Genomic DNA, 72,089 nt, shown 5'->3' with positions numbered 1-72,089 from the left:
AAGGACATTCAGAGACTTGTCCCGAAGCCACTCCTGCTTTGTCTTGGCTGTGTGCTTTGGGTTGTTGTCCTGTTGGAAGGTGAACYGTCGCCCCAGTCTGAGGTCCTGAGTGATCTGGAGCAGGTTTTCATCAAGGATCTCTCTGTACTTTGTTCCGTTCATCTTTGCCTCAATCCTGACTAGTCTCCCAGTCCCTGCCGCTGAAAAACATCCCCACAGCATGATGCTGCCACCACCATGTTTCACTGTAGGGATGGTTCCAGGTTTCCTCCAGACGTGACGCATGGCATTCAGGCCAAAGAGTTCAATCTTGGTTTCATCAGACCAGAGAATCTTGTTTCTCATGGTCTGAGAGTCTTTAGGTACATTTTGGCAAACTCCAAGCGGGCTGTCATGTGCCTTTTACTGAGAAGTGGCTTCAGTCTGGCCACTCTACCATAAAGGCCGGATTGGTGAAGTGCTGCAGAGATGGTTGTCCTTCTGGAAGGTTCTCCCATCTCCACAGAGGAACTCTAGAGCTCTGTCAGAGTGACAATCCAGGTTCTTGGTCACCTCCCTGACCAAGGCCCTTCTCCCCCGAGTTTGGCCGGGCGGCCAGCTCTAGGAAGAGCCTTGGTTGTTCCAAAATTCTTCCATTTRAGAATGATGGAGCCACTGTGTTCTTGGGGAACTTCAATGCTGTAGATATTTTTTTGTACCCTTCCGCAGATCTGTGCCTCAACACAATCCTGTCTCAGAGCTCTGCGGACAATTCCTTCAACCTCATGGCTTGGTTTTTGCTCTGACATGCACTGTCAACTGTGGGACTTTGTATAGACATGTGTCTGCCTTTCCAAATCATGTCCAATCAATTGATTTTACCACAGATGGTCTCCAATCAAGTTGTCGAAACATCTCAAGGATGATCAATGGAAACCAGATGCACCTGAGCTCAATTTCGAGTCTCATAGCAAAGGGTCTGAATACTTATGTAAATAAGGTATTACTGTTATTATTTTTCATGAATTTGCCAACATTTCAAAAAACCTTGTTTTAACTTTGTCATTATGGGTTATTGTGATCCATGTTTCATTTTCGTTTTGTTTTGTCTTGATCATACACACCTGGTTTCCATTCCATTAATTATGTTCCTTATTTAACCTCTGACTTCCCTCTCTGTTTTGTGCATTATTGTTTGTCTTGTGGGTTCGTGTTCTTGTGCTCTGGATTATTTTGTGTTTTTCCTTGTTGGAACATTATCTTAAATTTTGAGTAAACTTTTGGACGATTACTCATATCTGTGTCCTGCCCCTGACTCCGCATTTTTCCATTCACCAACACCCTCACTGAATAACGCACCACAAATGGAGTCAGCAGGTACAGCCAGCCCTCCTCTCCCAATGGAGGAGCGTGTTCAGCAGCACGCGACCATGTTACAGAGTCTCGGTACAGCCATAATTCGTGTGCTGCAAACCATGGACCGATGGGAGAGAAGGGTTTTTCCGGTTCACCCATCAGCACCTCCCCAGCTCCCACAACAACCGACCCAGATGTCCACACCTCCTTCATCAGGATCCAGTGGGATTCGGCTTTTGCTCCCGGGAGCGTATGATGGAACGGCTGCCGGGTGCCAGGGGTTCCTACTCCAGCTGGAGCTCTACCTGGCAGCTGTTCAGCCGCCCCCCTCAGGACGCGAGAGAGTGAGCGCCCTCATCTCTTGTCTGACTGGAAAAGCACTGGTCTGGGCCAACGCCATCTGGGGAGAAGAAGGCCCGACGTTGGACAACTACGAAGATTTCACCCGCCGCTACCAGGCGGTTTTCGATCATCCACCTGAGGGGAGAGCAGCGGGGGAACGCTTGTTACATTTAAGACATGGGATGAGGAGCGCTCAAGAGTTCGCTCTGGATTTTAGAACTCTGGCCGCCGGCGCGGGATGGAATGAGCGGGTCCTGATCGACCACTACAGGTGTAGTTTACGCGAGGACATTCGTAGGGAGTTAGCCTGCAGGGACACCACCCTTAACCTGGACCAGCTGGTGGACCTATCCATCCGGCTGAATAACCTGTTGGCCTTCCGCGGACGTCCAGATCGGGGTCCGTCAGTTCCATCCCCCAGCACCTCTGATCCTACCCCAATGGACCTGGGAGGTGCTGCTATGAGGGGGACCGGAGGGGGGACCGTTCCCTGCACCACCTGTGGCCGCAGAGGACACACTGCTGGTCGGTGCTGGGGAGGTTCCCCAGGTAAGCGAGGTGGCAGGCGGAGCACTGGTGGATCATCTCAGGTGAGTAGGCACACACCTCACCGAGAGCTCCCTGTTGCACACATGTGGTTGTATATAGCATTTCCTGAGTTTTCCCAGCATTCCCAGCATAAGGCGCTAGTAGATTCAGGCGCAGCTGGGAACTTTATTGACAGTACCTTTGCACTTAGTTTAGGGATCCCTATTGTTCCTGTTGATGTCCCCTTCCCTGTACATGCCTTAGATAGTYGTCCTTTGGGGTCAGGGCTAATCAGGGAGGTCACAGCTCCACTCCGTATGATAACGCAGGGGAGTTATGAGGAGAGAGTTAGTCTCTTTCTTATCGACTTTCCTGCGTTTCCTGTTGTGTTGGGCCTTCCCTGGTTGGCCTCTCATGATCCCACTATTTCGTGGCAACAGAGGGCTCTCAAGGGATGGTCTCGTCAGTGCTCAGAGAGGTGTGTAGGTGTTTCCTTAGGTGCCACTACGGTGGAGAGTCCAAACCAGGTATCCACCATGCACATTCCCCCTGAATATGCCGATGGGTAAAAAGAAGGCGACTCAATTACCACCCCATCAACAGGGGGATTGTGCGATAAATTTCCTGGTAGATGCTGCACTTCCCAGGAGTCACGTGTATCCTCTGTCACAGGAGGAGACGGCGGCTATGGAAACATATGTCACCGAATCTCTGGGACAGGGATACATTCGGCCTTCCATTTCACCTGTCTCCTCGAGTTTCTTTTTTGTGAAGAAGAAGGATGGAGGTTTGCGCCCGTGTATTGACTATCGAGGTTTGAATCAGATCACGGTAAAATACAGTTACCCACTACCTCTCATAGCCAGTATGACAGAGTCATTGCACGGGGCGCGCTTCTTCACAAAATTGAACCGCAGGAGCGCTTACAACCAGGTGCGTATCAAGGCGGGGGATGAGTGGAAGACGGCATTTAGCACTACATCTGGGCACTATGAGTATCTCGTCATGCCGTACGGGTTAATGAATGCTCCATCAGTCTTCCAATCCTTTGTAGACGAGATTTTCAGGGACCTGCACGGGCAAGGTGTAGTGGTGTATATAGATGACATTCTAATGTACTCCGCTACACGTGCCGAGCATGTGTCTCTGGTGCGCAGGGTGCTTGGTCGACTGTTGGAGCATTACCTGTACGTCAAGGCTGAGAAATGTCTGTTCTTCCAACAGTCCATCTCCTTCCTAGCGTACCGCTTTTCCGCGTCAGGGGTAGAGATGGAGAATGACCGCATTTCAGCCGTGCGTAATTGGGCGACTCCAACCACGGTAAAGGAGGTGCAGCGGTTCTTAGGATATGGCAACTACTACCGGAGGTTTATCCGGGGTTTCGGTCAGGTAGCGGCTCCCATTACCTCCTTGCTGAAGGGGGGACCGGTGTGACTGCAGTGGTCAGCGGAGGCGGACAGGGATTTTTGTCAACTGAAGGCTCTGTTTACCTCGGCTCCCGTGCTGGCTCATCCTGATCCCTCCTTAGCGTTCATAGTTGAGGTGGATGCGTCCGAGCCTGGGATAGGGGCTGTGCTGTCTCAGCGCTCGGGTACGCCACTAAAGCTCCGCCCCTGCGCTTTCTTTTCGAATAGGCTCACCCCTGGCGGAGCGAAACTATGATGTGGGGGACCGGGAGCTGTTGGCTGTTGTCAGGGCTCTGAAGGCGTGGAGACATTGGCTTGAGGGGGCTAAACACCCTTTCCTCATTTGGACTGACCACCTCAATCTGGGAGTATATTCGGGCAGCTAGGAGACTGAACCCTCGCCAGGCGAGGTGGGCCATGTTTTCACCCGCTTTGTTTTCTCTATCCTACAGACCAGGTTCCCAGAACGTTAAGGCAGACGCACTGTCCCGGATGTTGACACGGAGGAGCGGTGTCAGGTTTTGGCCAAGACTGTTCGGGTTTTGGTCACTAGATGTCCCCATTGCACCTTTTTTGTACCTTTTGTTTTTCTTGCTCTAATTATTGTTTGCACCTGTAGGTCATTCCCTTGTTAGTATTTAAACCCTGTGTGTTCCTCAGTTCCTTGCTCAGTGTTTGTAAGTTAGCACCCAGCCCCAGCCCAAGCCTTGTTTTATTCAGATATTTCTCTTGTTGGATTTCCAGAGGTTCTCTGGTTTAGTTCTTGTGTATTATTTGAGTAATCTTTTGAGTTTGTTTTTTCCCTGCTGTTTTTTACCACTTTGTGAGTTTCTTTTGTATTTTTGGTGGATTTCCATTTTGTGCCTTTTGGCTTTATTTTTGGACATTGTGGATTTAGTTTCTTTGCCTGAAGATTTTGTTCTTTAATTAAACCACCATCTCTAGTACTGCTGTGTCTGCCTCATCTTCTGGTTCTGACGATTATTAGTGACTGTTTCTCGCACCGGGTCCTGACAAGCGGTCCGCGGATCCCACTCCCATAATTCCAGCTTCTTGCCTGGTGGGCACCGGTGGTATGGGAGATGGACGCGGACATCGAGCGGGCGTCATGTGCAGAGCCACCGGCCCGCACAGTGTCCAGTTGGGCGTCTGTACGTTCCGTTTGATGTCCGCGATCGTTTGATCTGTTGGGCCCACACGTCACCCTCCTCGGGTCATCCTGGCATCGGTCGGACAGTGCGCTGTCTTGTTGGGAAGTACTGGTGGCCCACTTTAGCTAAGGACATGAGGGTTTATGTTTCCTCCTGCTCGGTGTGCGCACAGTGCAAGGCACTTAGACACCTGCCCAGAGGGAAATTACAGCCTCTTCCCGTTCCACAACGACCGTGATCACACCTATCGGTAGATTTCGTGACGGATCTTCCCCCGTCACGGGGTAATACCACGATCCTGGTCGTTGTGGATCGGTTTTCTAAGTCCTGCCATCTCCTTCCTTTGCCCGGTCTCCCTACGGCTCTACAGACTGCGGAGGCCCTGTTCACCCACGTATTCCGGCACTACGGGGTGCCTGAGGATATAGTTTCTGATCGGGGTCCCCAATTCACGTCTAAAGTCTGGAGGGCGTTTATGGAACGCCTGGGGGTCTCGGTCAGCCTCACCTCAGGTTTTCACCCCGAGAGTAACGGGCAGGTGGAGAGAGTAAACCAGGATGTGGGTAGGTCTTCTGCGGTCCTATTGCCAGGACCGGCCGGGGGAGTGGTCGGTTTTCATCCCCTGGGCGGAGATGGCCCAAAACTCCCTTCGCCACTCTTCCACTAACCTATCCCCTTTCCAGTGTGTGCTAGTTATCAGCCGGTCCTGGCACCTTGGCATCAGAGCCAGATTTGAGGCTCCTGCGGTGGATGACTGGTTTCGGCACTCGGTTTGTGGGGCCATTTAAAGTCCTGAGGAGATTGAACAAGGTTTGTTATAGGTTACAACTCCCCCCTGATTACCGTATTAACCCCTCGTTCCATGTGCCTCCTCAGGCCGGTGGTGGCTGGGCCGCTTCAGCAGTCTGAGGTTCCTCCCCTCCGACATCGAGGGGGCCCCGGCGTATACTGTGCGAGCCATCATAGACTCAAGACGTCGGGCGAGAGGCCTTCAGTACCTYGTGGAGTGGGAGGGGTACGGTCCGGAGGAGAGATGCTGGGTGCCGGTGGAGGACATCCTGGATCCATCATTACTGCAGGAATTCCACCGCCTCCATCCGGATCGCCCTGCGTCTCATCCTCCGGGTCGTCCCCGAGGCCGGTGTCGGCGCACTGCTGGAGCCGCTCGTCAAGAGGGGGGTACTGTCACGACTTCGGCCGAAGTTGGTCCCTCTCCTTGTTCGGGCGGCGTTCGGTGGTCGACGTCACCGGCTTTCTAGTCRCCACCGATCCATGTTTCATTTTTGTTTTGTTTTGTCTTGATCATACACACCTGGTTTTCATTCCATTAACTTCTCTAGGGTAGGGGGCAGCATTTTCACGTTTGGAAGAAAAGCATAATAAATTCAACTGCCAGTTACTCATCCCCAGGAGATAAGATATGCATATTATTGGTAGATTTGGATAGAAAACACTCTGAAGTTTCTAAAACTGAATCATGTCTGTGAGTATAACATAACTTTTTTGTGCATTATTGTTTGTCATGTGGGTTCGTGTTCTTGTGCTCTGGATTATTTTGTGTTTTTCCTTGTTGGAACATTATCTTAATTTTTGAGTAAACTTTCGGACGATTACTCATATCTGTGTCCTGCGCCTGACTCCGCATTTTTCCATTCACCAACACCCTCACATTTATGGAGAGCATGTGCTTTAATTTATCACTTCAATGCAGTGACAKATGTAAAATCTCTGTGGTTTACTTACATTGTGAAACACAATACCATCATTCACACTCCCAGAGCAGATCCTTGGACCACTGACTGTTCACAATGTACTAGATGTTAATGAAGTAAGGCTAAGCATAGATGTAACGAATGTCGTCTGGAGAAGGAGAAGAGGACCAAAATGCAGCGTGGTAAGTGTTCATGATAATAATTTAATCAAAACTGAACACTACACGAAATAACAACGAGGAAAAAACGAAAACGAAACAGTTCTGCAAGGTGACATACACTAAACAGAAAACAACCACCCACAAACACAGGTGGGAACAGGCGATAGACAGCTGCCTCTGATTGAGAACCATACCAGGCCAAACACACAGAAATACAAAACAAGGAAAACATAGAACACCAGACATAGAATGCCCACCCAAACTCACGCCCTGACCAACCAAAATAGAGACATAAAAATGATCTCTACGGTCAGGGCGTGACAATMGATGGTTAGTTTTCAGCAAAGCAGTAGCAACTCCAATGCAGGTTTATCAGTGTAAATGTATTTCAGATATACTGTATACACACATAATGGAAGGACTTCTTACATCACATTTTGAACACGGCATGGGGTTAGGTGGAGGTGGGGTGTAATTTAACCTCCCATCAAGTTGTTCAAATACTGGAAAATGCATCTGATAATGAGGCCAATGGGCTACGCATGCAGGCTTGCTCTTGCCGTGTGGTCGTGGCAGACAACAACGGAACTAAGAAGAAATATCTCTATATTGAAGGTCATGACTCCCCATAAACACACACTCACCAGAAATACACACATTGCTTTCACAAAATGGGTTGAATATTTGTGTTGCTGATGTTTCTTCTATGTCATCATATCCAATACAAACTGTTGTCATGCAACAGTACTATATACTAAAACAAGTTACTTCAAAATGTTCATATTTTTGGCAAAAAGACATAATGGTGAAGGCCTATTTCTTTATTTTTATTCCTGTCTGCACTTTTTCCATCCAAAACAATGAGAGAGATCTAATGAACTGTTTGACCTATCTCCATGATGCCCCTGCCTGCTGCATTTATCCAGTCTGCCCGTTCACTTCAATCTCTCTCCCATCATCATTCCCCTGGCCTTTCCATGGCACTTGTGCTGCAGATGGTGGGTTAGGCGTAATTGCCAGGACAGCATTCTTGTTTTGACAACTTCTCTGGAGCCGGGTGTCTCTTATAACAAAATACAGACTTACCTATCATCAGAAAAATGTCAGGCGGCCCTTTTTCAAGTCACCCAAAGGAGGATCAGGTTCCCTCTCACTATGCAACCCATTAGCTCAGAATAGAACTGTCCACAGCACCAGTAAATGATCCCCTTTGTTGACTAAAACATTGATGCTGATAAGTGACAAACTGTGCGTGTGGCTCCAAATATAACAGTGTGTAGAGTTAAGTTGGCTGAGGGAGAATGTTGTGACACTTAAAGACAACACATGATGGTGTTCTGTTATCAACCATATCACTCTCAGAGGAGATAAACACTTGAATCATTCAATATCAGCACAGTCTACATGAGGAACTCCAAGTGAGGAGAGAGCTTGTGAGTCTGAGTGCTCAAGATATAAAAATGAGCAGTGATGATCTTTGGTCAAGAAAAAAATAACATGCCAACCATTGCAAACAGTATTGCAGGATCAATATAAAAGTATTTTGTGTAAACAAATCACAAATATAGAAAGTAGAAATATGATCACCACTGATGGACTAATAATAATTATGTATTATGTTTACAAACACATGCATTCCATTGTCTTTCTCCCTCTATGACTTGTCACCCATTCCCCTTCATCCATAGAGAGCAGTTATCCACCCCCCTACCTCTACTCCCCGAGCAATCCAGTACCACTTCACAACACCAACACCCCACCCTACTACCGCAACTACTGACGGCCTTCCATTGGCTAGCCCCAAGGCACGGAGCAGCATATCTGTAGCCAATCTTGACGTGCTAAACTAGGGCGCTGAGGGGGCTAGAGGGGGCTAAAGTGAGAGGAGARAGGGAGGAAAGGAGCGAGGGAGGAAAGGATAGAGAGGACGAAAAGAGGCTGTTTGGTGATTTGGTGCTTATAGCTGCATTCCCCTTGCCTCCCTCTCTCCCATTCCTCACTGGAAAAGTGAAAGATCAATAAATCATCATTATGCATTTCATCTCCTAAATGAACAACCCTTTTCAACCCATCATAATCATCAGATAATTTCACCACAATGTTATTATAGTGTTATAACAATGGTGTAATCGCATTTTGATATTCTCTTATCAATAATGTGTTTGCCTTTAATCACTCAAATCACTAAACTAGTCTCTCGGTCTTGACACAGACCATGCATGGAGCAGTGAGCTGCCTGATTGTTAACAAACGCAGAAGCATAACGGCAATAAGAATGTGGAATTTGACTTCTCAGCTTCACAACTCAATCCAACACAGGGTTGCAGTGTTGCCTAGTAACGATGGCACACAACTGACCTTATCTATTTGGTCAAAAAATGTATGAAGACCCTCTTTCCTCCCCACCTCTATGTTTATTTATCTCCTCCTCTCAGAGCACAATCCCCAGCACACAGCCAGGGGGCAAGCACACTCTGCACTCTCTTACCCCGGCTAAGGCAGCAGCTGGGTGGGTGTTTCTGCCTGGAAGATCCCTTCTTTCATTATAGAAGGGTATCTGAACCAGAAAACAGCCACACAACACATACAGCACTGATGGGCGGGAGATAGTGGAGATGCAGATTGCATGCCATGAAATGAATAGATAGCAGTAGCACAGAGGGAACAGAGCGAACCACAACAGACATTTAAAGATGAATTAACCAAACTGAACCAATTTGCTGTGGAACATAGACCTACAGATAGTCAACCAAATCTGGTAAGTGTATCTGATCTCTCACTCTCTTGGCCACAAAACCCAGTATCATGCCTCTGATTGTCAACTGTACGTTACCTTGGAGATATGAACTCATCCTGGGAGCTCTTTGGAGTTACTCTTTCTTCCCCAGGGGCTCCATACTGTACTTTAAACACCATGCCACGAAAACTACTCTGCTCTGCCACCAACCACCAGCCTCCCTTCCTGCTGCTACCATAGGAACATCTGTGTTGAGCTGCTGTGAGCATCTGGCGGGCACCATGCTAACACAGATGGTGTGTGTGTGTAATACTGCAAACGGTGGGTAAGGGTAGTGTCTGCTGTGGGGGCTAAGAGCAGGAGGTGGCAGGGATCCTGACTCCTACAGGGACTGCTTTTCTGCTATATCCTACTATATATCATATGTGTCCACAGTAATCCCCATTTTAAGGGTCAATGAGTGACTGAGTATAAATCTTTCTGTAGGGCAACGATGGTCAAATCTCTTTGCAACAAGTATGAGGCAGTGTGGTGCCAGGACAACAACCTCTCCCTCAATGTGAGCAAGACAAAGTAGCTGATCGTGAACTACAGGAAAAGGCAAGCCGAACAGGCCCCCATTGACATCGACGGGGCTGTAGTGGAGCGGGTTGAGAGTTTCAAGTTCCTTGGTGTCCACATCACCAACGAACTATCATGGTCCAAACACACCAAGACAGTCGTGAAGAGAGCACGACAAAACCTTTTCCCCCTCAGGAGACTGAAAAGAATTTGGCTTTTTTTTAACCTTTATTTAACTAGGCATGTCAGTTAAGAACAAATACTTACTTTCAATGGAAGCCTAGGAACAGTGGGTTAACTGCCTTGTTCAGGGGCAGAACGACTGATTTTTACCTTGTCAGCTCGGGGATTCAATCTTGCAACCTTTCAGTTACTAGTCCAACACTCTAACCATTAGGCTACCTGCCGCYCCGGGTCCCCAGATCCTCAAAAAGTTCTACAGCTGCACCATCGAGAGCATCCTGACCGGTTGCATCACCGCCTGGTATGGCAACTGCTCGGCAACTGACCGTAAGGTGCTACAGAGGGTAGTGCGTACGGCCCAGTACATCACTGGCGCCAAGCTTCCTGCCATCCAGGACCTATATGATAGACGGTGTCAGAGGAAAGCCCATAAAATTGTCTGTTTTCTCTGCTCCCGCACGGCAAGCGGTAGCGGAGCGCCAAGTCTAGGACCAAAAGGCTCCTTAACAGCTTCTACCCCAAGCCATAAGACTGCTAAACAATTAATCAAATGGCCACTACCCCCTCCATTTGTGTTGTACACTGCTGCTACTCTCTGTTTATTATCTATGTATAGTCCCTTCACCCCTATCTATATGTATAAATTACCTCAACTAACCTGTACCCCCACACACTGACTCGGTACCCCTTGTATATGGCCTTGTTATTGTTCTTTTATTGTGTTACTTTTTATAATTTTTTTGCTTTAGTTTATATGCTAAATATTTGAACTCTTCTTGAACTGCACTGTTGGTTAATTTAAGGGCTTGTAAGTAAGCATTTCAATGTAAGGTCTACACTTGTTGTATTCGGCGCATGTGACAAATAAAGTTTGATTTGATTTGATCACAGACTTYCTGATCTCCACAAAAATCTGAAGCAGAGTAGGTAGGCTAAGAATCTCTATACAAACAATGCTATTGCCTGCCCAATAAAAAGGCCCAGGCAAGCAGGGTGATGGTAGAAAATTAGATTTTCAGCAGAAACATGTGGCCAGTTCATTACGCTCCATCCCCTTTAATCCCAGCTTGTCCAGCTCTTTCCTGGCTGTAATTACACAGTATCCAATATCACATGGAAATGCCAACAGATGCACAGCGTCTAAGACGAGCATTATGTACTTAGAGATGTCCCAGTCATTATGCTTGTTGTACAAGGCATGCTGAATACACCATTGTTGTGCTCTGGCTAAGGCAATAGGGCAAGGTGGATGGATGGAAGGACAGGCATGCATAACAGGTGGACAACTCAGGGGCCATTATGTGAAGCCATTTCAGAGGATGCGCTGCCTCCATAATGTAAACTGTGGTCATAATGAGAGTGAAAAACACCAACAATGTCTAGTTATTTCACAGATCTCCTCATTGCAGTCTGAGCATGCAATGCACACAACTACTACAGCTAATACTGTATTATACAATCACGATGTGTGCAATCAAAATATCATAGTCTGAGCCAAAAAAGGTMTCATCATATGTTTACATTGTACCTGAATTGTAATGTGTTAGGCTGTGAAATCTCATCTCATCTAGACATATGTGTATATATAAACTCTAGAATTTGACATGTATGAAGGAGGTGACTTGAAGGAAGAGTTGTTTTTCTTTCTCTGTGTGGTCATCTCTCCAGTCTCTCATCAGACGTCGTGATCAGAGCTCTGTGAGGATTAGGAACCAATGTTCCTCTGAATAAGCTTTGCACAGCACTGTGAGGCTGTTTACTAATCTGACTAATTTGCTCACCAGTATGTCACAGTGCCTCCAGCTCACATGGGAGAAAGGTAATAGCCAGGAGTGCCCTCTTCTGGTCATTGGTGGAGCAGCATTAAGGGATTCGATTAACGCCCTGGGCGAACCGGGTTTTGACTAGGTGAGATACAGCTTTTGTCAGATTTGACTTTTCGTATCAGGTTAGGAGAACCTCAACAGGAGATTAGGAGAATTACAAAGCAGGTTAGGTTAATTATGTTACGGTTGCAGTAATAAGTAGGATTCTGTGTTTTCACATGCAAAAGTGATTGGTTTTGATAAAAACGCTTTCTGCCTTCCCAATGAAAACTAGTTTGAAAATTCGAACATATATTTTATGGAAAAGAGATGCACCATACTGCATTGATGACAATATGACAGAGCGACGCAGATTCCGTAAACCATTCCGTTTTAGCAGAGATCACCGGCTTCTGGGGCAGCTTAATCGAATCCCCTCAATGTGTGCAAGGAAGAGTTTAAAGATATCTTTGTTCTGATTGGCTGAGTTCATGATGGACAACAGACCCATTGAGGCCCTGCACAAAGACACGCACAGTCAAAATGATGAATGACCATAAAGCTGCTATGAGTTTATGATAATAATGTCTTTACAGGAAGTTAAGAAGGATAGAATGCACACCAAGGAAACACAATACCAATATTCCAGCTGAGCCAGAGCAAATTCAATTCAGTTCAATTCTTTCCCCCCAAAAAACAGTAAATCCACAAAAACTGGAATTATAATCAAATAGGAAATACTGTATCAATCTGATACAGTACAGTACACTCACCACTCCTTCGTGATGATAGGAAGTCCTTGAGAGAGATGTGAGAGAAGTCCAGTAATTCCCTATTTCCAGGCAAATTATTAAACMATTTTTTACAGCACAATTACTGAACTATTTTGTTTTCAAACAAACATTGTATTCATTGTTCTCATAGCACAGCCATTTTGCTTTGTTATCCCTACTCACATGACGCCATAAAGTGGCAGGTATAATTCTGGTCAATCAACAGAATTTCAACCTGGCATTTAAATCATGGCATGGATCTACACATGTACACATTTCATTTTTTTTAAACCTAGGAACACATGCCTAACCTTTCTTTCTGTTTAATTTCATTCCACATTTAATGTGGAGATGTTACAACGCTGATGAATTGTTGACTTGCAGACTGCCTGGAATACATTTCTTGACATAAAAGGCAGGGGCCAAAGGAAAGCATTGATGCTAACATTACGTACAGTTTAAATACAGGAACATCAGGTGTTATATAAATGGTGCTATCCATAGTAGGTACCATTTCATTATGTTATATGAGGCCCTACAGTGCATGCAGCTGTGTTGCTATGGAGCAGCTTGGTAAATGCTTTTCCCTGGCGATTAAAACTGTATCAGCTCCGCTGTAGGCTGTGGAACTTCACTGAGGACATGTGACACTGGAACTGTCTTAGCCCAAGTGGAACTCATTGGGGCTGTGGAGAGAGACAGTGCCTGTCTCTGTGCTGCTTTTAGATAATAAAATGTGGTGATGTGGTGTGTCATATTGATCCTCCTGACCAATAGGGTCTCTCTCCCTCYACTTGTGGTGACAGAGACGGACTGGACAGTGTGGCAGTTTGCTGGTCATCCACACCATATTGGTCAAGTGAGTGAGACAGGGCCTAAAGGGAATCCACCTTAATGACACTTAATGACACTGGAGCAGGTAATTGGGTCATTTTTATGCAATCATATGGATCAGCAGTTGTTGCCTGAGGTAGGACGAGGAGGGCAAGGGTCAAATCAGAACACGATGCAAATAGAACAATAACACTTCTCTGTGCACATGGGTCATTGTGTGGCAAACTTCTGTTTCACCATTGAAAAATACAAAATAATTTCCATGTTATTCTTCCATTTACAATATAAGCTCATGTATGCCTATTTATTTTGTATCTTACAAAAAAGTCCTAAATTAAAAAATATTTCCTCTAGTGAAAGACTAGCCATACAGCACACAAATCACTTTTAAAGGTCCAATGCTGCCAATTTATCTCAATATCAAATCATTTACGGGAAACAATTAAGTACCTCACTGTGATTGTTTTTAATTAAAATGGTACTGTAAAACATTTTAAAATGTTAACCCTCGCAAGGCTGCTGGCCCAGACGGCATCCCTAGCCGCGTCCCCAGAGCATGCGCAGACCAGCTGGCTGGTGTGTTTACTGACATATTTAATCGCTCCCTATCCCAGTCTGTTGTCCCCATATGCTTCAAGATGGCTAYCGTTTCTCCTGTACCCAAGAAGTACTCACTTCTGTCATCATGAAGTGCTTTGAGAGGCTAGTCAAGGATCATATCACCGCCACCTTACCGGCCACCCTAGACCCACTTCAGTTTGCATAACGCCTCAACAGATCCACAGATGAAGCAATCGCCATCACACTGCACGCTGCCCTATCCCATCTGGACAAAAAGAATACCTACAGTGCATTGCAAAAGTATTCATCCCCCATGGCGTTTTTCCTATTTTGTTGCATTACAACCTGTAATATAAATAGATTTTTATTTGGATTTCATGTAATGGATATACACAAAATAGTACAAATTGGTGAAGTGAAACGACAAAAGAAATTAAACGGAAAAGTGGTGCGTCCCTTTGCTATGAAGCCCCTTAAATAAGATCTGGTGTAACTAATTACCTTCAGAAGTCACATACTTAGTTAAATAAAGTCCACCTGTGTGCAATCTAAGTGTCACATGATCTGTCACATGATCTCAGTATATATACACCTGTTCTGAAAAGCCCCAGAGTCTGCAACACCACTAAGCAAAGGGGTACCACCAAGCAAGCGGCACCATGAAAACCAAGGAGCTCTCCAAACAGGTCAGGGAGAAAGTTGTGGAGAAGTACAGATCAGGGTTGGGTTATAAAAAAATATTAGAAACTTTGAACATCCCACRGAGCACCATTAAATCCACAATTAAAAACAACAAACCTACCAAGAGAGGGCCGCCCACCAAAACTCACGGACCAGGCAAGGAGTGAATTAATCAGAGAGGCAACAAAGAGACCAATTATAACCCTAAAGGAGCTGCAAAGCTCCACAGCGGAGATTGGATTATCTGTCCATAGGACCACTTTAAGCCGTGCACTCCACAGAGTTGGGCTTTACAGAAGAGTGGCCAGAAAAAAGCCATTGCTTAAAGAAAAAAATAAGCAAACACGTTTGGTGTTCACCAAAAGGCATGTGGGAGACTCCCCAAACATATGGAAGAAGGTACTCTGGTCCGATGAGACTAAAATTTAGCTTTTTGGCCATCAAGGAAAATGCTATGTCTGGCGCAAACCCAACACATCTCATCACCCCGAGAATACCATCCTCACAGTTAAGCATGGTGGTGGCAGCATCATGCTGTGGGGATGTTTTACATCGGCAGGGACTGAGAAACTGGTCAGAATTGAAGTAATGATGGCGCTAAATACAGGGAAATACTTGAGGGAAACCTGTTTCAGTCTTCCAGAGATTCACCTTCCAGCAGGACAAAGCGGCAGGTAGCCTAGTGGTTAGAGCATTGGGCCACTAACCGAAAGGTTGCTAGATTGAATCCCCGAGCTGACAAGGTAAAAATCTGCCGTTCTGCCCCTGAACAAGGCAGTTAACCCACTGTTCCTAGGCTGTCATTGTAAATAATAATTTGTTCTTAACTGACTTGCCTAGTTATATAATAAATCAATTTAAAAATGACCCTAAGCATACTACTAAAGCAACACTCGAGTGGTTTAAGGAGAAACATTTAAATGTCTTGGAATGGCTTAATCATAGTGCCCCCTGGACACTATGATCACGTGGCTACATAGCTGATGCATGCTTGACTGTCCATTAATTCACGGTACTCCATTCTGTTTATTTGTGTTTTATCTGTCGGCTCTGTGCTTTAACTCAGGATCTGTGTGTAGTTAATCCGACCCTCTCTGCCTAGTCGTCGCCATTTTTACCTGTTGTTGCTGTGTTAGACTAGCACCCTGTTATTGCTGCTGTTATCTTACCTGTTGTTTTAGCTAGCTCTCCCAATCAAGACCTGCAATCACTTTATGCCTTATTGTATGTCTCTCTCAAATATCAATATGCCTTGCATACTGTTTTCAGGCTAGTTATCATTATCATTGTTTTGGTTTGCAATGGACCCTGTAGTTCCACTCTCCGTACCTCTGATACCTCCTTTGTCCCACCCCCACACCATGCGGTACCTCACCCATTGAGACCAGCATGTCCAGAGATACAACCTCTCTTATCATCACCCAGTGCCTGGGCTTGCCTCCGCTTACCCCGCCCCACCATACCCCTGTCTGCACATTATGCCCAGAATCTATTCTACCACGCCCATAAATCTGCTCCTTTTATTCTTTGTCCCAACGCTCTAGGGCGACCAGTTTTGATAGCCTTTAGCCGCACCCTCATCCTACTACTCCTCTGTTCCTCGGGGTGATGTGGAGGTAAACCCAGGCCCTGGCATGTCCCCAGTCACCTCATTTGTTGACTTCTGTGATCGAAAAAGCCTTTGCCTCATGCATGTCAACATCAGAAGCCTCCTCCCTAAGTTGCCTTACTCACCGCTTAGCACACTCTGCCAACCCTGATGTCCTTGCCGTGTCCGATCCTGGCTTAGGAAGGCCACCAAAAATTCTGAGATTTCCATACCCAACTATAACAACTTTCCGTCAAGATAGGAACTGCCAAAGGGGAGGAGTTGCAATCTACTGCAGAGATAGGCCTGCAAAGTTCTGTCATACTTTCCAGGTCTATGCCCAAACAGTTCGAACTTCTAATTTTAAAAAAATTAAGTCTCTCCGAGAAATAAGTCTCTCACTGTTGCCGCCTGCTACCGACCCCCTCAGCTCCCAGCTGTTGCCCTGGACACCATCTGTGAATTGATCGCTCCCCATCTAGCTTCAGAGTTTGTTCTGTTAGGTGACCTAAACTGGGATATGCTTAACACCCCGGCAGTCCTACAATCCAAGCTTTATGCCCTCAATCTCACACAAATCATCAAGGAACCCACCAGGTACAACCCTAAATCCGTAAAACATGGGCACCCTAATAGACATTATCCTGACCAACCTGCCCTCCAAATACACCTCTGCTGTCTTCAATCAAGATCTCAGCGATCACTGCCTCATTGCCTGTATCCGCCACGGTCCGCGGTCAAACGACCACCCCTCATCACTGTCAAACGCTCCCTAAAACACTTCTGCGAGCAGGCCTTTTCTAATCGACCTGGCCCGGGTACCCTGGAAGGATATTTGACCTCATCCCGTCAGTTGAGGATCCTGGTCATTCTTTAAATGTTACTTCCTCACCATATTAGACAAGCATGCTCCGTTCAAAAAATGCAGAACCAAGAACAGATATAGCCCTTGGTTCACTCCAGACCTGACTGCCCTCGACCAGCACAAAAACATCCTGTGGCGAACTGCAATAGCATCGAAGAGCCCCCGCGATATGAACTGTTCAGGGAAGTCAGGAACCAATACACGCAGTCAGTCAGGAAAGCAAAAGCCAGCTTTTTCAAGCAGAAATTTGCATCCTGTAGCTCTAACTCCAAAAAGTTCTGCGGATACTGTAAAGTCCATGGAGAACAAGAGCACCTCCTCCCAGCTGCCCACTGCACTGAGGCTAGGTAACGCGGTCACCACCGATAAATCCGTGATAATCGAAGACTTCAACAAGCATTTCTCAATGGCTGGCCATGCCTTCCTCCTGGCGACTCCAACCTTGGCCAACAGCCCCGCCCCCCCCGCTGCTACTCGCCCAAGCCTCCCCAGCTTCTCCTTTACCCAATCCAGATAGCAGATGTTCTGAAAGAGCTGGAAAACCTGGACCCATACAAATCAGCGGGCTTGACAATCTGGACCCCCTATTTCTGAAACTGTCCGCCGCCATTGTCGCACCCCCTATCACCAGCCTGTTCAACCTCTCCTTCGTATCATCTGAGATCCCAAGGATTGGAAAGCTGCCGTGGTCATCCCCCTCTTCAAAGGGGGAGACACCCTGGACCCAAACTGTTACAGACCTATATCCATCCTGCCCTGCCTATCTAAGTCTTCGAAAGCCAAGTCAACAAACAGATCACTGACCATCTCGAATCCCACCGTACCTTCTCCGCTGTGCAATCCGGTTCCGAGCCGGTCATGGGTGCACCTCAGCCACGCTCAAGGTACTAAACGATATCATAACCGCCATCGATAAAAGACATTACTGTGCAGCCGTCTTCATCGACCTGGCCAAGGCTTTCGACTCTGTCAATCACCATATTCTTATCGGCAGACTCAGTAGCCTCGGTTTTTCTAATGACTGCCTTGCTGGTTCACCAACTACTTTGCAGACAGAGTTCAGTGTGTCAAATCGGAGGGCATGTTGTCCGGTCCTCTGGCAGTCTCTATGGGGGTACCACAGGGTTATTCTCGGGCCGACTCTTTTCTCTGTATACATCAATGATGTTGCTCTTGCTGCGGGCGATTCCCTGATCCACCTCTACGCAGACGACACCATTCTATATACTTCCGGCCCTTCCTTGGACACTGTGCTATCTAACCTCCAAACGAGCTTCAATGCCATACAACACTCCTTCCGTGGCTCCAACTGCTCTTAAACGCTAGTAAAACCAAATGCATGCTTTTCAACCGTTCGCTGCCTGCACCCGCACGCCGACTAGCATCACCACCCTGGACGGTTCCGACCTAGAATATGTGGACATCTATAAGTACCTAGGTGTCTGGCTAGACTGCAAACTCTCCTTCCAGACTCATATCAAACATCTCCAATCCAAAATCAAATCAAGAATCGGCTTTCTATCCGCAACAAAGCCTCCTTCACTCACGCCGCCAAACTTACCCTAGTAAACTGACTATCCTACCGATCCTCGACTTCGGCGATGTCATCTACAAAATAGCTCCAATACTCTACTCAGCAAACTGGATGCAGTTTATCATAGTGCCATTCGTTTTGTTACTAAAGCACCTTATACGACCCACCACTGCGACCTGTATGCCCTAGTCGGCTGGCCCTCGCTACATGTTCGTCGTCAGACCCACTGGCTCCAGGTCATCACAAGGCTATGCTAGGTAAAGTGCCGCCTTATCTCAGTTCACTGGTCACGATGGCTACACCCACCCGCAACACGCGCTCCAGCAGGTGTATCTCACTGATCATCCCTAAAGCCAAAACCTCATTTGACGCCTTTCCTTCCCAGTTCTCTGCTGCCTGCGACTGGAACGAATTGCAAAAATCTCTGAAGTTGGAGACTTTTATCTCCCTCAACAACTTTAAAATCTGCTATCGCGAGCAGCTAACCGATCGCTGCAGCTGTACATAGTCCATCTGAAACTACCCACCCAATTACCTACCTCACCCCCCATACTGCTTTTATTTATTTACTTTTCTGCTCTTTTGCACACCAGTATCTCTTCTTGCACATGATCATCTGATGATTTATCACTCCAGTGTTAATCTGCTAAATTGTAATTATTCGATTTATTGCCTACCTCATGCCTTTTGCACACATTGTATATAGATCTCTTTTTTTTCTACCATGTTATTGACTTGTTTATTGTTTACTCCATGTGTAACTCTGTGTTGTCTGTTCACACTGCTATGCTTTATCTTGGCCAGGTCGCAGTTGCAAATGAGAACTTGTCTCAACTAGCCTACCTGGTTTAAATAAAGTAAATAAAAAATAAAAAAATAAAAAAAGCCCAGACCTCAATCCAATCGAGAATCTGTGGTATGACTTAAAGATTGCTGTACACCAGTGGAACCCATCCAACTTGAAGGAGCTGGAGCAGTTTTGCATTGAAGAATGGGCATAAATCCCAGTGGCTAGATGTGCCAAACTTAAAGAGACATACCACAAGAGACTTGCAGCTGTAATTGCTGCAAAAGGTGTTTCTACAAAGTATTGACTTTGGGGGGTGAATAGWTATGCATGCTCAAGTTTTTTTTGTCTTATTTATTGTTTGTTTCACAAAAACATATATTTTGCATCTTCAAAATGGTAAGCATGTTGTGCAAATCAAAATGATACAAACCCCCCCAAAAATCTATTTTAATTCCAGGTTGTAAGGTAACAAAATAGGAAAAATGCCAAGGGGGGTGAATACTTTCGCAAGCCACTCTATGTAAGAATGCAGTTCATTGACTACAGCCCAGCATTCAACACCATAATACCCTCCAAGCTCATCATCAAGCTGGAGGCCCTGGGTCTCAACCCCTCCCTGTGCAACTGAGTCCTGGACTTTCTGACGGGCCACCCCCAGGTGGTGAAGGTAGGAAACAACATCTMCACTTCGCTGACCCTCAACACTGGGGTCCCACAAGGGTGTGGGCTCAGCCCTCTCCTGTACTCCCTGTTCACCCACGACTGCGTGGCCATGCACGCCTCCAACTCAATCATCAAGTTTGCAGACGACACAACAGTAGTGGGCTTGATCACCAACAACGACGAGACAGCCTACAGGGAGGAGGTGAGGGCACTCGGAGTGTGGTGTCAGGAAAACAACCTCTCACTCAACGTCAACAAAACAAAGGAGATGATCGTGGACTTCTGGAAACAGCAGAGGGAGCACCCCCTTATCCACATCGAAGGGATAGCTGTGGAGAAGGTGGAAAGTTGTAAGTTCCTGGGCGTACACATCACAGACAAACTGAAATGTGTGGACAGTGTGGCGAAGAAGGTGCAACAGTGCCTCTTCAACCTCAGGAGGCTGAAGAAATGTTGGATTGTCACCCAAAACCCTGACAAACTTTTACAGATGCACAATCGAGAGCATCCTGTCGGGCTGTATCACAGCCTGGTACGGCAACTGCACCACCCTCAAATCGCAAGGCTCTCCAGAGGGTAGTGCTGTCTGCACAATGCATCACCGGGGGCAAACTACCTGCCCTCCATGACACCTACAGCACCCGATGTCACAGGAAGGCCAAAAAGATAATCAAGGACAACAACCACCCGAGCCACTGCCTGTTCACACCGCTATCATCCAGAAGGCGAGGTCAGTACAGGTACATCAAAGCTGGGAACGAGAGATTGAGAAACAGCTTCTATCTCAAGGCCATCAGACTGCTAAACAGCAATCACTAACTCAGAGAGGCTGCTGCATACATTGAGATCCAATCATTGGACAATTTAGTAAATGRATCACTAGTCACATTAAACAATACCCCTCGAAATAATGCCACTTTAATAATGTCTACATATCTTACATTACTCATATCTCATGTGTATTAGGTAGTTGTTGGGGAATTGTTAGATTACTTGTTAGATTTGTGTGTATTAAGTAGTGGTTGGGAATTGTTAGATTACTTGTTAGATATTACTGCACTGTTGGAACTAGAAGCACAAGCATTTCGCTACACACATTAACATCTGCTAACCATGTGTTTGACCAATACAATTTGATTTGATTTGGTAAAAAATAACAAAAAAAATTGTTTCTTAGCAAATCGCAATTTCTCAAGCAAGAATTTTGCGACAACTATCTGGGAGTATCCCAGCAACCRGATGTTCCAGTTTTCAGGGGTTAATGGAAAGAGAGCCTGTAATCTGACTTCCACTTTTGGACGATAATAACAAGGTGACACTCTATCTTAACTCCTCCTCCACATTGACTAGATTGGTTGAACAGTGCAGAAGAGACCCTCCCCTGGACAGTTTTTCTTCTTCTCCTCAAGACCAGTATGTAGGGCAATTATTTTATGCCTACTATGTTAAGTTAGTGTGGGAGTGATCTGAGTAGGGAGGGGGAAACTGAATAATAGCTGTTATTGGCAGAGTTTTTGAATTTTCTTTGTTATTGGTCTATTAACTAATTTACTGTATGGTGATGTCCCTCCATCCCACCAAAACAGGCATACATTTCAGCTGGTCTTTTCAAACAGCTCTTACACTAAAACAGCATTATCACCATGTTCGCAATTTTACAGTATTATTCCAAATTCATAGTGTGGAAGTATATACAAAACACACGGAAATCACGTTGACAATGATAGAGGCCTCTAGTGTCCAAAAGTCAATTTTATCATGGGCAGCGCCATTGAGGCTTCCACCATGTTAAAGTAGTCCGAGTAGTCAACTGGGTGGGGATTGCTATGGGTTGTAGCCTCATTGGCGCTGCCCATGCTGTCACATACGCTATAACGACACGGATATAAGTCCTCTAACTATCTCTATGGTGCGCCCCATAGGCGCCCTCCAAGCAAATCTTCCCTGACCAAAAAAATAAAAGTTGTGGCACTTCGTCACATCCGTGATATGGAATTCAGGAAGTCATCCGTCCGAAAATAATAAATAAGGCAAACAAGTTTTGGAGAGAGTAGTAAACTTGTGAAAGCGTCTGAATGTGAAAGCCGAGGTTGTTTGTTATGTTTCTTCAGCGTCGTCGTCTGAACATCACGATCACCATGATTACCTCACTGGAGGTCTCATGATGGCCAAGCTGAAAACTAAGGAGCAAACTTTGAACAAGGAGCAGGAATTTTTCCGAGGTTTGACTTTCCCTGAATAATATTTGCCATGGCTTACCATAACGGTTCGATCCCCCTTAGAGCATTATTTATCATGCTCTGTTTTGGAATGGCAAAATCTCTCTATACCATTCCACTTAAAATATTTACAGGTAAGTTTAACTCTTCTTTGGATTTGGATTTAACTCCTCTGAAACTAATACAAGCCTCAGGAAATGGACTGTCCCTGGCATCTGATCCAGCTGGAATAGTGAACTTTTTGGACATGGTCAATAACTTACAAGGCGATTCTGGCAGAGGTTACTACATGGAGATGACACTGGGTACCCCTGGTCAAAAGGTATAYCAAAATATGACCTATTGTTTTAAAGTTTTCAATGTGGAATACATTTCTTGACCTTTTTAGTTTCACAGTCCAAATGTAATCGAATGAAGTAGACATTATTTATATATGTATGTATGTATGTATGTATGTATGTATATATGTGTATACAAAACAGCTGCTTTTTGCATGACAGATTGAACAGGTGAAAGCTATGATCCCTTATTGATGTCACTTTTTAAATCCACTTCCATCAGTGTAGATGAAAGGGGAGATAGGTTAAAGAAGGATTTTTAAGCCTTGAGACAATTGGAGCATGGATTGTGTWTGTGTGCCATTCAGAGGGTGAATGGGCAAGACAAAACATTTAAGTGCTTTTGAACTGGGAATGGTAGTAAGTGCCATGGGCACTCTTTGTATCAAGAACTGCAACGCTGCTGGGTTTTTCATGCTCCACAGTTTCCCGTGTGTATCAAGAATGATCCACCACCCAAAGGATATCCAGCCAACATGATACAACTGTAGGAAGCATTGGAGTCAACATAGGCCAGCATCCCTGTGGAATGCTTTTAACACCTTGTGGAGGTGTAATGGAGGCTGTTATGGAGGCTGTTCAGAGGGCAAAAGGGGGGATGCAACTCAATATTAGGAAGGTGCTTGACTTGGACTGAACTAGGTTCCAGTACTCATTTTGGGTGCTGGTATTGTTTATATTTAGGTGCAGGACTCCAAAATACTTTTGAGCTAATATTCTATAAGAGGAATAGGAGCTCAAGCAGTAGAAAATTTGAGGCGCCCGTACTCTGCTCCTGTGAGCTCAAGTCAAGCACTGGAAGGTGTTTCTAATGTTTGGTATTCTCAGTGTATATATATATATATATATATATATATATATATATATATATATATATATATATATATATATATATATATATATTATAATATAAAAATAAAAAGATGTTGTTAGGTACTGTAGAGTCTTAAATGCATACTCCATCGGCCACTGATTTTAAATAGAGCCCTAGCAAATTCAACTACATAAATGCAATACATGTTCACATTTAGGCCATGATATTTAATAGGCTAACTTATGACCAAGCCTGTCTGTCTGCAAATAGTTATTCTAGCCAGCATGTGATATGGAGAGAGGGTGTGGGGAGGCTGTTAGCCCCTGGGGCGCGGGCGGGTGGGAGGGGGTGACGGCGAGAGTGAGACTGCAGCCAGCTCTGAGCCCAGGGCCTGGTTCTGCCATGTAAGCCCCCACGCACATGAGCTCACATGATGCTGCTAGACTCGGGCCTCTGCTTGGGCTTCACTGGCCAGGCAGCTGACCAGGATTATGAGGCACAAAGGCTCAGGGAGAAAGCTGAAATCTGCTCAAACTCTACCAATGGATCTGGAGGAATGTGGCCCACAGTTTCAGTTCTTCTTTTGTTCTAGGTTTTATGTAAATATCTCCCTCTCCATCACCATCTATTTCCCCCTGTCCTCATTTATGCCTGGTTTTGCAATTTGGCCCTAATTGCATGCAGTTTTAGGTACCCACACTTCCCAGACTTTGGAATGTTTACAATATGTTAGTATGTTCTTGATAAAGCCAGTGTGTTCTTAGCTGGAACACTTTTTATTGTTGGACCAAGAGTTGGGTGTTAGCAAGGTACCATGGCTATGGCACAGCCAGACTCTGGTTCCCACAATCTTATCAAGCATATTTCTGCCTTGTCATTTCCCTGTGCTTATTAGTGGAATGATCACACTGAAGGAATCTGACCTCACTAAAATGAACCTGGCTAAGCAACACTTCTGACTATAATCAGATGAGAGGTAGGGAGGGGAGAGAAGAGGTAGGCAGGGAGGGGAGAGAAGAGGTAGGCAGGGAGGGGAGAGAAGAGGTAGGCAGGGAGGGGAGAGAAGAGGTAGGTAGGGAGGGGAGAGAAGAGGTAGGTAGGGAGGGAGGGGAGAGAAGAGGTAGGGAGGGAGGGGAGAGAAGAGGTAGGTAGAGAGGGGAGAGAAGAGGTAGGTAGAGAGGGGAGAGAAGAGGTAGGGAGGAGAGAAGAGGTGGGGAGGGGAGGGGAAGAGAGAACAAGGGGAGGGGGGCATAATAACACTAATCCTCAAGCAGTTCTATCTATGATATAATTAAAGGCCTGGTGTTAAACAAGGCGTTATTCAGATGAACCACTAATTGCCACATCTGTTAGCCCCATCGCAGCTAGGCCGAGGTGTCGGCTGGAGTGCCTCACATCTGCTAATTGGTACAAACAGGTAGCAGATGCACAACCCCGCCACAGAGCCTCTGCTAATTAGCCAGGCAAGGCTCAACCCCAGGCGACCAAGCCGCCATGCTGGCTCAGGGATGGGGAAGAGAAGGGATTTGCCTGGTGGTTCAGCCCAGCCAAGCTAGGGGAGTACAGAAGAGGATTGAGAGGGTAGGAGGTACAAGGAAATGTCCCTCGTTTTCCCCAACAGGCTGCGTCAGGATGGTCTGTCTGGTTTGGGCCCAGCGTGAGTGGATTGCTGCCATCGGTGTGGTGGCAGTAGGGTTTCAGATGGCAGAGCCATAGTGGTGGGACTTCAGCCAGTCCAACTAGGGAACACTGATAGGGACGCAACAGAGCTTTGAGGAAGTACAGTACCTTCAGAAAGTATTCACACCCCTCAACTTTTTACACATTTTGTTGTTACAACCTGAATATAAAATGGATTAAATTGAGATTTTGTATCACTGGCCTACACACAATACCCCATAATGTCAAAGTGGAATTATGTTTTTAGAAATGTTTACTAATTCATTGAAAATGAAAAGCTTAAATGTCTTGAGTCAATAAGCATTCAACCCCTTTTGTTATGGCAAGCCTAAATAAGTTCAGGAGTAAAAATGTGCTTAAGTTGCATGGACTCTGTGTGCAATAATAGTGTTTAACATGATTTTTGAATTACTACCTCATCTCTGTACCCCACACATACAGATAATTGTAAGGTCCCTCAGTCGAGCAGTGAATTTCAGACACAAAGATCAGGGAGGTTTTCCAAAGCCTCGCAAAGAAGAGCACATATTGGTTGATTGTTTTATTTTTTATTTTTTAAACCTGACATTAAATATCCCTTTGAGCATGGTGAAGTTATTAATTACACTTTTGATGGTGTATCAATACAGCCAGTCACTACAAAGATACAGGCATCCTTCCTAAATCAGTTGCCGGAGAGGAAGGAAACCGCTCAGGGATTTCACAGTGAGGCCAATGGTGACTTTAAAACTGTTAGAGTTTGTAATGGCTGTGATAGGAGAAAACTGAAGATGGATCAACAACATTGGAGTTACTCCACAATACTAACCTAAATGACAGAGTGAAAAGGAGGCCTGTACAGAATACGCATCCTGTTTGCAATAAGGCACTAATGTAAAACTGCCAAAAATGTGGCAAAGAAATGAACTTTATGTCCTGAATACAAAGCGTTTGGTGCAAATTCAACACCACTGAGTACCACTCTTCATGTTTCCAAGCATGGTGGTGGTTGCATCATGTTCTGGGTAGGCATTTCTAGTCCTACCCATGTTATGGGTAGGACTAGGGAGTTTATTTATTTTTATATATATAAAAAGAAATGGAATGGAGCTAAGCACAGGCAAAATCCTAGAGGGAAAACCTGGTTCAGGCTTTCCTGGGAGACAAATTCACCTTTCAGCAGGACAATAACATAAAATATAAAGCATGCCATTGCCAAATATACAATGGAGTTAAGTGACCTAGTTAGTTTTGACAGAGCTTGAAGAATTTTTAAAACAATAATGTGCAAATATTGTACAATCCAGGTGTCCAAAGCTCTTAAAGACTTACCCAGAAAGGCTCACAGCTGTAATGTGATGTATTGACTCAGGGGTGTGAATACTTATGTAAATTAATCATTTGTATTTAATTTTYAATACATTTGCAAAAAAGTCTAAACATGTTTTCACTTTGTCATTATTGGGTGTTGTGTGTAGATCCTGCTAGGGTTTTTGTATAGCCTATATTGTGAGGGATAGCTAGGCCTATTTACTCAGTTTTTGTCGGTCATCAATAGTTCCTGCTCATCTGGGGGGKTTTTTCTTCTCAGAACCGTGTCGACAACAAGAATTCAGAATACTCTTGAGTAGCCTAGTTATTGAGAGCAGAATGCTACATTTGTTTTGTCTGAGTGTCAAGTAAGGTCTTCACTGTAAAATTTCTGAATGAGTTACTTCTTATTCTTAGCTTTGACGAAGCCCACGCTTTAGTTGAATGGAAACAAATATCCCGAAAATCACATTTTCCTCAGGCTGCTTTAGGGAAGACGCAGGAAGTGTAATGTCACACCAGCAGACCGCTTTCCTGTGTGTTCCTTTTGTTGCCTCTCCTCCATCAATCCAAAGTGCTTTAAAGGCTAGTTAAGCAGCCTAACACGTTTAAATGGTAAATAAACTCCTTTGTTGCGAGTGGAGCTGTGGAGAGCACAGCCTCTTTAATGATGAGGAATGTTCAGTAATGACCCTTCTGCGCGTCACCGAGGTGACAGAAGTCGGTTATCTCATTAGTTCCCCTAGTTGAATTGATGCCTGAGACAACATGATCTCAACTGCTGCTTTGCTAGCTCACGTTTTGCTCTTGCTTGCACACCACTGACATACCAGGATGGAGGGAGTTTTAGACTGGAGCAATGGGCGGGCGTAACGTGGTCATGTTTTTTCAAAAGATACCAGACCAGAGAGCTTTTTTTTTATATCTTCAGACGTCCGAAGCATAGTAAATAACCTGTCCTGCTCAAAGCACGATCGCTGACTGAGTCAGTTTGTGTGTTTATGGCGTGTCTTAAACTTCTTTGGGACTGGGGGGCAGTATTGAGTAGCTTGGATGAATAAGGTGCCCAGAGTAAACTGCCTGCTACTCAGGCCCAGAAGCTAGAATATGCATATAATTAGTAGATTTGGTTAGAAAACACTCTGAAGTTTCTAAAACTGTTTGAATGATGTCTGTGAGTATAACATAACTCATATGGCAGGCAAAAACCTGAGAAAAAAACAACCAGGAAGTGTGAAATCTGAGGTTTGTATTTTTTCAATTCATTGCCTATCCAATATACAGTGTCTATGGGGTCATATTGCACTTCCTAAGGCTTCCACTAGATGTCAACAGTCTTTAGAACCTTGTTTCAGGCTATAAGAGCTGTTTGAGTCAGGGGTCTGGCAGAATGCCATGAGCTCAGTCAGGTGTGCGGCCGTGAGAGTTAGCTGCGTTCTTTTTCCTTTCTAAAGACAAAGGAATTGTCCGGTTGAAACATTATTGAAGATTTATGATAAAAACATCCTAAAGATTGATTCTATACATCGTTTGACATGTTTCTACGAACTGTAATATAACTTTTTTGACTTTTCTTCTGAACTAAGCGATCGTGCATTGAGCATTTGGATTACTGGGCTAAACGCGCGAACAAAAAGGAGGTATTTGGACATAAATGATGGACTTTATCGAACAAAACAAATATTTATTGTGGAACTGGGATTCCTGGGAGTGCATTCAGATGAAGATCATCAAAGGTAAGTGAATATTTAGAACGCTATTTCTGAGTTTTGTGACACCTCTCCTTCTTTGGAAAATGGCTGTATGTTTTTCTGTGACTTGGCGCTGACCTAACATAATCGCAAGGTATGCTTTCGCCGTAAAGCCTTTTTGAAATCAGACACTGTGGCTGGATTAACGAGAAGTTTATCTTTAAATGGTATATAATACATGTATGTTTGAGGAATTTTAATTATGAGATTTCTGTTTTGGATTTGGCGCCCTGCAATTTCACTGGCTGTTGGTTAAGTGGGACGCTAGCGTCCCATATATCCCAGAGAGGTTTTAAAAAGGGTGCGGATGAGTAACACAGATGGTTGAATGACTGATAAAGTACTCACTACTCTTTTGTTTTTCCAGCTGAATATCCTGGTTGATACGGGAAGCAGTAACTTTGCAGTGGCTGCAGCAGCACATCCCTTCATCACACACTTCTTCAACACAGCACTGTGAGTCAGGCTCGCATATTTGCTCTGTGGAATATCTCTTTCTATTAGGTCAATGAGAAGGCTACGCATTATATTTGGTGGCCTCATAATATTAGAAAATGCCTTAATTAAATAATCAGTGTTTCACATCAATCTCATAATTTATAGTACAATCTGATCATGTTTTATGTTTGTTTATAATTGTCTCAGGCATTCGTTTGATAAGATTTCCTTTGTCTAAGAGTGCTGGTTAATCTCCCCGACCGTCCCTGTGTTCAGCTCCAGTACGTACAAGTCCACTGGCAGGGGCGTGGCCGTCAAGTACACCCAGGGCAACTGGGAGGGCGAGCTGGGCACCGACCGCGTCCTCATACCCAGCATCGCTGGCACCCTCACCATCAATATCGCCACCATCCTCTCCTCTGACGGATTCTTCCTCCCGGGGGTCAACTGGCAGGGAATCCTGGGTCTGGCCTACCCCCTGCTGGCTCGGGTAAATGGGGAGGGGTCCTCATGCCCTCTGGGACTCTGGATATGAAGGATATCGCCATGTCTGTTTGATTTGGCACAGTGGTGTCCGTAAGCGTGGTGGGGCGTGAAGAGCTGCTGAATGTTATCAAAGATCAAATCAACTCAACCGGAGAAGGTTCACACACATGATACTGTTCAGAATGGAACTGTGATCTCATCATCACACAGAACCATGGGGCGTAATGTTGGTTAGGCTATTCTGAGCTTACACAATGTATGCCTTATGCAGATTTTGAGGTCAACTATTTTAAATCATTGACATACAGTGACCACTCTGTACTGTGGATCTCAGCTTTGTTCAGGTTCAGATGATCTGGCCCTTGATATATATACACCATGGGAAGTCAAGGTATAGAGGGGGGATCCTGTTTAGTCAGGGTGATAACTGATAAGACTTTCTCCTGTCATTCTCTGTGCTTACAGCTTCACTATTGACCAATAGGACAGCCAAGACGTTACACTATTTTACACTAAGTTAATGACCAGAGTGTTTTGTGTTTATGTCTCCTGTTTCTCAGCCTGACTCCTCGGTGGAGCCTTTCTTTAACTCCATGGTACGACAGACAGGCATCCCAGATGTGTTCTCCCTCCAGATGTGTGGAGCTGGGTTGTCAGCCAGCACCACTGCCGACCCCACAGGGGGAAGTCTTGTGAGTAGTCAGGGGGAGGAGGGGGGGGGGGATGAATGGGAGGGGGGGGGGGGGGGTGGTGGACTTCCTTACAAAGGCTGGTTGTTGTACTGTCAAAGAAGATGATTATTGAGGCTGTTCATCTCACACACGCTAGGCAGTTGCTTGGCATAATATTTCACCCGACGCCCAGACCAGATAAACCTTTCAAGGGTGGATTAGACTGAGCGGCATAGTGCTTCTTAGAAACATGATCGCTAGCAAGTCTCTGCGCCTCTCAATGCGTTTCCCCATTGGACACCGAATCTAGTTAGCGAATGGCTAATTAAGCTAAGATAGCCCCTTGCCGAGGGCAGGTCTGTTGGTGTTATAAGAGCAGTTRCGGTCGAGCCGACCACGTGAGTGAGCGCAGCAGATGGGAGAGATAGTGGGGTGTAATCAGTGTCTGCAATGCCATGCCAAACATTGCCAAGGCATGCCATTGTAGTTTTATTACAGTATTCAGGCTATCATTGTATTCAGTCAKTTGTAAAGTGAATGAAAAATCCTGTTTTGTTTCAGGTCATGGGAGGGGTTGAACCAACATTGTATTCGGGGTCCATGTGGTACACCCCAATAAAGGAAGAGTGGTACTATCAGGTGGAAGTATTGAAGATGGAGGTTGGGGACCAGAATCTAAACCTGGACTGCAAAGAGGTATGAGACAAACTGTCCACTGTTGTTTTCTAAATTGCCCTTTCCTGGTCTAAATGGTTTGCAAAGTATTTCAATCTGCACAACACGTCAGGTTTGAGGAACAAAGCCTAACCGTGGCCATAAGACTAAGGCTGTTTCTAGTGAGCATTCTTTCTGGATGAGCCTGTAGTGCAGGTCTGGAAAGAGGATATAAAGCAACAGTTAATAAAGCATGCCTGAGCTGAGACACAAGAATGTGCTAAACCTGTTTCTGAAGCCTTCCAGGAACCAAGGTGGACATTTCAGCTTTTTGTTTGATCAAGGTCTTCTGAAATGAAATATGCAACTGAAAAAAACAAATTTTTCCCCTTTCTTTATACATCTTCCTCTCTCTCTTTCCTTCTCTCTCCCTCTCCTTCTCTCAGTACAACAAGGATAAAGCCATAGTGGACAGTGGAACCACTCTTCTGCGGTTGCCTGTGAATGTGTTCAGTGCTGTGGTTGAGGCCATCTCAAGAACATCTCTGGTATGTCAGCCGCTGTGCCCATGATCAAATGACAAAGAACTTCTAGGATAACCTGGTTGTCTGAGAACACTTCAGTAACTGTGTAGACTGAGGACACTGCAACTTATTTCCTATCCATGGCTTATATTTGTCCACCCCTATATGGCATCTTTGTTCTGGTCTACGGATCTGAGAGAAAATGAGTGGTTATCTATGTAAAAGTACACCTTTTTTTCACAACTCAGTCATTTTATTGGAGTCTTAATCTATCACTGTCTTTCTATGGTCCAGATCCAGGACTTCACCTCAGGGTTCTGGGGTGGCACTAAACTGGCCTGCTGGTTGAAGGGTGAGACACCGTGGAGGTTCTTCCCCAAACTGTCCATCTACCTGAGAGCCACCAACACCAGCCAGTCCTTCAAAATCTCCATCCTCCCTCAGGTGACACAACAAACGTCCCCCATGTTGCCTCTGTGTGTTTTGTTGTTTGCTTACTCTAACCAACATCAGCCATCTTATGAGCTTTAGATCTGTTTGCCGACAGCTCTTTTATTGACATTMGTGTGACTGCTCCCTGTAGCTGTATATCCAGCCAATCACAGATGTGGACGGTACGCTGGACTGCTTCCGCTTCGGCATCTCGTCGTCAGCCAACGGCCTGGTGATAGGAGCAACMGTCATGGAGGGCTTCTATGTCATCTTCGACCGGGCAGAGAAGAGAGTGGGCTTCGCTGTCAGCAGATGTGCAGGTGAGTGCTGGAGACATTATTATTGGGTCTTAGATATGGCCTTGGTGTTCCAATATAGTATGGCTATAGCATCAGACAATGTTTTTTTGGGGGGCTAGTAAGCGTTTATGCGCCTGGTCAAGTGTTCTTCGTATACCCTTCTTACATTCCACAGTACGTTAGCTATTATAACCCTGGTTCCTCTCTCCAGTGAACGGTGGGATAGCCGTGTCAGAGACCTCTGGGCCCTTCTCATCTGCAGACGTGGCATCTAACTGTGCTGCTGGAGGGCTGCTGAAGGAGCCCCTTCTCTGGGTCATCTCCTACGCCCTGGTGGCCGTCTGTGTCGTGGTGCTCCTCATCCTGCTCCTCCTCCTCGTCCTGCCCTGTCGTCACCGAGACCGGTCCGGCGAGATCACTGATGAGTCCTCGCTGGTCCGCCACCGCATCAAATGACTGAGGCGGGCCTCGGGTGGGACGACGACGGCCACCAGGAGTTCCAATTCTACTGAGGCAGGGAGAGGGGAGGGGTTGGGGCTGCAGTGACCAATAGGACTGTTCTCTGGACACATCATGGAGACTGCAGTTTGACCAGAGAATGCTCTTCTTAGTTTAGATGTTACCCGTTTTCTTTGCACTCCAGTTTCACAGCAACCTCTGATTTAATTTAGACACATTATTAGACTGAAGGTTGGGTAGCAGAAAGGAATGCTATCTCTATGCCAGCCTAGTCCCTCCTTGCACATATTTCCTGCTGATTCCCCACTGCCTACAACATGGTAGTGAAGTGCACTGCCCTCACCTGAGACAAGGTCCTAAGAACTCTTAAACAGCAATGTTTCTTTTTACTTCTCAGAAGCCTCAACTCAAAATAGCATATTGTAAATTACTCAAGCTTGTTGAAGGTTCCCCATAGGTATCATTACCATTCTTTCATTACAATTTTCTTCTTTGCTGTGTGATGAAAGGAGGAATGTTTTGTAGGAAATGTCCTTTGTCAAGCTGTTTTATTAAGAGTTGGAGTTGACTAAATGTTTTCATTCAAAGTACAACCAGGAGGTCACAGACAATAGAAGATGATACACATAGGTTGATATACGTCCCTTGTCGTTTACAATGCTATCAAGTCACAGGCATCTCATATGGGAACTAGCATGGGTTTGCGACATTCTGTTTAACTGCAAAAAGTGATCAAAAGTGTCAAATTATGAATATCACTATCTGTATGAGTGAGAATGAAGCAATCCGTGATAATAGGATTTTGTAATGACATTGTGTACTTAAATATCAAATATGTATATTAAGTCAAAATGAATGATTGTATAATATTTCAAAACCTCACCATTAGTAGACATACAGAAACCTGATTTGTAATGCCACATTTATATTGGAGTATTTCTATGGTAAATAACATTTTCTACATTTTACATTACCCATGATTTCAATAGGGGCCAAAAAAAAGTATTGTACTGTATTTTCAAAAAGTTAAATAATTTTTTGCAAAGGTGTTTGATACAAAATCAGGTGCAGATTTAAATTAAACTGTTTATGATTGTTTAAATGTATCAGTGCCAAAATTGTGATTGTATATAATTCAATTGATCAGATTAAAGTAAAGGCTCTCCTTCCAGCGTGATAAAACGCCCGGCCTCTATTCCAACCTGGATAAAAACAATTCACTATTCACTTGAATATTATGAATAAAGAGTTACACAAGTAGAGAGCACCATGGTGCAGGTTCTGTTTCTCTGTAATCTTGCATTCAAGAGCAACTACCAAGACCACTCTTCAAGCATAGGGGAGACCGTACCTGTAGAGTAAAATCTCCCAGACAGATCTTTGTCAGGGTAGATGACCAGGGGTCGGAATGGGTAAAGGTAAAGCGTCCGAAAACCTAACTTCAAAGAGTAACTCGTTTGAACGCCCCTAGCAACACCCTAAGAAAGGTTATTTTATAAATGTAACACTTACTGTTGTACTTGCCTTTCTTGCACTAACATTTGAGCTTGTCTTTTCTTATTAGCAAAGATTTTGCTGATAGCTGCTTTATTCAGATAAGTTTATTTTGCGGTTTTACTTAAGTTTAATGCACTGACTGTAAATTGTCTGCTTAATTACCAAAATGTAATTTAAAATGGATACTTAAAACACTGAGCTTCATACTGCCCTGCTGGACAGTCTTACCACATCACACCACTGAGACTGGCTGACACTGCGAGCATCGCCACACGCACGGCTAGAGGACACTGGAGGGTGAGTATAGGGATGGTCGGAAGGGAACAAGTTTTATTCATCAAATTGAAGTGAATGACGTATGCCTGTCTTAGGGTAGATGCCGAATGATAAGAGGGAAACACAAGTACTTACAGTAGTATCCAAGCAACCAATAGGAGAAGGAGCACACTGATGACAGTGGTCCCTATGTACTTGATGGATGAATTCTTCTACATTCTTTAACATAATCAAAGACCTACTCATTTGTACTACTAACAAGGCTTTAAACGCAAAACATTTTTGTTGCTTAATTACAATAGTCTGACAGGAAGAGGGCAAAATGTATGCATGTAACAACTGTCAAAAAATTGAGGTAGACACCTTTGCGGTCAGGTATAGAGGCAGCGCTATCAGGAGGTGCAGGGCCCAGTTCGTGTACAAACTGGGGTAGTTCCTCTGCAGAGGGGTTGAGTGGAGGGCCCCCCCCCCCTTACCCTCATGGAAACCCTCGTTAGGGACGTAGGGATCTGACTCCTGGTACTGTGATGAAGACATACAGTAAACAAGATTAAAAGGTCAAGTGAAATTAAATAAACAGTTTGACCACTTCTGCTACAATGTAATAACTACATTTAACACACTAAAAAAGGCAATTAAACAACTCAGAACAATTCAGGAATGCCACAAATATTTGACTTTTTAGGTAGAATTTCCAGTTTGTATGTGAATGTCCTATGCATTTTGTCTTAAGGAAACCTTAGAATAGACAATTATAAAACATACTTTTTACAATTCTTGGAAGTCAATGAAACAAAACAATTCAGTCATTCTTAATGTCCACGGTGTAGGAAATAAGACACAGAAAACATTCAAAACTGCATAGGCAGGTTCTATAGGTAAGAAAATGTAAATAAAAACACTTACTTGCAAGACCACCTGTTGAGGTAAGTCTACATCTCCTTTGAGTCCATTCATTCAACACTACACTGAACAAACAGGTGTCAGGTCTGTATGAGTGGTGGCCCTACTAGCCATTCATGTGGAACTTTACCGCCCCCATTTAAACACCTCAGATTGACTCGAGGGAGTAAGCTCTCAATTTGTCTCTCGTACAAGAGCCTCTCCATTTGTGTTGTACTGCAGTTTTGAATAAGCCCTCCAAGAAATATATGAACAAAAATCAATTATCTTTATCTAACATCAGCTATTTATTATCCTATGATACAATGAACCTGTACTAGAACAAAATTATCTTTAAAAATAATCAAATAGATTATATATCAGACATTTGATTAAAATAATTCTGAGCAACACAACACGGTTGAGAGAATGCCAAGACCGTACAAAGCTGTCATCAAGGCAAAGGGTGGCTACTTTGAAGAATCTCAAATATATTTTTATTTGTTTAACACTTTTGGTTACTATATGATTCCATATGTGTTATTTCATAGTTTTGATGTCTTCAATATTATTCTACAATGTAGAAAATAGTAAAAAATTAAGAAAAACCCTTGAATGAGTAGGTGTGTCCAAACATTTKACTGGTACTACAGTACCATCAGAGAAATAGCCAAATGTTTAAGAAAATATTTGTTGTAGGTATAGTAATGATTGTATTGTGTTGTGGAGAGCAGAGTAGGGGTGGCAGGTATACCATAAACTCAGTCAAAACAGAAAATGTGTGTCAGTCTGTCTCTTGTGAAAACAGTGAACAACTTGTGAACATTTCTGAATTATAATATATACCGTGGAGCCAGTGTATACATACATTACAGTGCAAATTCTATGCAAAATGGCTGCAAAACATCATATTGCATAACAAAAATCCCCATATGTCAGGTGATAGATTAGTGAGGGATCCACAGATGATCAAACCCATTCTCTACCTTGATCTCCATCGTAGGAATGACGACATCATATAGGTTCTTTATCGGCATGATGGGCAGGTCAAAGGGGAGGGCTTATACAGAGGAACACAAGGGACGGTAACTTCATACACCAGTAAAAGCCCAAAAGTCATTTGTGAAGGTGGTTGTGTTTTATTTGATTTAAACCTTATTTTACCAGATAAGTTGACTGAGAACACATTCTCATTTACAGCAACGACCTGAGGAATAGTTACATGGGAAAGGAGTGGGGATTAATGAGCCAATTGGAAGCAGGGGATGATTAGGTGGCCATGATGGTATGAGAACCAGATTGGGAATTTAGCCAGGACACCAGGGTTAACACCCCTACTCTTACATTCCATGGGATCTTTCAGTGACCACAGAGAGTCAGGAAAACCAGCACACTACACAGGCTAATGTCCCCAATCACTGCCCTGGGATCTTTTTTTAGACCAGAGGAAAGAGTGTCAGGCAGATAAACTCTATAGTTCACAGGTGCATTTATGTTTTTGGCTTCTGTTGCCTATTGAAACATATTAAAGTCTCACCTCATTGAGAACATCATGGAAACCCACATCCTCTGACACTTTAGCAGACATTTTTTATCCCTGTGCTTGCAGCCTGCTGGTACACGAGAGGCAGAAACTTATAGGATGGGATCCTCTTCACACCTCCCTGAAGCACAAGAAAATAAACTAATAGTAAAACAAACTGTAGTTTCTCTCATCTAAATGGGAAGACACATTCATGCTGGGTAGCCTGGGATCCAAACTGATTGTGAAGAGAGATTTAAGTTTGGAATGGAGCCCAGACTAAACAAACGGTGTAACAAACAATCTTGTATCAAYTTAGTGAGTAGAGGTCGGCCGATTAATCGGAATGGCCGATTAATTWGGGCCGATTCAATCGGATTTTATTTTTTACACCTTTATTTAACTAGGCAAGTCAGTTAAAACACATTCTTATTTTCAATGACGGCCTAGGAACGGTGGGTTAACTGCCTTGTTCAGGGGCAGAACGACAGATTTTTACCTTGTCAGCTCGGGGATTCAATCTTGCAACCTTACAGTTAACTAGTCCAACGCTCTAACCACCTGCTTTACATTGCACTCCACGAGGAGCCTGCCTGTTACGCAAATGCAGTAAGAAGCCAAGGTAAGTTGCTAGCTAGCATTAAACTTATCTTATAAAAAACAATCAATCAATCATAATCACTAGTTAACTACACATGGTTGATGATATTACTAGTTTATCTAGCGTGTCCTGCGTTGCATATAATCGATGCGGTGCGCATTCGCGAAAAAGGACTGTCGTTGCTCAAACGTGTACATAACCATAAACATCAATGCCTTTCTTAAAATCAATACACAAGTATATATTTTTAAACCTGCATATTYAGTTAATATTTCCTGCTAACATGAATTTATTTTAACTAGGGAAATGGTGTCACTTCTCTTGCAACAGAGTCAGGGTATATGCAGCAGTTTGGGCCGCCTGGCTCATTGCGAACTGTGTGAAGACTATTTCTTCCTAACAAAGACAGCCAACTTCGCCAAACGGGGGATGATTTAACAAAAGCGCATTTGCGCGACTGTACCTAAACATAAACATAAATGCCTTTCTTAAAATCAATACACAGAAGTATATATTTTTAAACCTGCATATTTAGCTAAAAGAAATCCAGGTTAGCAGGCAATATTAACCAGGTGAAATTGTGTCACTTCTCTTGCGTTCATTGCACGCAGAGTCAGGGTATTTGCAACAGTTTGGTCCGCCTGGCTCGTTGCAAACTAATTTGCCAGAAATGTACGTAATTATGACATAACATTGAAGGTTGTTAGATAAAATACGGAACGGTTCCGTATTTCACTGAAAGAATAAACGTTTTGTTTTCGAGATGATAGTTTCCGTTTTCGACCATATTAATGACCTAAGGCTCGTATTTCTGTGTGTTATCATGTTATAATTAAGTCTATGATTTGATAGAGCAGTCTGACTGAGCGATGGTAGGCACCAGCAGGCTCGTAAGCATTCATTCAAACAGCACTTTTGTGCGTTTTGCCAGAAGCTCTTCGCTGTGCTTCAAGCATTGCGCTGTTTATGACTTCAAGCCTATCAACTCCCGAGATTAGGCTGGTGTAACCGATGTGAAATGGCTAGCTAGTTAGCGGGGTGCGCGCTAATAGCGTTTCAAACGTCACTCGCTCTGAGACTTTGGAGTAGTTGTTCCCCTTGCTCTGCATGGGTAACGCTGCTTCGAGGGTGACTGTTGTCGATGTGTTCCTGGTTCGAGCCCAGGTAGGGGCGAGGAGAGGGACAGAAGCTATACTGTTACACTGGCAATACTAAAGTGCCTATAAGAACATCCAATAGTCAAAGGTATATGAAATACAAATCGTATAGATAGAAATAGTCCTATAATTCCTTTAATACCTACAACCTAAAACTTCTTACCTGGGAATATTGAAGACTCATGTTAAAAGGAACCACCAGCTTTCATATGTTCTCATGTTCTGAGCGAGGAACTTAAACGTTAGCTTTCTTACATGGCACATATTGCACTTTTACTTTCTTCTCCAACACTTTGTTTTTGCATTATTTAAACCAAATTGAACATGTTTCATTATTTATTTGAGGCTAAATTGATTTTATTGATGTATTATATTAAGTTAAAATAAGTGTTCATTCAGTATTGTTGTAATTGTCATTAAATCGGCCGATTAATCGGTATCGGCTTTTTTTGGTCCTCCAATAATTGGTATCGGTATCGGCTTTGAAAAATCATAATCGGTCGACCTCTAGTAGTGAGTATTGGGTGATGTTAGTGTGATATCAGTAACTCACCCTCATGTCATTGACTGTCTTGATGTCAGCGTTCTCCAACCACAGTGAGGCCAGGCGGAACACCCAGGTGTCGTGCTCCTCACCCTGCTCCAGACACTGGATGTAGTTCCCTACAGCCTTACACAGGAAGTTCCTTCTGTAAACCTGCAGGTTGGACAGAGCCCTCTTTTCCAGCTTAAACTCCCACTGCACCTTCTGTGTATACCTGGGAGAGACAGGGAGAGGGAGTTGCAATATCACACACACATAGTAGGTATTGAGCAGAGAGGACAGTGGAAAATAAAATCTTCACAAAGCCAGGAGGCCACATCTCTCTCATCGCCTGTCACCCACACTCAGAAGGTATAGCACATGAGAGAGAAAATGAAGAGCGAGCGAAAAGAGGGGAGAGCGAAAAGAGAGACAGAAAGAGGAGTCCGAGAGAAAAAAGAGAAAGAGAGAGAGAGGGAGAGAACAGGGAACACTGTAAWACCTACTTTGAGCAAATTATTCTGAGCGTACTGGCCATGTGAAACAACCATGTCTTACCTGCTGTGAGATGGCAAGTTGATTGGTCACCTGGGCATTGAGTACCAACAATAACCTGTAGGTGGCACTCCAGTGTCGTCACAGAACTACGTACACGTCTGTGGGACACAGAGGTCAGTAGGTCACAACACAGGGAGAAACTACGCCTCGACAACTCGTCCAACTGGGCCGACCTGCCAAAACAAGAACAGGTAGAAAAACAATTAACTATTAGAGAGCAAAAATGACGAGTCTCTCCATCGGATGTGTGAGAGAGCAGCAGATTGTGTGTGTGTTAACCCCTAACCTGCTGTTGATGTGGTGGATAAGTGTGTCGATAATGTCTCGGAGGACGAAGGCCCAGGCTCCCCCCAGGCCGTCCTTGACCTCCCTGAGCAGTAGACAGACAAGCATGGGGTACATCAGCAGGACGGTGCCTCTCGTAGGCATTGATCGTCTCAGCTGCCTTCTGACACACCGCCAGCAGGATCCTCTGGATGGAGATCTAGAATCACAACACAAGCTGATCACAGAATCCGGATTCCTTTCCAGATTTATTTTTWATTTTTAAACTGTGCCCAGGAAACCACTCAACTTTGTAAAGCCAAATTCTGTTCCATTGTGTTATAATAACATTCTACAGCAATTGCAACACAATTATGAGACAAGGACAGCATTTTACCAGTGTCCTGGATAAAATGGCCACCAGGGACTTGTGACTGGCACTGTGACATTTGCTGAGGTAGTCCAGTGTGGCTTTGATAACATTGGAGCTGATGGAGGGTGGGTTTGGGGCTGGGTCCAGTTCCCTAGAGAGAACATGGAACATATCATCACAGACAATGAAAGGTTGTGAATGCAAGTGTTGTGGAGTGGTAAGGAGTGATGTGTAATGAACATTACCCTATGCACCTCCTCAGGTCCCCTCTGCCCCCCTCAGTAGCAGCCCCATCATACAGGGTCATCAACAGCTCCACCACAATGTCTGCCAGGTTACTGTGAATCAGGCTGTCGATTTGCTGTGGAAAGTCCAACAGTGATACAGAAAGTTAGGTCTGTCCGAGAGACAAACATTAAGACTGCTTTTACAGCTTCTACTGCAGGTTCACTTGGCTGCTGCTTGGTTGTAGTTAGCGCACCCTGAAAGGGTTGGCATACGTGGCACCAGGTTTGCAGCCAATTCCATTTCAATTCAGCCAACTCAGGGGATGAAGTGAAAAGGACTGGATCCCAATCCTAGTTTATACAGTGCATTCGGAAAGTATTCAGACCCCATTACTTTTTCCACATTTTGTTACGTTATGGCCTTATTCTAAAATGTATTAGTGCTTTCATCTCATCAATCTACACACAATACCCCGTAATGACAAAGCAACATTTTTGCAAATGTATTAAAAATGTAAAACTGAAATGTGACATTTACATAGGCATTCAGAATCTTTACTCAGTACTTTGTTGAAGCACCTTTAGCAGCAATTACAGCTTCGAGTCTTCTTGGGTATGACGCTAAAATCTTGGCACACCTGTATTTGGGCGGCAGGTAGCCTAATGGTTCGAGCATTGGTGACTGAAAGGTTGCAAGATTGAATCCCCACCCTTCTTTTTCAAGACCTCTGCAATCCGCCCTGGCATGCTGTCAATTAACTTCTGGGCCACATCCTGACTGATGGCAGCCCATTCTTGCATAATCAATGCTTGGAGTTTGTGGGTTTTTGTTTGTCCACCCGCCTCTTGAGGATTCAACACAAGTTCTCAATTGGATTAAGGTCTGGGGAGTTTCCTGGCCATGGATCCAAAATATCGATGTTTTGTTCCCCGAGCCACTTAGTATCACTTTTGCCTTATGGCAAGGTGCTCCATCATGCTGGAAAAGGCATTGTTCGTCACCAAACTGTTCCTGGTGGTTGGGAGAAGTTGCTCTCGGAGGATGGTTTGGTACCATTCTTTATTCATGGCTGTGTTCTTAGGCAAAATTGTGAGTGAGCCCACTCCCTTGGCTGAGAAGCAACCCACACATGAATGGTCTCAGGATGCTTTTACGTTGGCATGACACAGGACTGATGGTAGCGCTCACCTTGTCTTCTCCGGACAAGCTTTTTTCCAGATGCCCCAAACAATTGGAAAGGGGATTAATCAGAGAAAATGACTTTAACCCAGTCCTCAGCAGTCCAATCCTTTTGCAGAATATCAGTCTGTCCCTGATGTTTTTCCTGGAGAGAAGTGGCTTCTTTGCTGCCCTTCTCGACACCAGGCCATCCTCCAAAAGTCTTCGCCTCACTGTGCGTGCAGATGCACTCACACCTGCCTGCTGCCATTCCTGAGCAAGCTCTGTACTGGTGGTGCCCCGATCCCGCAGCTGAATCAATTTTAGGAGACGGTCCTGGCGCTTGCTGGACTTTCTTGGGCGCCCTGAAGCCTTCTTCACAACAATTGAACCGCTCTCCTTGAAGTTCTTGATGATCCGATAAATGGTTGATTTAGGTGCAATCTTACTGGCAGCAATATTCTTGCCTATGAAGCCCTTTTTGTGCAAAGCAATGATGACAGCACGTGTTTCCTTGCAGGTAACCATGGTTGACAGGGGAAGAACAATGATTCCAAGCACCACCCTCCTTTTGAAGCTTCCAATCTGTTATTTGAACTCAATCAGCATGACAGAGTGATCTCCAGCCTTGTCCTCGTCAACACTCACAGCCTTGTCCTCGTCAACACTCACACCTGTGTTAACAAGAGAATCATTGACATGATGTCAGCTGGTCCTTTTGTGGCAGGGCTGAAATGCAGTGGAAATGTTTTTTGGGGATTCAGTTCATTTGCATGGCAAAGAGGGACTTTGGAAAAAATACGAGGTCAAATCACAGCTTCAGGGATTTTCAGGTCAGAAAGTCGGAGTTCTAGAAAGATGCCAGAGTTTCCGACTTGGAATTCCGAATTGAATGACCATTAAACAATTTTTCCAGTCAGAGCTCGTATTCTTCTGAGTTTCCAGTTGTCTTGAATGCACTGAAGTCAGAGATTTCAGAGTTCCCAGTTGTTTTGAATGCGGCGTAAGTGTTTCATCCCAATTTTGGAGCCTTTCATGTAGCAGGGAATGGAAGTTGCTTGCTGATGGTAGCCAATTACTGCAGGACTGGTTAGGTTGAAGATTATGGTCACGCCCCCCTGCTCAGACTTTGCCTCAACCAATGGTTGCATTCCATGTCTTCAACTGTGTCATTGACTGACAGATTACTATATGATGTGGTTAGCTAATACATAAAATACCTATCCAGGCGTTGTAAGATTTGGCATGCGTCAGCAATGCCTGAGTAGAGGAAAACATATATATCATTGGCTGTACTCCATCGTCTATCACCCTGAGCTCCCACATGATGACCTCTGACGTCACCTACTAAGGAAATTACCTCGATAACAGAATTTTCTGCAATTTAATCTCAGTTATCCAAAAGTAAAATGACCTCCAAGTTTGTAATTTCCTGTTTTATGGGGAATGCCATTAACCATTTTGATTACCTTTGTGCAAACCGAAACTCTTGGCCAAACCCCTCCCTTCCGCTAATTTCACCAATATCATGGCCAAAAAGTGAATTTTAGTTTTCATACATTTTTACGATATAGACCATTTTGACTGTAATCTAGTGGAAACCGTTTATCATCCGCACACATATTTGAAAATCACAGCACCACCTTTACCCAATCCTGATTTGTCCAAATAATAAATGACAAAAACCCCAAACCAGGAAATACTGCTGCTCGAAATAGCATAATTCTAAGTGAGCCTTGACATATTCTTGACATATTCTCAGATGCATCTGTCCACGAGACATTATCGTCAGTTAAGTGCAACAACAAAACATAATTTATAAAAAACAATTTATTAAAAGTACCGCATGATAGCGGTACTTTTAGTTTATGGTGACATAGGTTTTTGCCGATTAGCCAATCTGCGTTTCTCAATGAGTTTAATGCACTTGAACATATCAAACGAGGTTTTACCACTTCWCAACTGGTAATTACCACTGTCCCACTTGGTTATGAACGCAGCATTAGCAAATTAACACGTCCAACAAAAAAATTCGACAGAGGACTAGAAGAACACGCCCATTTCATGCCTCAAAAAACAAAGGTGTTTATTTTCAGTTGATTCATCGGAGATCCTACAGTTGAGGTAATTTTAATGCAGGTTTTTTGAATTAACTTAATTTTCATAATGACACATTGGTCAGACATGGAAATTCGCACTCCAGAGCAGGGGAATAAAGTGGACTCAAGAACAGATTGTCAGCGAACTGAAATTATTGAATATTTGGTATAAGAAAATAAAGGACGGGAATAGCCAAACTGTTCACAACAGCAAGAACTGGACATATGTGACGCTGCCATGAACTGGGAAATAATGGCGACGAGTCCTGTTTGGAAAACCCAGCCTGGTCCAAATGCCCAAGATGAGTTTAATGTAAATAAATGGYATCCTCTGTCGAGGTCTCATTCAACAATGAGTTGGTCAAAGTCGTAGACTATCCGTTAATGTTTGGGCCAACGTCTATACAACTTGGCTGTGCCTCACACCATATTCCCTAGCCCAATATTGTACTAAATTAGCGTTACTCCTTAGTTCAAGGACCCTACAAAATCTGTACAACATTTTTAATGGGGGAATTGTCTCTAGAAGCCAAAACAGCAAATACCCCATCCACACGTGAATCGATTCTCAATTGCGGTACGATTCTAAAAACATAATCCCTGTTACTTTCGTATATTAAACCAATTCAAACCGCACACTTGCTGTACACTGTTTTAAACGTGTTTAACACTGTTGTCTGTAACTGTCTTTTTCAGTGAAAATACGTTTGTAGCGTCTGTTTTCCCGTTTAACCAAACACGTGATCAGACGCAGAAAGCTAATTAGTACAGGTTAGTACACTGTCTTCCGTCTGTTTTCAGTAAACAAGCGCTGTAAAATGGAAATACGGTTGTGTGGGAACTGTGAGGTTCTGAATTATGCACTACAACCCAATACTATATATGATTGTGATTGAATACTCAATGTGATTGAATATTAGCAACTGTTGGCCTGGGTGTCTGTGTGTGTGTGCTGGAAGTAACAGTTAGCCCCAGATAAGTGTGCTGGGAAGCTGTGGTTAGCCTTGAGCGAGAACAGTGTGCTTTTGTATACAGGTGCAAATAGCTCAGACAATGTTGCAGAGCTGTCTGACCTCAGTCTCTGGGGTGAGGGAGCGTCATCTACACAGCAACAGCGCCGGGACACCAAAGAGCGCAAAGAGGCTAGGACTAGCCTGAGCGCCGGCAATAGGCTGGGTGAGTCTAAACCACGCCCAGTCTCTACTCTGACAGGCCGGCTCGGAAGCGGGAACTATCTCTGTCATGAGTATATTATAATATCTTTGTCAGGAACAAGTCAGTTCCTTGTTCCACCCTGCGGGGTGGTGCAGTGAACCCGTATATACGAAAGTTGCATTTCCCATTTATTACTTAGTTAATAAAAAATACATAGCATACAATTAGTGACTCATTGTCATACTTGTCCTTATACCAGATTGAATTGACGCAACCCTAACAGAACCCTAACCATATTAAGGTGTATCAATTTAACCTTTCGTTTTTTGAAAATGTATTCTCGCCGATATGACAGATAAGGTCCTTATACGTCCAAAGCCGTATAGCTAGCGATGATGTTAATGTTCAGACCAAGCGTCGCGGCTCCCAAAACTAGCCCCGGGCACCACGGAAGACGCCTTCGTCCTATATGTGTAATGTAATGGAACTTAGTCATGATCAAGGGCTACATATTCCCAAGGCCAATGACTGGCAGATTGGATACACTACTTTTGAACAGGACCCATGGAGTAAATGGGGCTCCCGAGTGGTGCGGCGGTTTAAGGCAATGGATCACTACAGACCCTGGTTCAATTCCAGGCTGTATCACAACCGGACGTGATTGGGAGTCCCATAGAGCGGCGCGCAATTGTCCCAGCGTTGTCCAGGTTAGGGTTTGGTCGAGTCGGGGTAGGCCGTCATTGTAAGTAAGAATTTGTTCTTAACTGACTTGCCTAGATAAATAAAAGTGTAATTGTCCGACCATCGTCAGTCTAAACCTGTTTTGCAATGGGTATTATTTATGACAATGATTTGCTTTCCGTGTGTTTCTCCTTTTTATAACAGGCGATAGACGCCGTCTGCATTGCGCTAACAGACCGACTTCAGTCCATGGACAAGACGACTTCCCAGGAGGAAGGTGGGGAGATTGAAGGTCAGGAGCAAATTGTAGCGTGTTCTCAGATTCAGAATGCACAGAAAATTCAAGAGACAATACACTGGTCCAATGTGGAAATTGCAGACCTTCTCCAGATACATACAGAGATTTGTGCACAGATGTCTGGTACCAGACAACAGCAAGGTGGATAGTAAGATCACAGTCCTACTGCACAGCAGTGGCATAAAGAGGAGTAAAAACAAGGTCTGCAGCAAACTGACAATTTGAAGAGACAATAGCCACAGGTATGGTGACTGTGACGACTGGCTATATGTCACCGTGTGACGCTATCTGGGGAAGCAGTCTGTCATCTAATAAAATTGCCACCACCAGCAGCAGCCAAGGGTCTAGTGAGTCGGTCCATGATGATGGCGGTGAGTCCTGCTCTGAAATATTAGACAATCTGCCTGATTCCAAACATTCTAAACCACACTAGGAAGGATGGTCTCCCCACAGTCTTCAGCACAGCATGTTGTTCAAATATCAATATGATTTTTCTGTATTGGTAGCACTGATGTGAAAGGGACACCAGCAAAAAGCAGTCAGACAATAACATCATCATCCGTAACGGGTCTGTGATCAAACGACCACCCCTCATCACTGTCAAACGCTCCCTAAAACACTTCAGCGAGCAGGCCTTTCTAATCGACCTGGCCCGGGCATCCTGGAAGGAAATTGACCTCATKCCGTCAGTAGAGGATGCCTGGTTATTCTTTAAAAGTGTTTTCCTCACCATCTTAAATAAGCATGCCCCATTTAAAAAATGTAGAACCAGGAACAGATAGCCCCTGGTTCACTCCAGACCTGACTGCCCTTGACCAGCACAAAAACATCCTGTGGCGTACTGCATTAGCATCGAATAGCCCCCACGATATGCAACTTTTCAGGGAAGTTAGGAACCAATATACACAGGCAGTTAGGAAAGCAAAGGCTAGCTTTTTCAAACAGAAATTTGCATCCTGTAGCACAAACTCCAAAAAGTTCTGGGACACTAAAGTCCATGGAGAATAAGAGCACCTCCTCCCAGCTGCCCACTGCACTGAGGCTAGGAAACACTGTCACCACTGATAAATCCGCAATAATTGAGAATAAGCATTTTTCTACGGCTGGCCATGCTTTCCACCTGGCTACCCCTACCCCAGTCAACAGCACTKCACCCCCCACAGCAACTTGTCCAAGCCTCCCCCATTTCTCYTTCACCCAAATTCAGATAGCTGATGTTCTGAAAGAGCTGCAAAATCTGGACCCCTACAAATCAGCTGGGCTAGACAATCTGGACCCTCTCTTTCTAAAATGATCCACCGAAATTGTTGCAACCCCTATTACTAGCCTGTTCAACCTCTCGTTTCGGAAAGCTGCCGCGGTCATCCCTCTCTTCAAAGGGGGAGACAAGCTAGACACAAACTGCTACAGACCTATATCTATCCTACCCTGCCTTTCTAAGGTCTTCGAAAGCCAAGTTAACAAGCAGATCACCGACCATTTCGAATCCCGCCGTACCTTCTCTGCTATGCAATCTGGTTTCCGAGCTGGTCATGGGTGCACCTCAGCCACGCTCAAGGTCCTAAACGATATCATAACCGCCATCGATAAAAGACAATACTGTGCAGCTGTATTCATCGACCTGGCCAAGGCTTTCGACTCTGTCAATCACCACATTCTTATCGGCAGACTCAACAGCCTTGGTTTCTCAAATGACTGCCTCGCCTGGTTCACCAACTACTTCTCAGACAGAGTTCAGTGTGTCAAATCGGAGGGCCTGTTGTCCGGACCTCTGGCAGTGTCTATGGGGGTGCCACAGGGTTCAATCAGAGGGACTCTTTTCTCTGTATACATCAATGATATCGCTCTTGCTATTGGTGACTCTGATCCACCTCTACGCAGACGACACCATTCTGTATACTTCTGGCCCTTCTTTGGACACTTGTGTTAACTAACCTCCAGATGAGCTTCAATGCCATACTACTCTCTTTCCGTGGCCTCCAACTGCTCTTAAATGCATGTAAACTAAATGCATGCTCTTCAACCGATCGCTGCTCACACCTGCCCACCCGCCCAGCATCACTACTCTGGACAGGTTCTGACTTAGAATATGTGGACAACTACAAATACCTAGGTGTCTGGTTAGACTGTAAACTCTCCTTCCAGACTCACATTAAGCATCTCCAACCCAAAATTAAATCTAGAATCAGCTTCCTATTTCACAACAAAGGATCCTTTACTCATGCTGCCAAACATACCCTCGTAAAACTGACTATCCTACCGATCCTTGACTTCAGCGATGTCATTTACAAAATAGCCTCCAACACTCTACTCAGCAAACTGGATGTAGTCTATCACAGTGCCATCTGTTTTGTCACCAAAGCCCCATATACTACCCACCATTGCAACCTGTATGCTCTTGTTGGCTGGCCCTCGCTTCATAATTTTCGCCAAACCCACTGGCTCCAGGTCATCTATAAGTCTTTGCTAGGTAAAGCCCCGTCTTATCTCAGCTCACTGGTCACCATAGCAGCACCCACATGTAGCACGCGCTCCAGCAGGTATATTTAATCGGTCACCCCCCCTTATTGCCTTACCGCCGTTATCCTACCTCATTTGTACACACTGTATTTAGACTTTTTCTATTGTATTATTGACTGCATGTTTGTTTATTCCATGTGTAACTCTGTGTTGTTTGTGTTGCACTGCTTTGCTTTATCTTGGCCAGGTCGCAGTTGTAAATGAGAACTTGTTCAACTATCCTACCTGGTTAAATCAAAAAATTACATTTAAGGTTATTTATTTCTCTCTATGGGCCCTGCTCAAACCTAGTGCACTATATAGAAAGCAGAGGAACACAAGTGCCATTCTGCAATTCAAATTCAGTAGTGATAAACCATGTTGTTTTTGTAATTAATTGGGGGTGGGGCATCTAAACTTTTTTTGCAATGGGTGTTTTGCTCAGTGACTTGCTTTCTATGTTTTTTTCCCTCGCTCTTCATTTTAAGAACGATCCGAGCCCCAGAAGAGAACCACGGGCATCAATACTAGTCAGACAAAAATAAATAATCGAGGTTAGAACAGGCAGGACTCCTTCTGCATTACACTAACAGACTTGGACCGACTTCAGTCCATGGTCAAGGATTCCCAGGAGGAAGACCAGCATGCAGACCAACAGAGGCTATTGGAGAGGGAGATTGTTCAGTGTCGAGGGCCAAGAGCAGCTTCTTCCCCCAAGCCATAAGACTGCTAAATAGTTTGTCTGTGGATAACTATCTGTATTGACCCTTTTTGCACTAACTCTTGACTCTTCGCATACATTGCTGCTACTGTTTAATCATCTAGCCTGTTGCCTAGTCACTTTATCCATACCTATATATACACATAGTGTCTTCAGAAAGTATTCACACCCCTTGACTTTTTTCAGCCTGAATTTAAAATTGAGATTATGTCACTGGCCTACACACAATACCCCATAATGTCAAGAGTGGAATTACATTTTTAGAAAACTTGGCAAATTAATTAAAAATGAAAAGCTGAAATGCCTTGAGTCAATAAGCATTCAACCCCTTCGTTATGGCAAGCCTAAATAAGGTCAGGAGTAAAAATGTGCTTAACAAGTCACATAAGTTGCATGGACTCACTGTGTGTAATAGTGTTTAAAATGATTTTTGTACCCCACACATACAATTATCTGCAAGGTCCCTCAGTCAAGCAGTGAATTTCAAAAACAAATTCAACCACAAAGACCAGAGGTGTTTTCCAATGCCTCGAAGAGGACACATATTGGTAGATGTGTATAAACTTTTTTTTTTAAGCAGACATTGAATATACCTTTTAGCATGGTGAAGTTATTAATTACACGTTGGATGGTGTATCAATGCACCAAGTCACTACAAAGATACAGGTGTCCTTCTTAACTCAGTTGCCGGAGAGGAAACAAACCACTCAGGGATTTCACCATGAGGTCAATGGTGACTTTGAAACAGTTACAGAGTTGAATGGCTGTGATAGGAGAAAACTGAGGATGGATCAACATTTTAGTTACTCCACAATGCTAACCTAAATGACAGAGTGAAAAGGAAGCCTGTACAGAATGAAAATATTCCAAAACATGCATCCTGTTTTCAATAAGGCACTACAGTATAACTGCAAAGAAATGTGGCAAATAACTTAACACAAAGCGTTATGTTTGGGGCAAATCCAACATCACTGAGTACCACTTCAAATTTCAAGCATGTTATTGGTATGCTTATCATCTGTAAGGACTCCAGTTATTTTTTTTTTTGATCAAAAGAAACAGAATATAGCTAAGCACAGGCAGAATCCTAGAGGAAAATCTTTCCAACAGACAGACAAATTCACCTTTCAGTAGGACAATAACCTAAAACACAAGGCCAAAATTGCTTACCAAGACACAGCATCATATGATGCAAAATGCATCATACGGGCAAGACATTTTGGGACTATATCAACAATGAACTAATGAAACAAATGCCAAAATATTGTTTTGGTGGAGTTGTCCTTTAAACATGCTTGATTGTCTTACCTCAGCTATGTGTGGCATTGTTATAAAGACAGGATAATTTATTTTTACGTTTTTAATTTAACCTTTATTTAACTAGGCAAGTCCGTTAAGAACATTCTTATTTACAATGACGGCCTACCACGGCCAAACCCTAACGACTCTGGGCCAATTGTGTGCCGCCCCATGGGACTCTCAACCATGGACGGTTGTGATACAGCCTGGAATCGAACCAGGGTCTGTAGTGATGCCACTAGCACTGAGATGCAGTAGGTCCCGTGTGGCTCAGTTGGTAGAGCATGGCGCTTGCAACGCCAGGGTTGTGGGTTCATTCCCCACGGGGGGACCAGGATGAATATGTATGAACTTTCCAATTTGTAAGTCGCTCTGGATAAGAGCGTCAGCTAAATGACTTAAATGTAAATGTACCTTAGACCGCTGTGCCAGTAGAGATTCTTCTATCACTGTGATGATATAGGCCTATTATATAGTAGTAATTAACTCAAGTGAATAAAATGGTGCAATATTAACTTGGTTATAGTGAAATTCACAGATTGGGTTATCAGACTATGTGTTCTGATAGTGATATTTTGCTTTGGACTGAAAACCGGTCAGTTTTTACCTGCACAGAAACAATATTAAATGGAACTAGATTTTTCTAAAACAAGATTTAATTTAAAATCACTAGTAAAGAAAACATCTGCACAAATGTATTTTACACCACGCAGCCCAATTCTGATATTTTTTCCACTAACTGGTCTTTTTGAACAATCAGATCACAGCTGATCTGGTCAAAATACCAATTAGTGAAATAAAGATTAGAATTGTGCTACCTGTCTAACCACAGCGTGTTGGGTGGATCATTTAAAGTTTAGATACAGTGAAATATTGACCAAGGAAAGCGTTGAATTTGAAATTATTAATACAACAAGATTGGGAAACCATTCTTAACATTACAGTCCTTGAATGGAACCAAAGTGCTCTCAATCTAGCATTTCTGCAATAATTTCTATACAGTATATACATCACATGTATAATTAGTTGTTAAGCCAAAGGATGTAGGACAAACCCTACAAGCAGACATACCATAGAAGAAAAAATAATAACTGAGGACATGCTCCACTAGACCACAGGTTCCTAACTCCTATGGTTTAACCATAGGCACTGACAGTAAATTATGGCTTGTTCAATTCCTGGAAAGTAGGTAGGTAGTGTTTGGGAGATTCTCATCTCATTGTCCAACTGCTATAACTCAACCCATCACTCATCATAATGCAGTGAAGACAGGAACTTATCCACATCCAAGTCATCGGGGAAGGAATCCATTAGTTTCTGCTGTTTCTGAGTGGTACAAATCATAAAGAGATGCAGTGGTTTTAATGTGCTTTCTCATTATATAAGCAAAGAAGGAAACTGAGTTCACATTTAATGCAGGAGATTATGCCAAATATCTAAGACTGGGTTGATGCGATCACATTCAATTATGAACCTCAGAAGAGATTAGGATACACAGATTGAATAGAACATTCTGTATGTTTTGCTCACCTTTGTTTTCTTCTTACTGCCAGATGAACCTGAGATATCTTTCTTTGCTGGCGGGCTGGCCAGGGGCTCAGGCTGCTTGCGCTTCTTGCTCTTGAAGGCTTCAGGGGTCACTGCTCCAGCCCCCTCCTGGCGCAAGCTGTCTTTCAGTGGGGTGCCTGTCCTGGCAATGGCGGCTCGGGATAGGATCATCAGTGTGTGAGCCGCCATGTTGATGCTGTTTTCACTCCCTGCTTCGCTGGCTGGGCTGCAGGAGGGAAGGTCCGGGGTGGTGGGAGGGACCAGGTGCCTGGGGGTGCCCTCTCTGTCTCTGTCCAGCCTCTGACGTGCAGGGGTCCTGGGGCAGTATAGAGACTCCTGGAGACGGCCAGGGGTCCGAGGAAGAGGCAGCTCCAGACAGCCCATGCCTGTCCTCTTAGGAGGGGTGGAGGGAGGGTTTAGACCCTGGATGTCGTGGAGCATTTCAGCTGCCTGCTTGGTCAGTGGGCTGGTCTTGGAGGGGATTTTGCTGGAGCAAGCCTGAGGGACAGAGGTTTGTGAGCCCACTGGGGCCGGGCTGAATGCTCTTGGTGCTGGTGTGGGCTGCTGCTCTCGCCTTCCCCCCTCCAGCTCATTCTCCTTATTGGCAGTGACATGAGGGGGGTCCTGAGAAGATGTCCTTTTCACTGTCCGTCCCTCCCGCTCCTTGGCAGGAGATTTCTCAGTAGGCTCTTGTCTACATGCGTCTTTCTCTTTCCTGCTCCCTGATCTCAGTCTGTGATCAGAGGAAGAGGACCTGGAGCTCTGGGCATCCTTAGGTCCTGCTCCACCATCATCCTTCTTGTCTGCTGATTGAGATCTCTTCCTGGAATCTGACTGTGAGGCATCAGTCCTACTGCTACCAGCACTCTGAGATCTACTGGTCCTTGCACTTTGACCTCTAGCATTTTGATCTGCGTCCCTCTTTGAAGGGGTCTTTTTCGCAGCTTCTTTCTGCTTTTGGACAGTGGAGGATTTCTCCGTCTCTGTTCCGGTCCATGATGTCTGAGTGTTGTCTGTACATCTTACAGTCTCTATTCTCCTTTTTGGCCTGCTTCTCCCCAAGAGAGCAGAGTCAGATTTAGGTATCTCTTTCTCCACCTGTTGGACAGGTGATACAGGAGTAGCTGTAGCTTTGGAGGTAGAAGTTTCACCAGCAGACCCATCAAAGCAAAGCATCCTTCTATGGCTGGGGCTCGAGCCAACTGCTTCCTTCTGCTGCCCTGTGCTTTTAGAGGATTGCGGGTGGACCTGCTTTGTAACCATATTCGATCCAGAAGCTCCCGTTTTTCCTGAAATGCACAAGCAAGCAACAACATTTGTGAATAAAATTACAGGATAACAGTAAACAGACAATGACATTATGGAGGACTGAACACCATTCCTTACCCGAGATTGTGGTATCCTTGGGAGCCAGTTTAGGGTTGGTATTCACTGCTGCTGGCTGCTTTGCTGAAGCAGGGCTAGGCATGGCTATCAACTGAAACAAACAAATGATCACTAGATGCACATGTTATTGTAGCTAAATTAGCCCATTGGTTCAAGAAAATGATTAAATGCAAATATGTAAAACAGTAATAAAAAAAAAAGAAGGAATGCTTACCTGATTAGGAACTACAGAGAACTGTGTTGCATTGTTCTGCCCAACAACAGATACAGGAACCACCATGCTTTGCAGCATGGGCTGAACTGGTGAAGATATGATGAGTCTAGATCCTGGGAGGATATAACTGGTTAGACATTTCCCACCAGCAAAACAGCATGGCAAATTAAGTGAGTGATGACTATTGGGGTCATTCCACTATAAATGTATGCCAAACAAAAAAAACATTGATTTTAAAGTTTAACAAACCATACAACTTCATGCACAAAGACTACTTTTAACAATTTACACAGAAAATGTTAATAAATTAAGTGTACTGCAAGAACTGTGCAGGTGCAAAGTTTGGTAACAGAATTTCGGTAAAACACCCCTTTGTTTTTTTATCTGTCTACTTTTCCCCAAAATGTTTAAATATATACTCTGAATTAAGAATTCAATGATGTCTGCAGAAAGAATGAGGTGTCAGTTATTGACTTTGAAAAAATCTCTTTTGGTTATTGAACTACAGTAAGTGGATTTACACACTGTAACGGAATTGAGGTAACGGAATTTCATAATGGATCCCTGATCTGTACTACACAGAAATGCATAATTATGGATATGAATATCATTCTATTCATGGTGTATCCTAAATAGGTACACATTGCATACTTGGGTATTATTCTACACACTGGCTATAATTTTAATGAGCTCTGCCCCCAAACAAGACCAAATTTGGTTGGTCAGGACCGGACCAGATTTGAACCAATCATATACGTCTTTGTTTCACAAGTTTGGACATCAAAGTACTGCTCAGTACAGTACATTAGTGTACTCAACTCTAGTGTGCTATACTGTGTACTGTATTCTACTTTTCCTAATTGTACTGAACTCTACATTACTGAACTATATACTATTCTCTACTGAACTGTGCTGTTCAATCTTGTGAACCAAAGTGTGGTTTGTGACTACTATGATTTCCCATTGTCGCCAATTCAATAGCAGAAATTCCATTAACGATTTTTCAGAAATTCACGTTTGAATCACTTAATAATCAATAAACAAAAGTGTTAACAGTAAAAGCACCATAACTAATTCATAGGTCTACCTTTTCTTGTTACTTCTGAACTTTCATTGTCTTCCCTCAAGAGGGAGAGAAATGAGAAAATATATTAAAGATGCTAGTTTTTGTTAACGGAATTTCAAGGCACATGACAATGTTTCTTAAACTTACAGAAGGCCGAACAATTTCTCCAAAACGACATACAAAAGTGTTGATATAAGTTGGCAGGGATAATTTCTTTAACATTGTGTTTTTATGTATTTCTAATACCTTATAAGACCTATTCTAGTTTATGTTTTCTAAGACTCCCTTTCTATCTGTTTGACCAGAAATCAAAGCCTTTGCTTATTCCTAATTTTTAGGATGGTAAATGGCCAGAAAATGTATGTGTCGTAATAAAAAATGTGACTCTTCGCATTCATTTGTCACCCAATTTGACATACAATATGTAACTTTTTAGGCGACCCAACCAAATTCACATAAAAATGTGTGTTATAGATCTGTCACTTATTGAAAGCAAGTCTAACAAACAGTATATCTGTTTTATTTGCACTATTTCTATGCTTCCCGTTCTTAGATGACTGGGCAACTGACGACCAGTCTGTAAGCCGGGAAAAGAGTCCACTCTGCCATGCGGATCAACATTCAAAAGAGACAAAGTTTAATTTTAGCGTCTTATTTTCGGTTTTGTACACCAGCTTCAAAAAGCTGAAAATAGAATATTTTTGGTTAAGGAAAATATATTTCACAAACTGAAATTAGGTGAACTATTAGAATTTTAGCAACCAGGAAACGGTGGTGATTTTTGAATAGTGCATCTAAGTATTTAAATGCAGTCTTACCAGGGGAATAGCGGGGTGGAGTGACCAGAGTATATGAGGAAGGGGGTACAGTCTGTACCTGTGGGGCGCCACTGGGTAATATCACCTTGTTGGACTGGGGGTCTGTGGCTGTTGTGTCTGTCACTAAGATGTAGCTGTTGGTGGATGTGGCTGAATCAAAGGGCAGCTGAATGTAGTAGCCAGGCTGTGTCAACGCAGTTGACGTCCCTGCCAATGCTGCCACATCCCCTGCTTTCCCACTAAGAGGATTGGTCTCTGCTGGCTGGAGGACTTCTGTCCTCTGTAAGCTGCTCACCGCCTGCACAGTCTCCTCCTGATTCATGGGGGCGCTACTGAGGGCCGGGGCTTTAGCAGATGACTTGGTGGGGGAGGAGAGGAAGATGGTGGGGATCCTGTCCCCAGTGATGCTGGACACAGCCTGGTTCAGGGCTGAGTCACTGGAGGGCTCCTGCTCATCGCTGATTATGATCTTCAGGGCCACAATCTTACTGGGGTCTACTTCCTTGCCTGTAGGGTTGGGGTTTGGGATGAAGGTTGGGGCAGCAGGAGTTGTTGTAACTGTTGAGGGGACAGCCATAGAGTGTATGGTCTGTGGTAGAGGTTGTGAAATTCCTATACTGCTGGGAGGGGTAATATTTCTATGAGGCAGGTTAGAGGCCTGTATGGGAGCCTTGTTTGACTGATCCAGCATTGGCATGGAATTGGACAGGGAAGGTGAAGAGTTAAGAAGTGAAGCTTGGTTATCCATCACTTGTCTACCATCAGCCCCCACTGTGTTCTCATTGCCTAATATGTTTTTCACAGCAGAGACCGTCCTGGTTTCAGATGAAGGTGTGTTGCATGCTGACGCCGGACGATTTGTTCCACTCTCCTGTCTGACTGGCTCAAAGACATCTGGCGGAGCTATACTGTCAAGAGGGGTATTCAGAGGTTCATCTATATCCACACCTGATACATCCGGATTAAAGATGGAGCCTGAGTCAACCCTATCCGAGTCCTTTGCGGCAGAAGAAGCAGCGGCGGTAAATTGATCAATACGTGCTGAGGGTCGAGTTGCAATATCTCCCCTTCTCACCCCTTTGCTACTGGGTCCAGGAGTTGTTGAGCTAGCTCCCTTTCTCAACCCTCTGCTACTGGGTCCAGGAGTTGTTGAGCTAGCTCCCTTTCCCTCCACCGCTCTGCTACTGGTGGCAGGAGTTGTTGAGATAAGCTCTCCCTTCTCAACCTCTGCTACTGGGTCCAGGAGTTGTGAGCTAGCTCCTTTCTCAACCCTCTGCTACTGGGTCAGGAGTTTGTAGACCCTAGCTCCCTTTCTCAACCCTCTGCTACTGGGTCCAGGAGTTGTAGAGCTAGCTCCCTTTCTCAACCCTCTGCTACTGGGTCCAGGAGTTGCCTTTGAAGTGCTTGAAACAGGAGGTGCAAATTTCCTTGTTTTCTTACTCTTGGGCTCTTGACTGGACTTTGTTACTCTATTTTCTTGTCCACATGTCAAGTTTTCAGGCCCAGTGCCTGAGAAATTAAATAGAAATCCCATTGTCAGAAAGAGATTGCTGATGAAGCATCAATATTGTTTAGTATATGATTCCAACAGGCATAATTTACAAGGTCATGAGGACTTTGTCCATACCTGGGTCTCCAGTCTCAGGAGAGCCGTCAATACATCTAGTCTCAGTCTCACCATTCTCTGTGGTGGTATTGCTCACGTTCCCAGCTCCTTGTTCAGTATACTCACTGGGTTTGCTTTTGCCTTAATGCAAAGAATCAAGAGATTTAGTGGAATAATTAAATTTTATAAAATCTTAGTCAAACAATCACCAGACCCACTTCATGCATTGTCAGGAGCAACAAAATCCTGCACATGATCTAGATTAAATCATCAGCAAAGATTAAAATGTTTACCGTAATCAAAGAGATCAAAAAGAGCCTGGAAGGCTGGGTCGGACTCTGTCTGCTCCAAGATGTCTTGTATAACATCATTAGACATATGAATCTCCCCCTGCACAGAGTAAAACGTCAGTAGAAAGCACAAATCTACACTCTATGCACTAAAGACGGACAATGTTCTGTGAGTTCGAATGGAGAAATGGGGTATATCAAGTCTGTCAGAACATGACATTACCTGCAGGCCCAGAATTTCATCTATTGACTGGTCAGGCTCCATGGTGCTGCATGATGCCTTTAAAGCCTGAGGACTGACATCACTACACGTAGAGAGTAAGAAACACATGCACAGGTAAGAAAGAATATCTACTCTACCCAACAGCCAAATGTAATAAGTAATGAAGTCGGTACTGTTCAAATGTTACTCAAGAATATCTACTTTTATTATTACCTTGCTAGAATTTTGTTGATGTTTTCAGCAAGCTTCTCTTGTAAAGACTTGTCATTTAGAATCCTCTCTCTTGCATTTTGTATCAACATTTGCTGCAAAAACACAATTTAATGATAAATTCACATCAGTCAAATGGGGTTAGCAGTGTTTCAAATGCAGAGTATTAACTTTGTTTTTTACTCACAGGGAAATTCTCTGTGACTGCCTCTTCACTCTGGGGCTCTGCTGTCAGGCTACTGGCCGCCATGTTGGCTCTTCCAGTCCCACCGGATCCACTAGAGCCCCCACCTCTCCTCCTGGGGGAGTCACTGGGAAGATTACTCTTTTATCATAACTCAATCTACTAGGGATATGCATCTTTCCATTTCAAGACAATTCGATACGCTCTTTTGGACAGATACATGGGCTCCAATATGATCGATCTAGATACATGGGCTCCAATATGTTACAGGAACGATACGTTTTAGTTTGAAACGAGTCGGTGCGATTTGAACATAGCAAAATGAGCTATGACACAGCCAATGACTATATAGCACAACTTTAGATTTCACTCCCATCTCAAAATAAAATCTATTGTAAGCCCCATTCAGCAGATACAGCCAGATAAGAGTTGCGTACCAGTAACTTACTAAAACAGCATTTTCAACAGCGCATAGATAACAATAACCTAGCAAATGACATAGGTTGCCACAACTAATAAAGCCTAATATCACGCAAGCCATTGTAGTATTTTAATGCTGAAGGTGCCACACAGATATGGAAGTTCAAGAACAGGCCGCCTACCTCACGTTGGTCAGCACGCAGTTTGACTGGGCTACTGATATTGCCTGGTGTTGTTCGGCATGCCAAATTAATTATAGATCAATTACTGTCAACACAGTTACAGTACCTTCAGAAAGTATTCATAACCTTGACTTATTCCACATTTTACAGCCTGAATTCAGAATGGATTAAATCGAATCAAAGTTTATTTGTCACGTGCGCCGAATACAACAGATGTACACCTTACAGTGAAATGCTTACTTACAGGCTCTAACCAATGGTGCGGGGGAAAAAAGGTGTGTGTGTAGGTAAGTAAAGAAATAAAACAGTAATAAGACATTTGAAAAAAAGAGTAGCAAGGCTATATACAGACACCTGTTAGTCAGGCTCATTGAGGTAGTATATACATGTAGGTACCGTTAAAGTGACTATGCATATATGATGAACAGAGAGTAGCAGAAGCGTAAAAAGAGGGGAATATGCGGGAGCACTGGTTGGTCGGGCCAATTTAGGTAGTATGTACATGAATGTATAGTTAAAGTGACTATGCATATAAGATAAACAGAGAGTAGCAGCAGCATAAGAGGCCTGTTAGTCAGGGGGGGCACACAATGCAAATAGTCCGGGTAACCATTTGGTTACCTGTTCAGGAGTCTTATGGCTTGGGGGTAAAAACTGTTGAAGCCTTTTTGTCCAAGACTTGGCACTCCGGTACCGCTTGCCATGCGGTAGTAGAGAGAACAGTCTATGACTGGGGTGGCTGGGGTCTTTGACAATTTTTAGGGCATTCCTCTGACACCGCCTGGTGTAGAGGTTCTGGATGGCAGGCAGCTTTGCCCCAGTGATGTACTGGGCTGTACGCACCACCCTCTGAAGTGCCTTGCGGTCGGAGACCGAGCAATTTTCGTACCAGGCAGTGATGCAACCGGTCAGGATGCTCTCGATGTTGCAGCTGTAGAACCTTTTAAGGATCTCAGGACCCATGCCAAATCTTTTTAGTTTCCTGAGGGGGAATAGGCTTTGTCGTGCCCCCTTCAAAACTGTCTTGGTGTGTTTGGACCATTCTAGTTTGTTGTTGATGTGGACACCAAGGAATTTGAAGCTCTCAACCTTCAAACCTTCAATTATTTGGACATGATTTATAAATACACACCTGTCTATATAAGGTCCCACAGTTGACAGTGCATGTCAGAGCAGCAACTACACCATGAAGTCCAAGGAACTGTCTGTAGATCTGAGATATAATTTTGATGGGAAGGGTATGAAACCATTCCTAGAGAGTTGCAAGTTTCCAAGAGCACATCATTGGGAAATGGAACTACCCAGACTCTGCTTAGAGCTGGCCGTCCGACAAAACTAAGCAAGCGGGCAAGAAAGACCTTGGTCAGGGAGGTGAACAAGAACCCAACTCTGACAGTTCTTTGGCTGAGATGGGAGAACCGAGATGGGAGAACCTGCCAGAAACACTCTCTACAGCACTTCACCAATCTGTGCTTTATGGGAGTGGCTAGACCAAAGCCACTCCTGAGAAAAAGGCACATGACAGCACGCCTGGAGTTTGCAAAAAGGCACGTGAAAGACTCAGAGCATAAGGCAAAAGATTATGTGATCTGATGAGACAAAACTTAAACTCTTTGGCCTGAATGCAAAGTGATATGTCTGGAGACAACCAGGCACAGCTCATCACCAGTCTAACACCATCTCTACCACTATGCTATGGGGATGCTTTTCAGCAGCAGGAACTGGGAGACTGGTAAGGATAGAGGGAACAATGAATGGAGCCAAATACATGCAAATCCTTGACGAGAACCAGCTTCAGAGTGAAAACGACAGACRGGGCGAAGATTTACATTGCAAAAGGACAATGACCAAGTATACAGCCAAAGCAACACTGGAATGGCTACAGAACAATAATGTTTAAGTCCTTGAGTGGCCCAGCCAAAGCCCAGACATGAATCGCATTGAAAACCTGTGGAAAGACTTGAAGATTGCTGTTCACCACCGCTCCCCATCTAATTTAACAGAGCTTGAGAAAATCTACAAGGAAGAATGGGAGAAAATCCCCAAATCCAGATGGGCAAAGCTGATACAGACCTGCCAAAGATGACTCAGTTGTAATTGCCGCTAAAGGTGCTTCTACAAACTATTGACTCAGGGGTATGAATACCTAGGTAAATTATATATTGCTGTATTTCATTTTCACAAAATGTACAAAAATGTCCCATTTTTTTCTCCACTTGGTCATTATGGTGTATTGCCTGTAGATGTGTGAGAAAAAAAATCTATTTCCATTTTGAATTCCATTTGTAACTACAAAATGTGGAATAAGTCAAGTGGTACGACTACTTACTTTCTGAAGGCCCATGCAGTTCGATACTGAATCAGAGGACGCATCAGTTGTCACCAAAGATGAGAGGTAGAAAAATAACATAATATGAGCAAAACATTTTAGTGAAGCGCCGATTGAGTCGATTTTCTGACCCATGCATGCTACATTTGGATCGGTTTGGGGTCCACCGTCCGATGCATTTGTATCTTTAAACAGTTAAAAAAATCGGGGGAAATGCGTACAGTTGAATTGGTACATCCCTACAATCTACACATGGGTAAGAAGAACTTACAAAGAAGTAAACAAATAGATGAGAATGACTATCTTACCATTTCCGACGCCCTGGGGATAATGGTCCTGTGGTTAACCGGTTGTCTGGAACCGTTATTTGCAAAGGTGACTCCCCTGTAATAAAAAGCAAGTGTCCATTATTCAATGAAGCTTTGACAATCTTTCTTTTTATAAGTTGGTATTAATGTTCATAATGATGACAGCAATTGCCAGTTAAAAGGAGATGTGATAGACACCTACTGTAACAACCTTCCCCAGTACACTGCTGCTCATGGATGAGTTTACTTACGGTTCACATTGATGAGCAGACGTCCTCCATCTTGGATCTGGGGCTGTGTGCTGCAGATGGGGGAGGGTCTGGTCTGCTGGGAGCTGTAGCAGACTGGGGTGGCGATGCCCTGGGCCGACGGGGGGGCCAACGATGACAGAAACCCAGAGCTGGGGGACTGCGTTGATGACAAGGCTCTCTGTCGCCCCCTCATGTTCACGATCCCATTACGTGTGTGGACTGCAGAGGAAATAGGTTTATGATTCACACCATACAGCAGGTTTCCCCAATAGACAGCCCGTGGGTGAATTTATTTTATGTCAAATCGCTTTGACATAAAATATTGTAAAATCCCCTGGAAATTAGTATTCCTACGCATAAACAGAGAGGAACATGAAATTAGTATTCCTACGCATAAACAGAGAGGAACATGTGATCGTATACCAATGTAATGAAGGTTTTAAATGATTGTTTTTAGCAAATACTCTGTTTGGGATTCTTGCGGTCAATATGCAGTGTACAAAACAATTTGCGTTTTGTGTGATGTAATCTTTATAGTTATGCTGCCATATAGCCAGCAGTCTGCCTACTGTTTAGACAATGTTTGCAATGACGATGAAAAAATTACATTAAATCACTATTGACTGCTGTTTTGTGAACAAGTGGCAGCGTCACAAGCGACTGAGTAGCAACTGAAAGGAGATAGGCTAGTAGATCATGCATACGCAGAAGTCTCCGTATTTTTTGCAACAGCAAGTCTGAATCCAGAAAATTCGGAATCACAGCCACTCCAAATGATTTATTACTATGTTCCAGGTCGGCACCTCGCCAAGGAAAAAAACTGCCCGCAGCTGAATGTAATTAGGGACCCCTGTCATACAGCCATGGAGTTCAACACTCTGCCTGACGGCTTGAGCCACAACATTACAACGAGGCAACATTACAAAGAGGCAATGAAATCCAAGTTCAGAGGTAGTACTAAGATCATAACCATTTAATGTGCAAGAATATTTAATTATGCACTTACGTCTTTGATTCTGGATAATAGCTGGGGAGTTCTGCATAGACCTAATGAAAGAAATAAGTAGAATTGAAGATGTCAGAAAGTGACACCATCAAACAGCAATCTGTTGGCAAGTTTTTCTTTGCCGTTTTATAGATAAAAATAGGTCCTTACTTGATTTGATTTAGTGTGAAATCAAGCTTTTTCCACAATGATGTCATCATGACAGGTATCTGAGTCTCTTCTATCGTCTCTAAGGAGAAATAGCAGGGAAGTGTGACAACCAAGAATAAAATACAAACGTGAAAGTCCTGTACTCATTTACTGAAAGTGGTAGAGGTCAGAGGTTACGCTTACCTTTAGCTTTGACAGCAACATACTCATTCAAAATAGTTGTCAGGTTTTTTCCAAAGAGGGACTGCAATGGGAGTACACATGAATTAGCTACCTAGCTAAGTAACGTTAATCCACTAACTCACTCACTGTAACTATATAGTCATTACAGTGAGAGTTGAACACAGCTATATACAGTATGAACTAAGAAACTTACAAACACACAAGCAGGAATAGCTGCATCATCTGAGCTGTGTTCTGCGTACTCCTTCAAATTGGGGCTTTCACGAATGAATGCCTGGCTTGTAGAACACAGTCCCTCTTGTTGCATGTATCCTGTAAAAAAAACAGTGTACAAGAGTAGCAGAATTGGAGGCTTAGCTTGCCATAGTAAGAGAAAGTCAAAATCATATTGATGTTGACTTGCTACAGTGCAGCCCTGGATGCAATATCACCAGCAGGACATTGCAGATAGTATTCTAACGTTAGCTAGCTTACTGCTACTGCCACATAGCTAGGTAGCTTTAGGTTAGCTAGCAATACAAACAGGACCCAGTTCAGACTTACCTAAAACGAGCCGCGCTATGTCAGACGGAAGCAACATGGCTGCAATGTCGAATTATTGCAACAATTACAAGTTACATTATCTGTAAAATCAAGTAAGAATACATTAATCCCGAATAAAGCAAGTAACGTTACATTAGGTCAAAACATCCAGGGTGTTGTGTACGCAACATCCTACGATTCGTGAAAAGGCGGGGAACTCGAGCACACGTAACCCGGAATTTCCATCATATTTGGAAGATGTGCATTATGGGAAACTGTGTTTCAATGGTGAGTGTCCACTTTCAGTTATTAGCTCATTTCAAGTTACTTCCACGACGTTACATATAGAAGCTGATATCCGTTTTGTCATTGGAGTTTGTTTTGATGATTGTTATTACTTGTGGTGGCTTTTGCATCTGTGCACAAAACATTATGTTCTTGTATACAGAAAGAGGCTTATAGCTTCAGACGGCTCATCCGGTCTCCTGACACAGTGGAGGAGCTGCATCACATTCTGGAACCAGAGCATCTAAAGGCTCCAAGCAGCTCACCTGGGATGCAGTCTTCAGGTAGTATGTCTTCCTACACAGTTTATTACCCGGATGGATTCTTAATTCTAAACATGAACTATGAAATATCCTTGTTCATGGTACTGAGGGAGAGAGGGGAATGCAGAACATGTTATTGTTAGACATCAGGTATCCTATGGAAAGGAGAAGGGCCACAGTCTGCTTTCAGTTGTTGGGTTGTAATTTGAAATACTTGCTACACCAGAAGTTAATGGTTATCTCTAGGAGGAATGTATATGGTGGGGTCAATTAAGGTTGTGTGAGCCAGTGTAACAGTATAACTTTAAACCGTCCCCTCGCCCCGACACGGGCGCGAACTAGGGACCCTCTGCACACATCAACAACAGTCACCCACGAAGCGTCGTTACCYATCGCTCCACAAAAGCCGCGGCCCTTGCAGAGCAAGGGGCAACACTACTTCTAGGTTTCAGAGCAAGTGACGTAACTGATTGAAACGCTGTTAGCGCGTACCCGCTAACTAACTAGCCATTTCACATCCGTTACACTCACCCCCCTTTCGACCTCCTCCTTTTTCCGCAGCAACCAGTGATCCGGGTCAACAGCATCAATGTAACAGTATAACTTTAAACCGTCCCCTCGCGCGAACCAGGGACACTCTGCACACATCAACAACGGTCGCCCACGAAGCATCGTTACCCATCGCTCCACAAAGGCCGCGGCACCAATGTAACAGTATAACTTTAAACCGTCCCCTCGCCCCGACACGGGCGCGAACCAGGGACCCTCTGCACACATCAACAACAGTCACCCACGAAGCGTCGTTACCCATCGCTCCACAAAAGCCGCGGCCCTTGCAGAGCAAGGGGCAACACTACTTCTAGGTTTCAGAGCAAGTGACGTAACTGATTGAAACGCTGTTAGCGCATACCCGCTAACTAACTAGCCATTTCACATCCGTTACACCAGGGGCTTGTAATGTTATTGAGTAAGGGAAAGGCAATCACATGGTTGCGGTCACTGATAAGGGTGGATTAGTGAGGAACGGGGGCCGAGGTCAAGTCACGTCACATTAAGGGAGAAGGAACAGTTTATTACCCACATCTTAATTTCCTGCCTAGCAATAAAGATGTAATGTTTAGAGAAAAGGAGGAGACTACCTAAAATGGGGTATATATACTTTTGCTGGTGGGAACATGTCTTTGTCTGTTCAGCTGTCTGACCTATTGGGTGATTAAACTCGGTTTGAGCTTTTCCTAGTTGTCCGTTATTTTTTACTCTGTTTATTTAGAACCTAACACCCAAATCCCACTATTAGGGGACTGAGGTGTAGCCAGGCTACTATTTTATTGACAATATTTATTAAATCCATCATCGCTTTGCATTCTCACTGTTTGCATTCTCATTGCCTTCTATCAGGTTTCTGCAGAGGTATCTGCAAAAAGACTGAGCTGCTCCAGTCAGAGAAAGCCAACGTGTCGACCACCACAAAGGCTAACCATCAGAAGAAGATGCAGGAGATCAGCAGCCTGGTCAAATACTTCATCCGCTGTGCCAACAAGAGTATGGGTTTGGAGAATCACAGACCAGATCAGAGGCTTATAGAGCCTAATTCCCACACCCTGTGTTATCTATCCCTTGTGTGTCCGAAATGGCTCCCCATTCCTTATATAGTGCACTACTTTTGACCAGGACCTATAGGTCTCTGATGAAAAGTAGTTCCATTTTGGACACACTGACTGTTTTGTAATCCCTCTGGGTACTTTAACCCCCCACTTCTCTCCCTACAGGATGGCCTCGTCTGGAGTGTGGCGAGCTCCTGAATCATGTGATGGAGGTGCTGCGGAGCTCATTCAGCTGCTAGGCCTATGGGGAGGACTACAGCAGCATCCTGCTCAAGAACATCCTGTCTCTCCGCAAGTACTGGTGTGAGATCACCCAGCAGCAGTGGTACAGTCAGTGGTCCTTATTGCTCTCTCAATACAGCAGGGACTTAGATTTTTATGTGCTGTGGTAATCTATGAATGTAATTGGTGATGTTTTGGGGTAATTGCAGGTAGTAATAGGGAAGTAATTGGTGATATTTTGGGGTAATTGCAGCCAGTAATAGGAAATACAATGCAATGTAAATGGTTGATTGAAGAGCAAGAAGTTGTCATGACGTTGGGTTGGGGGTAGGTTTACGACAGTCATAAATACCTCTTTCCCCCTTTTTCTCTCTCCCCACTATAACTGATGTGACATAAGGAAACCCATGGGTTAACATAGAGATTCTGGGTAACATCAGAAGTTGGGGGAAATGAACTATATTCTGGTAATCCAACCAACTGTACATATGCGGTGGTACTTAAGGTATATTATGTCAGTTCGGTTGCCCTCTGACACATTCTCATCAATGATAGAATGACATAAACTCTACTGTAGAAAGTCTAAACGTCAGAGGTATCGGATTCACATGGAATTGTTGTTTAATTCAAATGTTTGAATATGAGATTATTTGTGAAGAGATTAAATGTAAATTTAGCTTCCAAATGAGAGATCTGTGCTTTCATAAGTTTTCTTCTGCTCAACCAGTGGCCCGCCCCTGTGAAGAGGCATGGGTTATAAACTTTTCAGACACACCCCTCTCCCTCCACTATATAAAGCCATTGACGAAAATGTAACTTCCTGTTCCGGGTACACCAGGATGACGGTCCTGTGTCAGAATGGTTCAGACAATAACTACAGAACTAGGCCAACATCAGCATGGACTTTGATTGTGAATGGTATGAACTTTGAACTCGTRTTCACTACAGAAGTGATATCTCCTAACCGTTGAGTTAGCAACAGCTAAACGCAGGTTAGGAAGGACAGTCCGAGTATCCCGTCTACTACATACAACGTTACTACAACGTATCCCGTGACAACCAGAGACATTCTTCAAAGGACAGAGGACTCGGRTTGGCGACACGGTCCATCTACCACCAMCCTACTGAAGCGCAGCTCAGAGTAAATATGTATTGCATTTTCTTTTTCAAATGGGCGGTAATTTAGAATGCATCAGATACTGTATTTACGACAGCACAGCTCGCCTATGTTCCAGTCTCCCGCTCTTTCACTAAAATCCCGCCCCTTTCCTTTGTGTAACAAGCTGTCATATCTATAACGCCCGCTAGGGACGTTTTTCTGTATGACGTAATTTGTGATCAAGTKATGATTTAAWTGTRTATGTGTGWTTCTGTGTGATTAGTTAGGTATTTAGTAAATAAATAATTAAACCCAATTTTGTATTGCTGATTCAACTTGTTAGCCAGGATTCTTGCAGATAATCAAGGACTTACAACTTTCAGATGAGACTGAATAAAATGACGATTAATGTGACGGCTATTTAGTAAAATATTACTAAATCTTTAAGAGTTTATTCGAAAGATAACAGCTCTATAAATATTATTTCGTGGTGTCCCTCTCTAGTTAATTAATATTTACATGATTAGTTCAATCAGGTAATATTAATTACGGATAAATAATTTTACAGAATAGCATGTCATAGCAATCAATCTGGCATAGTCAAAGACACGACAAAGTCATGGGTCTGCACACAATTTGGTATGTACTGTCTAGATTCGATTTAATTCCAATCTAATTCTGAATAATCCCTTCTTTCTCATATGTAACTAGATTCGCTGGATATTTATTGTGCCATTTTCACTGGTTCCCCCAAGGCCATAAACCGTGTGCTTGTGAACAGGATCATCCACACTGCAGTCCAGGGCTTCTGTCTGCAGACTGAGGGCTTCAGCCATAAACTCTTCAGCTTCTTCTCCAGAGCACTGCTCAATGTCAGGTACGATGACAATAACAACACACACCCTAGTCAACTCCATTACTGCGAAAGGTGACCTGTATCATGCAAGGGAGTTGCCACAGTCATTTTTCAGTAGTTACGCGCCTCAGAGACTGTAAGTGTTCTAAAGTGTAAACCTACTGAACTGAACTCTTAGCAATTGAGTCTACAGCGGTAGAGGCTGGTGGGAGGAGCTATTCGAGGACGGGATCATTGTAATGGCTGGAATGGAATATATGGAACGGAGTCAAACATGTGGTTTCCATATGTTTCATAGCCTTCCATTCCAGCCATTACAATGAGCCCATCATCCTATAGCTCCTCCCACCAGCCTCCTCTGGTCTACAGTGAGACCTACCATCAAGAGATTTAATCCATTACACTGTGTGTGATCTGTTCTCTCTCCAGGCGGGAGAGACACTTGCCGGTGGTGGAGCACTTGGTCTGCTGCCATGAACTGCCGTATGAGGGTGTGTCGGCTGGGTGAGGAGCTCCTGCCCTCTGTGCTCTACGTATGGAGACAGATAAGGCCCAGCAGCACTCTCAAAGAGGAGATAGTAGAGTTATTCAACCTGCAGCTCTGTGTACATCATCTCAAGGGTCAAAGACACAAGACACAGGAATGGCTGGAATGTTGTGAATAGACTGAAAACTGAAAAAACACCATTGTCTTATGAATCTGTTTAGATGTTAAACAATAAAAACGGTGTAGAACAACAGACAGGTGTGGAGTGTTTTCATCACTGAAACCCTTGATGAAGTAGTATGCCATTTTAGATTATGATTGATACAGCCCATCTGACATATTTTCTTGCCCATGCCACCCCTCACTGTTCCAGGACCCTGTGCTGAGGACTGGGCCAAATGGCAGAGTCTACTCTATAACCTCTATGATGCCCTGGTGACTGAGATCAGCCAGATTGGGAGCCGGGAGAAATATGCCACAGGGTTGCGCCACATCGCTGTGAAGGAGAACCTTATCGAGCTAACTGCAGACATCAGATGATAAATCTAAGATCCTTAATTTTCACATCTTGACTTCATTTACCATTTCAAGGCTAAAACCTGAGCTGTGCTGACATAGTTCACCTGTCTTTAAGATGGTTTTGGTATTGTTGGTCTCATCTTCATGTTTTGGGTGTTTGACTGTTTCTTAGCTCTATAGCGAAGATAGTAACCTCCAGATTTTAATTGGGATTATTTTGCCTTGATACAATGTTTTATGTCTGTAATTGTTTTAACACATCCCTAATACATCCCACAACATTTCCTCACATGATTCCAAGTTTACTACGATATGATGGTTATTATATCAATACTGGCGCATAAAGGTGTTTCCACTGCCATTTCTCGCATAATTAATTTTACTGACACCTTGTTTAGCATATTTTTTAGTTTTGTTAACATTTGGAAAGTTTTTACTGACAAATTTGCTATTGCCATCAGGCCAGTCGTGACACTTTCTGTCATGTACTTTACTCGCATAAAAAGTTTGGATGAAAACCTGGTTAGTGCAAACATTTTTCATTTAACTTGGCAAGTAAGTTAAGAACAAATTATTTACAATGACGGCCTACCCCGGCCAAACCCGGACGACGTTGGGCTAATTTTGCGCCGCCCTATGGGACTCCCAATCACGGCCGGATGTACAACTAGTTTCCAAGTCGGACATTTTCGAGTTTCCTAGTTCCGACTAGTACGTGAAGACAGCAGATAGCAACCTGTACACGACCTGTTATCGGATTCTAAAGCAAATTAAGAAAAAATATTTACCGTTTTTTTGTGATACGGTAGCTTTGCCACTCAGTACTGGCTTTCTGATTCGCTGTCCCAGTACAGCGTCCATGGCATCGAACCATGATGGTGGATAATAACTCCGGCGGTCGGAACCGTTTGCCTTAATTTCTTTGAGCTGCTCTGTCAGCTGGTGCTTAAAGCTAGTGAGGGAGATATGAGTCTCCAGCTTCAGTGATTTTTGCAGTTCGTTCCAGTCATTGGCAGCAGAGAACTGGAAGGAAAGGCGGCCAAATAGGGATTGGCTTTGGGGGTGACCAGTGAGATATACCTGCTGGAGTGCATGCTACGAGTGGGTAGTGCTATGGTGACCAGTGAGCTGAGATAAGTCGTGGCTTTACCTAGCAGAGACTTGTAGATGACCTAGAGCCAGTGGGTTTGGTGACGGGTATGAAGCGAGGGCCAGCCAACGAGAGCGTACAGGTCGCAATGGTGGGTAGTATATGGGGCTTTGGTGACAAAACGGATGGCACTGTGATAGACTGCATCCAATTTGTTGAGTAGTGTTCGAGGCTATTTTATAAATGACATTGCCAAAGTTGAGGATCAGTAGGATGGTCAGTTTTACAAGGGTATGTTTGGCAGCATGAGTGAAGGATGCTTTGTTGTGAAATAGGAAGCAGATTCTAGATTTAATTCTGGATTGGAGATGCTTAATGTGAGTCTGGAAGGAGAGTTTCCAGCCTAACCAGACACCTAGTTTTTGTAGTTGTCCACATATTCTAAGTCAGAACCGTCCAGAGTAGTGATGCTGGACGGGCGGCCAGGTGCGAGCTGTGATCGGTTGAAGATCATGCATTTAGTTTTACTTGCATTTACGAGCATTTGGAGGCCACGGAAAGAGAGTAGTATGGCATTGAAGCTCGTCTGGAGGTTAGTTAACACAGTGTCCAAAGAAGGGCCGGAAGTATACAGAATGGTGTCGTCTGCGTAGAGGTGGATCAGAGAGTCACCAGCAGCAAGAGAGACTGTCACGCCCTGGCCTTAGTATTCTTTGTTTTCTTAATTATTTTGGTTAGGTCAGGGTGTGACATGGGGAATGTATGTGGTTTTTGTAGTGTCTAGGGTGGTTGTAAGGTTTAGGGGGTTTATTAGAGTAGTTGGGTTTATGTTTAGTATAATAGTCTAGCTGTGTCTATGGTTGAGTGTAGGTATCTAGGAAAGTCTATGGTTGCCTAAATTGGGTCTCAATTAGAGACAGCTGGTTATTGTTGTCTCTGATTGGGAGCCATATTTAAGGCAACCATAGGCTTTAGCTGTTTGTGGGGAATTGTCTATGTTGAACGTTTGTAGCCTGTGTGTGTGCACTACGTTTATAGCTTCACGGTCGTTTGTTGTTTTTGTATAGTTTGTAATAGTGTTTCGTTTCATGTTCATCTTCGGTTTAGTAAAATAAAAGAAGATGGCTATTTTCCACATGCTGCGTTTTGGTCCGTCTCTCCTCCACACGATCGTGACAGCGACATCATTGATGTATACAGAGAAAAGAGTCGGCCTGAGAATTGAACCCTGTGGCACCCCCTAGAGACTGCCAGAGGTCCGGACAACAGGCCCTCCGATTTGACACACTGAACTCTATCAGAGAAGTAGTTGGTGAAACCAGGCGAGGCAATCATTTGAGAAACCAAGGCTGTTGAGTCTGCCAATAAGAATGTGGTGATTGACAGAGTCGAAAGCCTTGGCCAGGTCGATGAATACGCTGCAACAGTAATGTCTCTTATCGATGGCGTTATGATATCGTTTACGACCTTGAACGTGGTTGAGTTGCACCCATGACCAGCTCTGAAACCAGATTGCATAGCGGAGAAGGTAAGGTGGGATTCGAAATGGTCGGTAATCTGTTAGTTAACTTGGCTTTCGAAGACCTAGAAAGGCAGGGTAGGATAGATATAGGTCTGTAGCAGTTTGGGTCTAGAGTGTCTCCCCTTTGAAGAGGGGGATGACTGCAGCAGCTTTCCAATGTTTGGGAATCTCAGACGATACGAAAAGAGAGTTGAACAGGCTGTTAGTAGGGGTTGCAACAATTTCAGCAGATAATTTTAGAAAGAGAGGGTCCAGATTGTCTAGCCCAGCTGATTTGTAGGGGTCCAGATTTTGCAGCTCTTTCAGAACATCAGCAATCTGGATTTGGGTGAAGGAGAAATGGGGGAGGCTTGGGCGTTGCTGTGGGGAGTGCAGGGCTGTTGACCGGGGTAGGGGAAGCCAGGTGGAAAGCATGGCCAGCTGTAGAAAAATGCTTATTGAAATTCTCAATTATCGTGGATTTATCGGTGGTGACAGTGTTTCCTAGCCTCAGTGCAGTGGGCAGCTGGGAGGAGGTGCTCTTATTCTCCATGGACTTTACAGTGTCCCAGAACTGTTTTGAGTTTGTGCTACAGGATCCACATTTCTGCTTGAAAAAGCTAGCCTTAGCTTTCCTAACTGCCTGTGTATATTGGTTCCTAACTTCCCTGAATAGTTGCATGTCACGGGGGCTATTCAATGCTAATGCAGTACGCCACTGGATGTTTTTGTGCTGGTCAAGGGCAGTCAGGTCTGGAGAGAACCAAGGGCTATATCTGTTCCTGGTTCTACATTTTTTGAAAGGGGCATGCTTATTTAAAATGGTGAGGAAGGCACATTTAAAGAATGACCAGGCATCCTCTACTGACGGGATGAAGTCAATATCCTTTCAGGATACCCGGGTCAGGTCGATTAGAAAGGCCTGCTCGCTGAAGAGTTTTTGGGAGCGTTTGACAGTGATGAGGGGTGGTCGTTTGACCGCAGACCCGTTACGGATGTAGGCAATGTGTCACGACTCCGAACGAAGGTGACTCCCCTTCCCGTTCGGGTGGCGCTCGGCGGTCGTCGTCGCCGGCCTACTAGCTGCCACTGACTCTTTTCCTCCCCCTCCTTATGTGTTTATTGGTTACACCTGTGTTGAGGTGATTGTAATTAGTTGGGCTTTATTAGTCAGCCAGCCTGCCCGTTTCTTTGTGCGGGATTGATCATTT

The 72,089-nt window shown here is 44.1% G+C and overlaps 3 protein-coding genes and 1 pseudogene across 3 annotated transcripts; 2 read left to right on the top strand and 2 right to left on the bottom strand.

Annotated features, from left to right (window-relative positions):
- Positions 1–22,128: 22,128 nt before the first annotated feature.
- LOC111949503 (beta-secretase 2) lies at positions 22,129–33,525 on the top strand. Its single transcript, XM_023966737.2, has 9 exons — positions 22,129–22,751; positions 28,670–28,758; positions 29,017–29,230; positions 29,787–29,918; positions 30,459–30,593; positions 30,998–31,099; positions 31,370–31,519; positions 31,659–31,827; positions 32,018–33,525. Exons 1-9 carry the CDS (start codon positions 22,461–22,463, stop codon positions 32,260–32,262), a joined length of 1,527 nt encoding a protein of 508 aa, XP_023822505.1. The 5' UTR covers positions 22,129–22,460; the 3' UTR covers positions 32,263–33,525.
- Positions 33,526–33,873: 348 nt separating this feature from the next.
- Positions 33,874–40,996, bottom strand: LOC111949844 (serine-protein kinase ATM-like). The gene is made up of 5 exons (XM_070434162.1): positions 39,943–40,996; positions 39,568–39,765; positions 39,282–39,454; positions 38,754–38,958; positions 33,874–36,584 (listed from the first exon to the last, which is right to left on the bottom strand). The coding sequence occupies exons 1-3, from the start codon at positions 40,087–40,089 to the stop codon at positions 39,422–39,424; spliced, it is 378 nt and encodes a 125-aa protein (XP_070290263.1). The 5' UTR covers positions 40,090–40,996; the 3' UTR covers positions 33,874–36,584; positions 38,754–38,958; positions 39,282–39,421.
- An 8,276-nt stretch (positions 40,997–49,272) lies between these two features.
- Positions 49,273–63,182, bottom strand: LOC111982702 (protein NPAT). Its single transcript, XM_070434161.1, has 18 exons — positions 62,974–63,182; positions 62,624–62,742; positions 62,431–62,491; positions 62,248–62,326; positions 62,098–62,138; positions 61,092–61,310; positions 60,841–60,916; positions 57,605–57,728; positions 57,421–57,512; positions 57,208–57,289; positions 56,988–57,084; positions 56,716–56,835; positions 56,456–56,597; positions 55,089–56,173; positions 53,205–53,317; positions 52,991–53,081; positions 51,587–52,893; positions 49,273–51,382 (listed from the first exon to the last, which is right to left on the bottom strand). Exons 1-18 carry the CDS (start codon positions 63,008–63,010, stop codon positions 51,302–51,304), a joined length of 3,966 nt encoding a protein of 1,321 aa, XP_070290262.1. The 5' UTR covers positions 63,011–63,182; the 3' UTR covers positions 49,273–51,301.
- A 164-nt stretch (positions 63,183–63,346) lies between these two features.
- Positions 63,347–68,021, top strand: LOC111949372 (serine-protein kinase ATM-like; annotated as a pseudogene).
- Positions 68,022–72,089: the final 4,068 nt, after the last annotated feature.

Source organism: Salvelinus sp. IW2-2015, linkage group LG22 (assembly GCF_002910315.2).
Source record: "Salvelinus sp. IW2-2015 linkage group LG22, ASM291031v2, whole genome shotgun sequence".
Lineage (NCBI taxonomy): Eukaryota > Metazoa > Chordata > Actinopteri > Salmoniformes > Salmonidae > Salvelinus > Salvelinus sp. IW2-2015.
This window is presented reverse-complemented; position numbering and strand designations above follow the sequence as displayed.

Excerpts from the sequence above, each read along its gene's own strand:
- LOC111982702 (XM_070434161.1), bottom strand. The coding sequence starts at position 63,010 with ATGTTGCTTCCGTCTGACATAGCGCGGCTCGTTTTAG. Across the intron at positions 62,743-62,973 it reads CATAGCGCGGCTCGTTTTAG|GATACATGCAACAAGAGGGA; the intron begins GTAAGTCTGAAC and ends TTTTTTTTACAG. Across the intron at positions 56,598-56,715 it reads TCCTGAGACTGGAGACCCAG|GCACTGGGCCTGAAAACTTG; the intron begins GTATGGACAAAG and ends TTAATTTCTCAG.
- LOC111949844 (XM_070434162.1), bottom strand. The coding sequence starts at position 40,089 with ATGTTCCATGTTCTCTCTAGGGAACTGGACCCAGCCCCAAACCCACCC. Across the intron at positions 39,766-39,942 it reads CCATTTTATCCAGGACACTG|ATCTCCATCCAGAGGATCCT; the intron begins GTAAAATGCTGT and ends TTGTGATTCTAG. Across the intron at positions 39,455-39,567 it reads ATCCACCACATCAACAGCAG|GTCGGCCCAGTTGGACGAGT; the intron begins GTTAGGGGTTAA and ends TTGTTTTGGCAG.